This window comes from Neltuma alba, unplaced genomic scaffold (assembly GCF_004799145.2).
Source record: "Neltuma alba isolate B1F8T4 unplaced genomic scaffold, ASM479914v2 tig00004396_pilon, whole genome shotgun sequence".
Lineage (NCBI taxonomy): Eukaryota > Viridiplantae > Streptophyta > Magnoliopsida > Fabales > Fabaceae > Neltuma > Neltuma alba.
The window spans coordinates 1-69,804 of NW_021633689.1; the positions used below are offsets into that span (position 1 = coordinate 1).

Here is a 69,804-nt window from a genome sequence, read left to right on the forward strand (position 1 = left end):
GATTGGTCATGTATGTTTATGTGACATCAATAAAAATGAAGGATGATTAAGGAGGGGAAAATATAAAAAGAGGAAGTGGGGCCCAAGTGTAAGAGAGGGCATGTGGTAAGATTCATTGGTAGAGGGGAAGAGGAAGACCATGTGAGTTTGGTTGGGGGAATGCACCCCAAGTGTCAAACCCTATCCCATGTGCGCCGCTTAAGGGCACCCCACTCACCCCAACCAATTTCCCTTCTTTTGCATCCTCTCCCCGAAATTACCCCATATCTCTATCTCTTTCATCCCCAACCTTTCGCTATTTTGCTTCAGATTCCCTTCATATTATATCTAATAATACACTTGTCTGCCACGCCACAGTGAGTACGTACGTACGTTTTTTTGGAGCGAATGGTTTTTGACTCTCTCGGGGGCAAATTAAAGGAAGAAACTTAGATATATCAATCAAGGGAGAAGAGAGAGAGAGAGAGAGATGATCAGACATGGTCTGAACTGTGTGTGGTGTGTGTGTAATGGTGAGAGTGATTAGACCAATAATGATTCGTTTGGCCATTTATTCTGATTGAAATAATAATTGATCATGATATACTGATCGGAGATCTATCTATTTTATTGAGTGAGCGAATGGGCGGTGGTTAATTAACGAGGAAGGTCTATATTTAAATTAAAATGAATATGGTATATAGGTCAAAGGGTGAGAGGACCTACGTTTTGTAGCAGGAAAAACCCCCCACACAAATTTGATCTCAAGTCTGAGCACATAGAAGGATTATTGGGGCATATTGTATATAGCTAGGGACCTAGCTACACCTTTTTCTGATCATAAAGCGTTAAAACCTATTATTATTGCTTCTTCTTTTTTTCTTTCCTGGATCTTGGTGCATGTATATATAGATCACACACCACATACATGCGATCAGATTCTCTTGTGAGGTCAATGACAAAATGCAAATTCGATTCTGTAGTTACCACAAGTGTACACACAGAAATAAAGGTTCCCTGGCTTCACCATATCCTCGAAATTCCATTGGCACCAACGCGGATCCATGGGTTTTATTAATTTGTCAATGTTTCGCATTCACTTCTTGTCAGCTCTGCACATGCACGCCACTGGTTCAGGCACTAGACAGGGGCCAATTTTGCCATGAAAATATTTAGTGTCCCTCATAATTTCACATGCATTAATTTGTACATTTGGTAACACACAGAATATATATATCCGCCATGTCAACTATCGTCTCCAATGACCATCTGGACTGAGGCTTTTACACCAAAGTAAAAGTAAAATTCTTTTGCTGACATGACTTCTCTCTGACATGTTCTTTTTCTGAAGTAAACGGAATGGGAACAAAATTTGCTGATAGCTTGATCTTAAGAGCGAAGTGAAATAAAAGGTGGGATAGTGAGGAAAAGAGGCTCAGCTGAAGCATGGGCATAATTGCGCAGATCCATCATAAATCTCTCAGAACCGCCATAAACGGAAGTATTGCTCGTCAGAATAAGAAAATGGGGGACCGCTTATGTGTTGTGTGGTGTGTGTGTCTTGCTGCAACAAACTTTCAAGAAACATGGGCTTAGGTCTCTGCTTCGTTCTTCCTTCTTTAATTTGTCAATGTAATGGTACGGATAAAATGGTCAACTTCGACGTCCAACTATGTGGAGGATTATGCCACCTCTTGGTATTGTCGTTGTTTTGACACCCTCACTACCCATGTAACCAGGCGTATGGTCAAAGTTAACATTGAGCAAAGAAAGTTCTACGTTGACTTAACCATATATGTTACCCTCGTGCACCTAAGTGACCTAATACTTGTCTTGAGCATTGCTACGTCAAGATCACATCCTTCTAATAAATTAATTTTATGATCTTTTCCCGTTAAAAGATATAGATGAATCCACAAGAAGAAAAAAACAAAATAACACGATAATTTTCACAAAGCAAAGAGGGCACTTGAACTTAATTTGCAGCAGGTCATCCTATTGACCGTTCTGGTTCAGCAATTTTCTTTCTCTCTCTCCTTTTTTTGGGGGGGGGGTGGGGGGGTGGGGAAGGTGAGCTCATCAATTTAATCAGGACGTACGTTTGATATTGTAAATGAGTGGAGCCTGACCAAAACCAGTCTTACTGGCTTAAATAGTTGAGCTCCGATCAAACCCAATGGGATTAGACGTCCTTGTTTAACTGTGTTGGGGCTGTACTATTCATGATATATACACGTTCATAAAAGGCATTTGATGGGAATTCATAAATGGTAAGCATACGGAGAGATGGCAAAAAACAGTCATTAATCAGAATTCAGAATTGAGGGAACAAGCAAGCAAGGAGGACGTGGGAGTGGGGACTCCCTCTTTTGTCCTACGTATAACTTCTGGGCCTTCATTCCCCCTCCTTTATCGTCTTTAAACCCCCGAATTCTATCACCCACGTGTGGCTTAAGGCCCACATCTGACCCTTCAACATTAATCACATCCCACGTGTGTACCTCTCGTGGATCAGTTCTCCCACCATATATGCCTCTCGTCGACTAATAATCACCTTTTTCTCCATATTTATTACGCATAATCCCAAGTTGTGTTCCTTATGGTTTCATCCACAGTTTTGCCAACCCGCTCCACCAAGTGAAAGGGCAAAAGATAAATAAACAGTGATATAAACAAACATGATGAGTGATTTTGATGGGAGAAAAGGTTGATGGGCCTTGGTGAGTGTGTGTGTGGTGCATCGATCCAAGAGAAGTGAGTTGGGTCCAGAAGAGAAATATATGTGCTAATCTGGTTTTTGTGAATGATTTCAGATAGTGCTTCACTACTTGTCGTGCTTTTAATTTTCTTGCTTGCCCCGTTGGCTATTCTTTTCCTTTCTTCTTTAGCACGCTTGCACCAACAAATGCACCTACAACCCTTTCTTTTAGTTGTTTTTGGAGTCTTGTGCTGCATGTTCGTTATTAAGTGGTGGCCCGATCAATGACTTAATCACCAACTAATATCTGTGTCTGCCATTTGAAGTAGCTAGTTGGTGTTTTTTTTAATTATCTGGTTCTCTACTGTAAAGCAACCACCTTTAACTTTCTGGTAAAGCTTCATTTCATCAAGTTTCTTTTATTTACAGTGTAACACTGCTCATTTGATATCGTTGTCGCTGACGAAAACTTTCTCAAGCATGCACTTATCAAATGAATCCCTTATTCGCACTTCCACCGGTACAACCGTCTTATATTTTAGCAAATACGTCTAAGATAACTTCAAACTTAATATAAAACAAAAGCCTATCGTATTATCTATTATATATCCATTACTATTTGAAATTTGAAATATAGTACGAAAGAAATTGTTCATCAAGTGATGATCCTAATTATCACGCGCACGTACACTTAATTGGTTTTAACCCTAAATCAACTTTTAGCTCTACGCAAGGCTTCAAAACGGGGACCCGAAAACTGTTGAGAATGACATACTTCACATGCTGCAATTTCCAATGTATATACAAAGCAGAAACTGAATCGTACATACGCTAATAATGTACATGTACATATAGAAGTATTCATTTGTTTTATAACCTGATCCCCATTCACCTCGTACCAGTTCCATGTATCTGTTAAGTTTTCCTCATCTGAGGTCGGATCTATGGTTAGTATTCAATTTTTTTTTTAAAAAAAGGTTTGTATAATTATGTTGAATAAAAAATGGAGCTGACCATCTCACATGTCATGTAGCTACAGGCAACTACCTATTCACATCAAGTTCTCTCATTGATTGCATCCTCCCACATGATCATGCCCGACCAATCAATAGCATCCACGTGGGACACGCTCCCTGTTCACATGGCCGTGTTCCTACCCGAAGGGCCCGTGATCCAACGCTCCAAGATTCACTCGGCAAACTCCACCAACAGAATATTAGCCGTCCGTTCCTGGTCCACGTTCTTCAGTGCCATTGCCCGACCTTGTTCCTCCCTTGTCTCCCTTGTCCTGGACACCGTCTATTCGTCTCTTCCGCGTCCTTTCCCCCGCCACGCGCTACCTGCCCAAACCGTGTGCGGGTGTGGGTCCCACGTGTAAAAGTCTGCCTTGTCACCACCCAATTGGCGGGTGAGGAAGCGCGTGCAATAATGGAAAGTAGGTCTATTTTGCTGAGTCAGTGCCCCATGAGAGCAAGGGAATCCAGATACTATTGTCCCTTATCTCGCTGTTGTGGCGAGCCACTATAAAATTGGGTGGATTGGCTAAGCTGCCTCATATCTTCTTCATTCTTCGTCTTGGTGCTTATAAACTCAAAAACTCTCTTCTCTCCGTCGCTCAGAGATCAGAACTGGAGTGTTAAATTTGATCATCATTGAAGATCAAAGAAATGGAGAATTCAGTATCAATGGGTGAGCTGAACCTGAAGGACACAGAGCTAAGGTTGGGATTGCCAGGCAGCGACGAGCCAGAGAAACGATGCAGTGTTGGAAGCAAAAGGAAATGTTCACCTGAGGAAACAAGTCGTGAGGAGGAATTAACAGGCAAGAGTAGTAGTGATGCTAAAAGTGATCAAAACGAGTCAGACCATGGCCCACCAGCAAAGTAAGTGACGATATATTTCTTTATCTTTCTCAGAGAACTTGAATTGTTTTGATATGTATTTGGAGGGGTTTGATGTCTTGTTACAGTACGTGTTGTTTTGGAAATGGCAGGGCGCAAGTAGTGGGATGGCCACCAGTGCGAAGTTTCAGAAAAATAGTATGCAGCAAAAGAAGGAGGAAGAGAGTGGAAGGTACGTGAAAGTGAGCATGGCTGGTGCTCCTTACTTAAGGAAGATAGATATCAAGGTTTTTAAGAGCTACCCACAAGTCCTCAAGGCCTTAGAAAAGATGTTCGAGTGCACTTTTGGTGAATATTCAAAAGAGAGGGATACAATGGCTGAATATGTTCCCACCATATGAAGACAAAGACGGCGATTGGATGCTTGTTGGAGATGTTCCCTGGGAGATGTTCACATGCTCCTGCAAAAGGCTCAGAATCATCAAAGGATCTGAAGCTAAGGGTTTGGGTTGTCTATGACCTTAGCATGCATATCCATATCATCCACGCATTTACGTAGTAGCTACGTGCTCAAACAGTCCACGGCGACATCAGAAATCCTCTTCTTCCCCCCCCCCCCTGGGTTGTCCAAATGGAAGCATCAATTACAAAAGGGCGACCTGAGATATATATATTATATACGTAGGTGAGAAACAGAGACACACAGTTTTTTCTACCTCCCCATTATCTATGTATCGGCGGATTTCAGGTCTTCTTCCTTGGCCATATGTGGTCTTCTGTTTCTTTTTTTTTTTTTTTTTTTAATTTTTTGCCCCCCTTTCCTTCTTTTTTTTCGAAAGAAGAAGCCAATTAATGCTAATTATATTGTACAGAAGATATATATAAAATCTTTTTGTTCTTGATCTGTTCTTGTGCCAGTTATACTATATTCTTTGTTAATATCAGATTTAGTTTGTAGTTTAAATTGAACTATCAGAATCAGAGATAGTATTATAGGGAAAATAGGCAGAGCTATTTAAATTTCTTTTGTTGTCGGTTGGTCTTGTGTGCTGTAAATGAAGACATGAATTTTGGATGCATGTCCCAGTTTTGATGCTAATCGTTTGATTTTGCGTATATGGCATTGATGATACGAAGAATGAGACCAAAGAAGGAATAATTCCATATATTTGTGTGTGTGATGAAATGAGTTTGAGATATCTCACGAGAATTACAATAAATGGCACCGCTATAGACCTCCTGGTAACATGGGGATGTCAAATCAAACAGGATGGCAATTGTCCCTGGCTTCATGATTTTATTAATTTCGGGATTTAACTTGCATGTCGGACACGAAATTATATTGCATTGCATATTCTCCCAGTGGGATGGTCCTCTCATGGTTTAGCAGGTAATTAATTAATTTAGGGTTTAAGATTTAGAGTTTAGCCAGTTTTTATGATAAGATGCTGTGTTGCGTACGTAAACTAGTAAACTTTTCATACCATAATGACGTAAACGAGAAAAATTTTCCCGGTATATTTATTATAATGTCCCTAGCTAATTTCTTGAGTTTAAGCTTGCCAATGACAGCACAATCATGAAGATGAGAAAATTTCATGGCCTTGGTTCACCATATATATTGGTCCAGTTATTACTTAAAGTTAAGAAGATGGAGGCATCAGGAGTCTTCAATTTGTGTGAGTAAAATACCTTATTCAAGATGTTCAATAAATAGGGATCATGCAGGTTCGTCGACGAATATGAAAAAGCTTTATGTCATTTTCTATGATCAAGAATCATTCTTTAAAGATATTAGCAATTTCGGGAAAAATCGACTTCTTGGTCAAAGTGATGATTTAGAAACTCACTGTTTGCAGTGGGACAGTGTGTCATGAACTCGAAAGCTTGGGAAAAAACAAGCAGAAAATCAATTCCCAGGAACTGTGGCTTTGTATTTTAGTTATTTCCTACTTCAGAAAGATGCCTCTACAGGTCGCTACAGGGTTCGGGTAGTTTGGCGGATCCGATGTGGGCGCGTTATATTTGAATTTTGTGAAGCATCTTCGTCCACATCGTTTGCGATATCTGCATGAAGCTAGCCAGTCGACAGCTTAACATGGCACGCAGGTGCAAAAGGATTTTGTGTTGTAGCATTGCAGAAACAGAGCGCGGGATTAGAGTTTGATATCAGTCATGTCAAGAACAGATCTTAACTCCAATCAGTGAATAGAACCAGTCAACTCTTTTTCTCATAAGAGAAGACAGATCACCATTTGGCCCTCACGTACAGGCCAGAAGTAGGGTACCAGGGAGGAACGTTCCAATTTAGACTTTCTGGTTCACAGACCAAATTAATGAGTAAAGTGGGAATGCCAGACACAGGATTCGGTTTCTGCAAAATGGTGATACTGTCCTCTATCTAACTCAGCCTACACACACTTCATCCCATGTTATGGAGGACCCAGTATCTGTCATTGCACGCTGTGTTCTGTCTCTGTGCTGACATTACAGTTGTCCACTTGCCTAGTAGCCTTGCACACCCATAAAGGGGGACAAAATCTCTTGAATCAATGCATAGGACTCCAGCAAGAAAGAAGACGCCATCCTTGAACTAATCATAACGCATCAGAATAACCACCCAACGAATCCCAGCGTTCCAGGCATGAAGAAGAGACCTTCAAATCTCATCTTCCCCACACATGAATATCTGCCCTGAACACTATAGAAGCCTATTCCCCCGCGTACCTCTATTATCAAGAATTAGGCCTCCGCAACCTCCGCCTGCCTTATGCATATGACTTGCCTATATTTTATTTCTCGATAATTGTCTAAAATTATTGAATTTAAGAGGAACTCGATTTGAAAAGATTTTTCCTACAAGGGACTATCATCGTATGACTCATCATAACATGACCTTGTCTCTGTAGTAACGCAACGTTTAAGGGACGAAAACGTTGTATTGACGAGGGCATCCTTATGGGCATTATTTAATAACTTTATTAACAAGTATACTACTCCCCTCGAATCTGAGTAAATATAATCACTTGTCCAAAATGATATATCGAGGATGGTTTTATTTATAAAGACAAAAATAGTTTTTGATGTCGTTCACGATAATAATTCAGCAAATAAGATACACGTGCGGAATCAGCGCAGAAAATTAGGCACAACAAACGAATAATGTAAGTTGCTGAAGTAGAGCTATAATTTGCATTCAAAGTGTAACACAAACTGTACAAAGTATCCTCGTCAAAATCAAATGCTACGTTGGGCACCGCTGACACAAGCTTTTAGAAAGACAAGAATTCATCAGCAGCCGCCATGCTTACAGCATCCTAGCATTTTGATCAGGGAAAAGCTCCATCCTCGTATCCATTATTTCCAGCTGGGACTTGACCCATGGTGGATTGGACCTGCCCTCCACCCACAATGCTTCCCCTGTATCTTTGTGCTTGAAATCGGGATACTTTGGGTTCCTCTGCAAATTTTACAAAAAACTTCAGGCACCCATATTCAAATAGGCTTTCCTATAACTATGGAAGCATAATAATCATAAACAAACCAGGAAACCACCCGTGCCATGCAGAGGTTGGTGATCAGTTGCTGTTGATATAGCGCTTAAGAGATGAGTGATTGTATAGTATGAGGTCATCATCATAATTTTTGTTTGGATTATTATACCGGAAATTAATTATTGAGCTAAATCCATATAACAAATGGTAGAATGAATATAAAGCAAACTGCAAAACTATTTACTATTTTACTGCTTGTTTCTGAGCGTACATGCTTAAAATGGAGAACAGACACCCCACCCCATGCTCAATGGCAAGTTAAGTAACAAGGGTCAAAGTTATAAGACGGGAAAATAAGGCAACAAGAGAAAATATAGCCATATAGGTGTCAGGGAGAAGGGATTCATAAAACAATTGCAACATTCAGTAGGCAATGGATTACTTGAAAATTAAACAGGCATCAGATTCCACGAGGAATATAATTACAGCTGAGAAGCAAAACCTTTTCTTCATTTAAAAGATACTACCTCTAGTCCTTAATATAAGAACTAGTTAACTAATTTCAGTAAATTACATTGATAATACCTTTAACAACTACAACTACTATAAAGATACCTTGAAAAAAAATAGATAAATATGAGAACAAAATAGATTGGGGTCTTATATTTAGGACCAAATTACTAACTCTTATATTAAGGATAGGATAATAATTAACAATTTACCTTGTTTTTCCTGTTGTCCCACCACTCCTCTGGCCTAGCAAAGAACGCTTGCCATAATTCTTCTGCAGAGCCATTATTATTTACACCGAGTTCCCTCTTCTATCTGAAATCAAAGCAGAAAAAAGGCCTGCCATTAAGCGGAAAAACAATAGTGAGACATAGTGGACACTATATTTGATTGAATACATGACTTGCCAGTCATCGTGGAATGAGACTCGCGATTGTTTTGTCGATACTGGTAATTGACCCCTTTCAATGAAATTCAGCTGCTGAACAAACACCTGCTTGAGACCTAAAATATAGTGATTCACTTGCAGAAGGGCAACAAATACGTACATAAAATAAAAAATAGGAAATTACAAAACCTTGTAGTAGGTCTGCGGTTTCCCGAAGTTGCTTTGGACAGTATCTGTAACCAGGCGACCAGAAACATAAATTTGGTGGCCTCTCTCTACATGCTGAAAAGCAACATGTGCAAGCTCATCCCAGAATGTCAAGTTTATCCTTCATTTGAAAAAGTAACTTCTCTGAGAACATAATTCTTAAAAATCCCAGAAAGTGTTTTAGGCCGGAAACGCAAAGCTACTTTTCCCTTCATTCTAGAGTATATTGTTACTCTATAGCCAAAATAAAAAATCATCAAAAGAAACTACACAGTGGCACCCAATTGAATGGGAATGCAATGCAATAGAGCTCTAGTTAACATTTTGCTTATTCAGATAATAAACAGTGCTTTTTGTTCCTTTTATGGGCACCAACCACCATAGGAATTCCTTTTCCACTTCCTGCCCATTCTATATTACTCATTTGAAAAAGTACTCAACATGAATTCAAATAGCAACATCTTGCAGCAACAGCTATGGGAAAAGCTATGAGTTCCCATCCCCCTTTTTCTAGAAGTTGAAGTGAAGCTAAAGACTTAAGTGTAGCAAATAAATTTCAGAGAGCAAGTCAATGAAAAAGCCATCGCCGAAGTGCCCCACGAATTGCCACCCGGTAAGCAAATCATTAACCACGAGGGTAACAAGAAAGCAAACAATGTTTAAATGCCACGAATAATAGCAAACGGGTGAAGTACCAGATGACTGGGTGGCATTTTTTTTTAACGGCGAGGCGGGTCCAGGCGACCACTTTGCCGAGGGAAAGTTCTTAATTTCTACAGGAATGGCGACGATGCCGATTAGATTGACGGAATTGCAAAGCTCCTTCTTCCAAGGAATCACTGGGGGCTTAGGGTACGAGACCTGAGGCTGGGAGTGATCGTTATTAGCGTAGAACGGGTCTTTGTAATCATTCATGGAGCACTTGAGGCAACCATTCCACTTATAAGAGTGGGTTTTGTAGGGAGAGTATACGGAAGGGAAAGGTTTGGGCATTGAATTACAGACGGAGATTTGGGGATACGGGGGATGATGTGCAGGTTTCTCAAACTAGCTGCTTGTTCCAACCCCATTGCTTCTCGTCTTCTCAGGGACTTATCTTCAAGTATTTCACACTACGGAGGCTCATTCAGGGTCGAGGGGAGGTAATGGTGTCCATTGCTCTGGGCTTCGGAATGGAACAATTGTCGAGGAAGCCCGTGTTCAAATTATGGACTAATGAAGAATGGAATCCCTTAAGCCCAAAACTTATATAATTGGGCTTCAGGCAATTTGCTCCGTTAATCATGGGTAGGCCCATAGCTCCGTTCAAACTGTGGGATTCTTTTGCCGACAAATTATGGGCCACTTGAAGCCTGGAATCCCTTTCAGCTCAAAACTCATGTAACGGGCCATTTGCCCCTTTAATCATGGGCAGGCCCATAGCTCGTCAATTTATGGGCCAGTTGAACCGAATCCAGTTAAACCCAAAATTTATATAACTGGGCTTCAGACCATTTGCTTGGCTAATATGGGTAGGCCCATATATCGCCCGTTGAAGAATGATATCCTTTTAAGCCCAAAAATAACTGGGCTTCAGACCTTTGCTCCGTTATATGGGTAGGCCATAGGAACTATCTCTTTTTTCTTCTTCTCTTTTCTTCTACTCTCATCTGACATGTGCATCTTAACATTATTTTAACTTTAAATTTCAATATAAATTGTTTTATAATTGCAGCTATTATCGTATGATCAATAGTAAATTTTATTCGAGATAAACTATTTTCCAAGATATAATATTTTATCGTACGAAATTCTATTTAGATAATATATTTCTCAAGTAACAAAAACGCTAGATAACATTAAATAGTAGAAGGATAAGGGTGTCTTGTTTTTCTGAGTCGATATTATCAACTTGGGTACTTTTTCTCGTTTTCGAGTGTATACATAAGCTAGGAACCTTATTTTTTTTTTTTTTTTTTCCAAAATACAAGTCAGGAACTTATTTTCCAATAAAACAGGAAAATAAGCTTCCCGTATTAGAGTCAAACAAAAATCTTTTGCTTTTTACTAATAGGCATTATCTCTAGCAGTAGGAAGAAATTTCTGTTAAAAAAAAATGCTCATATTTAGTACTTAATGGTGTCTTAAATGAGATCACTTCAAATAAGAGGATATATACGCTTAGGACAAAAATCTATTTTTTTAGAGATGAGAGATCAATTGAAGAGTTTTTTTTCCCTCTTCTTATCTTATTTTCTTTTCTTTTGACCCAAACAGAGTTGAGACACGGCGCACATAGGCTAGTTGAGTTGATATTTGATAAATGGGCAGAAGCTCTGTAGAACGGGAGATGTTTGTCCTATCTGTCTATTTTATTAATGGCTTATGGGCATGAACCGTTGAAGACAGCACCCTTATCCGTCCTTCTTCGAATTCTACAATGGTTTGTCGTCCAATAATTATTCAGGAGAACAAAGCTGAGCCTGGTGACTTTTGAGTTAAAGCTGACGCCCACCCAATAACAAACAAAAAGTATAATCATTTTCCGCGCGACTCCGCAAAAAACAGCATTCTTCAAAGCAAACATTATTCATCTCAAATTCTTGAGAAATTACATCCCCTCTATCCGATGACAAGGTCCCACAAACCATTACCTTATAAAAAGCGCTCCCGTAATGTTCCACTACCCCCACTCCACCCATTGATCCAAAAAAGCAAGAGCTTATCAAGTGAACTTTGACAATTCCTTTCCTTTTACTTGAAACTTAGCAAGACAAGGTGGGATCTGTCATATTTTCAAGGCATTGACATCCACCCCTGCACTGACAAAAAAAAGCAGAAAAAGAAAGGCAAAAAAGATACAACTATGGCATCTGACTTTGATTGCATCCAGTGACTGGAATTATGGGGGTTTTGAAACACACATAAATGGGGGGTCCCAACAGTGTTAGGTGAGGCCTTGGAGGAGGGTGAGGTCTTCTATGGAGGAGGATTAGTCTCAGACTTAACTATGCTTGAGGTGTCTGGTGGCTGCGAGTGGTATATTGCAGACGCGAGTGAGATCGGCATTATGCAGAGAGCCTTCGATTGAAGGAATTGCATGGCAGCTCCAACATTTTCCTCCATAAGCTTAGCTACTTGTCTTTCCGTGCCATCATTTGACCACTTCTCCCACACTGCTTCATTTCTTCCACCTTCACTTCCATCTTCCTAATAAACACTAGATTTGATTAATTGTTTGAAGAGATATATAGTAATTTTTTAATACTAGATTTAGATACAGTTCTGTATACTTGCTATCGGATTTTTCAATTAAAAGTTGACTGCTCTATAGTTTTCAGTGATAATAGGGAATTCTATAGTCATCTGTAGAAACCATGAGGTTACTACTAAAGACCTATATACTCATCATGTACTAATCAGAGAAGCTGACCGTAAAGAAGAAAGAGTTGTATATAATTTTTTATTCGTTTTATTCTATAATAGTCATACCTCAACTGATGATAATGGGATGTCAGTCACCAGTGGTGCAACTGCACCGGCTCCACCTAATCTACTCATACTCAAAACCTGAAAGACAAATGGAATCAAATTGAATAGTCACTACAAGAATTCCAAACTCTTGGTTTCTCACACTTTGTGGAGAACTCAAGAAGTGGACCCCGTGAAGAGTCTCGCTTTGATATTCATATCATAGGTCAATCAATTTGTTTTCCAATTGATGTCTAGGGGATTTAATGAACAAAATTTTTAACATATTCAGAGAAATTGGTATTAGAAAAAGAATAAAAAATAATAGCTTCCATCATGGAGAAACATTTAAGTCAACAACCAAAGACGCCTTCAATTACCTTCACTTGAAGTCTTAAGAACTTGACATAATCCACAATTTCATCTAACATGGCAGCTCTATCTGTCTGAAGAGGCACAAAAAACATAAGAACAAATGAAATAATTTGAACCTAATTTTCAAATGAAATATTACAGGGCAGCAATATTGAGAAACACTATGAGAAAACAAAGCATAATAACATTTTCTGCATTTTCCTGTGATAATAGTGATCACTATCTCTGGTATCAGTTGCCAAGAAGACATATAAAAGATAAATTAGTTAAGTTACAGGCATCAAATTACTGCCTAATAACAAGAAACGTCAATTTTGTTTTACAAGACATACAGCTTCTAACTAAATGGTGATTAACATGAAAGAAAAGTCATTTACCTTATTAACACTAGGAACCAGTTCCTGCAAGGCCCTAATTCTTTCCGCTATTCTTTCTCTGCGCAACTGTCATCAAAAGATAACATAAAGAATAATTAAAAATAAGCCTCATCTATGGACAAATGATGTTAATGTCTCAACAAATCATCCTCATGCTTAAGATCTAAACATGATGAAGCAGACGATTAGCATTCATGCAAATATTCTGAGAATATCCTGAGACTCACCCGTTCAGCTATGCTGTGTGGATCTGTGGCCTGTCCTCTTCTAGCCCGCACCCTTGGTCGCATTGTTGGTGGCTGTGGAGCAGCAGGAATGCTAGATGGCATAGACTGCCCATGAAAAACCTGCAAAGAGTTCATTGGATCAGGAAGAGAAAATGCTTCCTGATCAACAGATTCACCGTCCCAGCCCAATGATAAAAAAATTGAAGTAAAATGGAATAGAATCTAATTTTTATAATATGAAATCATTTATTTAACCATTAGTAAAAATCAATCTTAGATGCTCCAAATTAAATGACATTTCCTAGGGTTCAAAGATCCCAGAAATTGACCAGAAATACTTACGCAAGGGCCTGAGTAACTCAACTTTTAGCACATCACGATTCTATGAGCTTAAAACAATTTGCAATTCAAAGATTATTCCGTCTCACGAATATTAATTTCATTCAATTCTAGTATGACTTTGTCACACCATAAGGCTATTTGATGGCTGTACTTTGAACCAAACACGACCATCTGAGATAATTATAATAACATGACATGTTAATAATATAACTTGCTACACATTTTATATTTTTTTGATACATTACTGTGAAGACCACGTCAAAACCTTTACCTGTACAAAAGACAGACCATGACTGCCTATCCGTTTTCTAGAATAACATCTCCTTCCCACTTTCATTAGTATCAAATTGTACGTGAAGCATTAAACCCGTCCTAACAACTGATTCCCCTTTGTTGTACATCCATCACAAGCTTTTTTATTTTCATTTACTGTTCCCTACAGACAAATGAATCAAGCACAGCCTAAAACCTTACGTCTTAAAGGTTTCGAAACAGTCTTGTTCTTTCAGGAATTGGGAAAGAGAAGTTAATATATTTGATTAATTTTTACCGAAATGATCAATTTTCCGCCGTGAAGTCATGGGAAATGGGAAATGAGAAAAAGGAAGTACTATCACCAACTTTCCTTTTTTTTTTTTTTGGGGGGGGGGGGGGGAATCTACCTTCTTAAACTAAAACCATTAAACCGCTAAGCTCACTTACAACTGAAAGTCATAACCAAGAGACGAAAAATAAATATTTAATTTTTATATTCGCAAGAATCATTATGGATGAATTGCAGTCAATTTCCGCCAACACTAACAGAAAACTGAGGAAACAATAAACAAGCTTATCTTACATTCTTAGTTCTACCATCAACGATGTCATCGCGAAAGCGCTTCCCACTGCCCGAAGCCTCCTCGGGTTTAAAATAACTTCCTCCTTTTCCTTGCTCCAAACTGAGGCCTAACTGGTATACTGGTCCATGAAAACCAGTACCGCCAGCAGCACCGACGGCGGAGGGGTGGCCGGTGGCATCGCTGGAGTTGAGCTGCAGCATCTTAGGAGCCGGAGAAGCCGTACCGGCCAAGCCGCCATCAGCTCCAGCCAGGCCGGAGTCAATGGAAGCGAAGGTTGGGAGCCCAAGGATTTGTTCGAAGAAGTCGTCGGTGGAAGCCTCGGATGGGTTATTGGCCATGAGTCAAGACTCGGGACGAGTCGTGCTGAGAAACAATTGAAGGACTCGATTCCTATCTACATGAAGCGCAGAGAATTTTTCCAACTCCCGCAGAGTAGCTTTTTTCCTCCTCTGCCTTATTTTCACGAAGCAGTACCGGTGAGTTCTCAGAGAGCGTGGAGAACAGACCAATGGGAAGTGGTGGCTTTATGCTGAGTTTAGGAGAAATCTGCCCTTTATCTAAAAGGGGCTCCATTTTAGATAATTTACAGGTCCACCCTGCCTTTCCTCTTCTGACGTTGTTGTTTATGATAACGCATGGCGTAGTTTAAAATGAGATGAAAGTTTTCAATAAAAAAATATTTTACTTATAACTTTAATATTGTTATTATCTGTCATTCTAATTAAAAAAAGGGGAAAACATTTACAGTCACTGTGGCAAATGGGGCCGCGAGAAGTATTGATTTTGCCAGAATTGATGGAAAATGAATTAAACTTGATAAACTTAAAAACAAAATTTATATGTTTGTCATCCCAAAGGACAATTACTGTTGAAAAGTCAATGCGCTACAATAAAAAAATAGAAATACTGTTTATTTAAATTGAGATAAAATTCTCCTCACATATTTATTTTGTACATCGTAAAATCACTTTTTAAAATATAGTTTAATTTTCTTTTTAATATTCTTTTAACATAAAATTTAATTTGTAGTCAAGAGCCCAGTGCTACATAAATAACCATCCACACCAAAAAGACTCGTCATCATAATACAAAAAACGTAAGCACGGCAGCGTGAAGATGTAGAATCCTTGTCAGCAGAGCCCAATTCTCCAGCACTGCCCAGCTCATGAACCCCTCCAATTTTAAATTACATTATAAAATAAATTTTATATTATATTATAAAATAACTCTTACATTTAGAATTGAAGTAACACTTTTTAAAAAATATAATTAATTAATTGCAACCCATTTTCTTTTCAGGCGGTACGATTTTTGAATAAGAAAGAAGAAAGAAAAAGGCACGACTGCAATTCTCTAATACTACCTCTGGTCCTAATTATAAGACCTAATTGACTAATTTGAAGAGATTAAGAAAGTAAATTAAGTTAGTTATTTGTAATAAATAAGTGTTGTTATTCCTAAAATATCCTTGCTAATTAAGTGTATTAGTTAGAACTATCATTATTAGAAGGATTATCTTGAAAAAAAAATACATAAATATGAGAGATAAAATAGATTGAGGTCTTATAATTAAGACCAAACTAAAAATCAAACATGGTCTTATATTAAAGACCGGAGGTAGTATTATACAACGCAATTCTGTTACCCTTACATTGTTAATACTCCTCCGGTCCTAATTATAAAACTCAATTAACTTATTTGAGGAAATTAAGGAAGTTAAGTTGGTTATTTATAATAAATAAGTGTTGTCATTCCTAAAATATCTTTGCTAATTAAGTATATTGGCTAAAACTATCATTATTAGAAGGATTATCTTGGAAAAAATGCATAAATATAAGAGATAAAATAGATTGGGGTCTTATAATTAGGACCAAATAAAAAGTCCAATGGGGTCTTATAATAAGGACCGGAGGAGTAATAATTACGTTTTCAAAAATCAATTTCACTTCGGACAAAAACAAGTCAAACTTTCATGTTTATTCACTTGGTGAAAATAAGAGACACAAGTAGACAAAAACAAGTCAAACTTTCATGTTGATTCACCTCGAGAAAATAAGAAACACAAGTAGAAAGAAGTGGGGTAAAAGGGAGAAACGGGGCGTCATTCTATATCACTTAAAAATGTTTTCAGTGTTCCCCCCGACCGAAAAGTCCTTGTCCTCTTCCGTTTTTTTTTTTTGGGGAAAAACATCAAAATGATATAAATTAAAAAGCACACAAAAGAGTGATCCGCAAAAAAGACTCAAGACTCCGAATGGAAAGAAGACACTGAGGCTGAGCCCGAATAACAAAGAAGCTTCTTTCGTCTATACAGCAGCCTAGTTAATGGGGCTAGGCTTGTAACCAATAAATTAAAAAAATACAATGGGCCAGGCTTTACCCCAATGACAATCACAGTAGCAACTATCCATGTTGCCCAACGGTTTATCATCTGCTACTAGTTACTATAGCCCGGAAAGGCAAATCCCTTGCATGTACTGCAACTCTGCAAGGGCTCTTTGGGATGCAGTCTTCTTCCATATCTCGCTTTCCCCTGCCAGCAAAAGACCTATCGTTCGTAGCTGGAGAGCGTGGAAATGTTGCAACTTACAAGCAATATAGCAAGACATAATATGCACAATATCTCTCCAAGTACATGCGAACAATCTCCAAGACTTCAGACAAAACACTGAATAAGTTGGTTATACACCAAATTAGGAAGCATAAGATCCTCTCGGCCTTTGTAAGGGATTCTAGGTCAATAAAAAGTTCTCAACAACTCTGACATAAAGAATTGCTTTCTATCGGGGGGAAAAATGAATAGCTTCTGGCTTCCTTCGGCCCCCTGACGTCACATTGCTTAAACGATTTGCTAGTTATAAGGTCATGTGTTCATCATGCACCAGTTTCTCGCCACATTCTAATATGCAGAAGCAGAAAACCTTCATTGCCATAGTGTCACCAGGAATAGTAGCCCCCAATGACTACTTTGTCAATTGCCACAGGGTCACTAGGAATATCCGAATATCAGCCACATCCTTTCTTTCAAAGGTAACAGTCAACAATTTTTAACCCATAGATTCCTAGACGTTTCCTATCCTGAACATAGAAGTTAATATTTGTTGATATCACATCTCCTCATTGATGTTTGCAAATTATTACTGACATCTTTCCAGTTCAACACCAAAAACTATTAATTCTCTGTGCCCGCGCGCATGCACAAAGTACTAACCTAATGCCTTCATTAAAACTGCCCGCTAAATTGGTATAATTTTATATTTGCAGATGCTAAAATCTAAGCACATATATCTTGGAGAATGACGTATCACGTGGTATTACCATACCTTTCATATTTGGTTTCGGGGCTGTGAAAAGAATTCCTTTGCATTATGAGCTACCTCAGCCTCTAGAATTGCTTCCAAAACTATGTCAGATCCTGTCACATCAGCTGCCAAAACAATGATGTCATGGGCTGCTCAGTTTAAATATTAATCAATAACAAGGGCACTTCTTCAACATTTCTCCTCATACCAAATAAATCAAATTAAAAAAAGAAAACTGGTCACACAATCATACAAATCCAGAGAGCTGCCACACATTTTTCAAGAACTTATACTTTTTTTATATGCATTAACTACCGATATTCATCATTTGTAATTTTAAGCCAGATAAACCAGAGGTAGCCGAATAAGAATGATGTCAAAAGCCAACCATGTAGATGACAAGCAACAAGAAAACATAAATGGTAAATGATCATCACCCCCGCGATTCGGTGACAGTCCAGCATCTTCGGCAGATATTGGAATGACAGCAAGGGGCTGTTCGTTGTCAATCCTCACTTCAGTATTACTAGTTGACAGGTTATTCTTTATGGCAGGAGACTCAGCCAATCTGGCATAGGTAGTTGCTTGACAATGCATATTGCATGAATCTGAGGATGGTAGTGCAGAATCCTGGAAACAAAAATAGGCACGTGATATGCTAAGATCCTAAAACAGAATATAATTATTCGAAGCTCCAAAGTAAACCTTGATAACAGAGAGCACTGAGTCATTCTTTCCGCTAATGTTTTCTGGTTTCCTATTGGCAAGACCAATAGTAGTTTGACGATGCATATTGCATGGATCTGAAGGCAGTGAAGCAGAATCCTAGAACCAAAGGTAGGCATGTGAGTATAATCAGATCCTAAAGCATTATATATAATTATTTGAAGCTGCAAGATAAACCTTGGAAACAGTGGATGCTGAGTTATTCTCCCAACTAGTGCTTTCTGGTTTACTATTGCCTATATAAAATAAGAAGAGCATTGCAGAATTGTACAGAGTTTCAGCAACCATGTCTGTAAAACTCTAGTGCATACAACAATATGCCTAAAATTATTTGTTCAGATAATACCATCTGAGGTAGATTTGAGGTCAATATTATCCACAAGCCTCCGGGTCAAAGGACCAGGATTTATGATTGATATGCTTCGAATTTCATGCCGTATGGCATCTAGCTGGGCCATTGTATCCTGCAATTCCTTATGAACCTGAAAAAATAACAAATGAACGTAATATAATTTAAATTCTGCAAAGGAATGCCATGGCCAAAAGTTAGTTTGGATAAAGGTGATCCTCTGATGAGATATACAGATATGCTCCTAACAAAAATATTTTTTATCAGAAATATTGATTGAAGATATCCAAAGTGCATCACATTCATTCAAGAAATTAGGCTTTTTAATTGTTCTCATATCCTTTTTTTCCTTTTCTAAAGAAAGAAAGAAAGATTATGTTGAACCCCCCACTTCCTCACTGATGGGAGGAGTAGAGAGAATGAAAGGAGAGGAAGGGATGAAGTTGGAGACTGCACTGACAAGATAAACTGACTTCAACTGGTCTAAAGAATTGGCATACAGCTATTGACAGGACTATTTATAGGAACCCACAACAAGAGAACAAAATGAATGAAAAGACAGAAAAGTAAACAAACCAGAAAATAGATAGCTAGAATTTCGAGCGCATAGAATAAGTCAGCCACAATTTCTATTCCTATTCTCCATCTATTTTTTATTTATTTTCTCGCCTGCACCTCAAGCAACAAAGGGGATACATTTATCATCTACTATATGATCAGGTAGTTATATATATATATATATATATATATATATATATATTCAATCCACATCATACTGCCTTGGATAAAAAGGGAGCACCTGGCGAGCTTGAGTTTGCTCCATAACAGAGTCGAACTGGCCACGAGCCAACTGCACGTATCCAACAGCTCGGCCAGCTAGCCTCCCTGCCGTTCTAGCAATCCTTGGCAAATCCTTTGGGCCTATTGTACAGTTTGGTGGATAAGGAATTTGAAATTGCGCTAAGAAATAAATTTGATAAATGCGGGTAAGTACCGATCAAAGCAGCAGTAGCTCCAATCAACAGAAACAGCTCTCCATACGAAATTCCCAGCATTGTTCACTGCTTGTGGCACCTCAGCCTCTGAGAAGAGAGGAGTTTGAAAATCAAAATAGAATTGCCACGAAACATTTCGCACAAAAGCGTAACAATTTCATTTTACGGCACTCACTGCAAAAACAATCCAAGAGGTAGCATTCGAAAATCAATTTCATAAATTCAATACACCGAAAGAAGGAGGTTCATAACGAAGCTCAGAAACCGACAAACAACCGATTTTAACAACTCAGGAGTTTCTTTCGAATTGCACTTCTTATCCTTTATCGTGGGCCAAGTTCCAGTATTAGGTCCATGACGGATGGGGGTAATCCTAATGCTCTGGTCCTCAATAGGCGCTAGGGCAGCAGAGAAGATTCAGGGGACGGGAAAGGAAGTATCGAACGAGATTCGAAAGAAATTTTCTTCGTGACGATACAACGCTCTCGAAAGAATGAAATTATGATTTTGGATTCTCAATTTAAAAAATAACAAATAAAGACCCGATTTTATATTGTAAATATGAAATCTTGATAAAATGTCTGAAATACTCCTCAGCTAAATGTCAAGTTAACTATGAGAAATGATGAGTTTACTTTAACGAATGATAATTTCAATAAAACAAATCACAACTTAATTGAGGGTATGCCAAATGACAAGTTAACTATGAGAAATGACAAATTCAGTAGATCAAATCATAATTTAGCTTAGGAACATTTCAGACGTTTCATTAATTAAAATTTCATATTTACAATATAGGATCAAGTTTTTATTTGCTATTTTTCAAATTAAAGATCCCAAATCATAATTTCACATATTAGAGAGTTTTTATTTGCTATTTTTCCTTTTGTTTATGACCTTCATAATCTGTCAAAATTATCCAAAATGAATGAATGAAAATATCCTCGATGCATAACTCAATACATAATTTGGTTGAAAATCGAAAGTTAATTGCAAATAGATTATAAATTGCGAAAGTTATATAAATTTTAAAAGATTAATTATACATCGTTAAATTTTAGCGGTAAATAATAGAAGACTAGCTGCGGATAAGTTGTAAATTATGAATACAATTCAAACATTTCAAAGAATTTAGCGAATTGATCTTTTGACTTTTATAATTAACTCTTTCTATTATTATAATTAAGTATTTAAAGTTTATAAACCTTTCACAATTTATGAGGGACTTTATAAATAATTTTCCATCATTTATCATTAAGCTTCCAACATTTATTAGTGAACATTTAAGATTCATAAACCTTCTACGATTTATAATTCATGAGAGCGTCCACTCATTTCTTTTTAAAAACTTTATCCCTACTCCATAATTTCCTGCAAAAGAGCCTAAACCTGATGGCTACTGATGCTCGGGCTGAACTTACCTTTAAATCATATTTACCTAAAAAACATTGTGTCATTATTTTTTATATTTTAGAGCATTGTAATTACTTTTTTCTGCCTTCATTTTTTAAGCTATCACTATTTTTCACTAAACTAAACGCGCATTTGCTTATCAAATTATCCTTATATTCGATGGCAAAAATATATATTTATATATATATATATATATATATATAGATATATCCTTATCTTCATTGTGTACCAAACCTCAAGTGAAAAATTGAGAATTTGAGGCGGAGAAAAAGCAACATCTATTTTGTTTAAAATAATCTCTATGTAATATAAAAAATTTTAACAAATCACTAGTTATGAACCATAAACCATGCATCTTATTTCTTCAGACTCCATGCAATACAAAGGCACCATGCTAATTTATTCAAAGAGGAAAGAAAACAACCCCACAAAAGCTAAATTATCCAAGTTACAATTCAACAGGAGAGAATTTTTTTAAGGTTTTTTCCGGAGGCGTTGGGAGGGGGAGGGGGAATGTGAGATGAAACAAGCTTCGAGTTCAACGTCTGCCAGATGCCACAGATTCAGCAGAAAAGAGATATTTCACTCGTGAAAGGACAGAATCATGCGCAGGATCATAAGGATGGTCTTTGGAAGGAATCTCCAGTATAGCAGGAACAGGCTTGTTGTAGCTATCAACTAAAAATCTTATCATATTTGCAACCTGGATAATGAAGGATATAGGATTAGGTCTTCAATTAAACATGCACAGTTTAGAGTTTATGAAGGAAAGCCAGAGGATCATAAATCAGTTCCAAGTTTTTTTTTTTTGGGGGAAGGGGGGTGTTCCCACTGGCTAATTAATCATTATTCATCTTTGAAGGCAGTGGACAGCGGTTTGAGATAGGAATAGATCCTCTAGGAAAACAAGCGAAAACAACAGATGATCCCACAAATGATGTGCCTGTGTGTAAAAATACCAAACAAGTGCATAAAAGGAGCTGCTTATATAGGGAATTTGTATTAAAAAGAGACACCCAGTAAAAACCCCAAAAGTTGATGAGCAAGAATGCATCTAGACCTGGCACAGGAGAAATATTAAAAGTCTAGGTGACCCAATTAAATAAGACTTCGCAGTATCTAATATCATGTAAGGTTTTGGTAGGGTTTCCATATAAGCAAATCCAATCATTGTGCAGGATAAGCTATCATACAGCGAGGATCTTCTGAAACATGCGGGTCATGTTCACTTCCACAAGTGGCTATTGCTGGTTTTGACTAGATTTGCATGTCTACGGACAACAGCCTTACCCACTTGCGAATTATGAATTAGTCTGAAGATGCAAATATAACTTACATATTGGCTTATCAGCACAATTGCAATGTCTTCCCTTGTTGTGAACTCTTTGAAAGCATCTTCAATTTGCTTGACAGTCGTTTCTGAAAACAAGCAGAGATAGATCATAAGAATACTATAGTGCCAACACTACATTAATGGGACACTTCTTGAATAACAGTTGTTCCTCTTCCCACACCCACCCACCCATGCACCCACATCTGCCCGCCCTCCCCCGTGCACACACACTAAGTTGCCACGTGCTTTACATATCAAAATATTGATGTTATCAAATAGACTTTAAATATTGAATTGGAAGCAAAGGGTAAAATGGCTTTGTACTGGGAACTTCTCCAGGGTTTAATCGTAGGAATTTCACAGTTGATGCCCTCAACATATCTTAAAAGCAGTTACAAAATACATGTAGTAGACATATAACTATCTAAACAACATTTAAGATGAGTAGATAACATGTAGCCGCTATAAACTGTAAACGTTATTTAGAAATAACTAATCATGTTATAAGATATAATAATCGAAGTTTAATGGCATACTTGAGTCGACAATGAGGTAATTTGTCTTCCTACGCAAGTCAACATTGCCCACTCCAGCCAGCAGAAATCCAACTACTGTGTCCTGTGTGAAATCCAGTTAAATAATTACAAGCAGAACACTACAATGGCTCAGGAAAATTATAACGCGGTGAGGAGCTTAAGACACTAAGGTGCCCGCATTATTAATTTATTGACTAGTCTTGGGTGGTGCAATTTGATTTGCATACCAACAACAAATAAAATCTCAAAAATCCTAGGGCATGTTTAGTATAAAAGAACAGAGTTAGGAAAGGGAAAAGGAAAGAGAAAATCCATCTTGGTGTGCTTGGCAGACCATAACAATTCTATTGGAAAACTCTCTATTGGAAAACTCACTTCCATCTCCCATCAGATATGGGAAGAAAACGCCGCCATAGTTTTAAGGACGAAAATAACCATACTCTTTAAAGCTTAAGGCTGAAGCTTCATAAGTCGCAAATACGTGTAGAGGTACACTTGCTGGAAAAGTGTCTACGCTGTCCCACTAACACGCGTTTATAATCTACAAGACAATCTCGCCCCAAAAAAAAAAAAAAGGCATGCACGAAAAGCATTATAAAAGCATGGCATTCTTACCTCATCTGCAATCATGGCGATGAGTGCTGAATTTCTTGAGGGGATTTGAACTCTGTTGGCCATTTGATGTGACTTCAAATAAAAAGGCGCAAAAAAGATGAGAGAAGCATTGGCATATAAAGAACGAAGTCGTGTGCAACTAGCAAACAAGGAACACAGGGGAGGCAGCCCAAGGACAAAACCGGATATTAGATCCTATTAGTGTTTATTTAAGGTCTCGGTAGCCCTACGGTGATATGGACAAAACCAAGAGACATCGTTTTAAACCATATCTCCTAGAATTAGCACCAATAATTTAGACAAGCTCGAGGTGATTTTCACTATTCCAAAGAATGATCACTTAACCAAAATGTGATGAAGGAAACAAGGAGGCTGTCTGGAAGCAGATGCCAAAGAATAAACAGCTACTTGAAAGAAGCTGTACAGCCTACAGCAATCCTGCATGCATTCATATACCTAGGATCACCAGATAAATCCGGGAAAAATTGATAGGTGAAATCAATAATTAAAGGACATCTGATTCCAATTTAACGCCCAAACGACAGCCAAGTCTTACGAATTATGATGGGTGAAGTGCATAGACATCGTGAGAGAAACACTAGATAGGAAAGAAACAGACTCCGAGTCAATTGAAAACAATGCTGAAGCCTCAACTGACTAAACGCTTAACCGATTACGCTACACCAAGCAAAGAACATAAAAATATCTACGACATTAATTCTTCATTACCGATAAGTTCTGATCATTAAATCACAGATAACTAAAACTCACCAAATATTTGGGTTCAGAGTTGCAGGAACGAGTGGAACGCAATCAGAATGATCCGATTGGATTTGTCAGTATGATTGCATTCGAGTTTTGAGATGAGTAATAATGTTGAGGGTTAATTTTCGACGGATCTAAGGGGTGCAGGTGAATGATGATTGGAGGGACAAGGAACGGGGAGCTCAACAACGTTCCGTGCGTTTTCGGTAGTCTTCGGGAAGAAGCGGTAACCGGTAACGACTCGCGAATGCACCTAGCAGCGAGAACCGAAGGAAAAACTCCAAAAATTTCAAGCCCTGACCTCTAATTAAATTCCCGTCGAGGGCAAAAACGAACGACAGTTGCAGAAGATGCCGCTCTTTTTCTCCGTATTTCTATCATTTATTTAAGGCGATATTTTGGTGTTATATACATTGATAATATCATTATATTATTTTATTATTGATTCTTAAATAGCGTAATATTTGATAATATTTTGCCGCTGAAGTAAAGAACAAAAGTGATAGCAGCAATATAGATTATTTTTCACCCAAAAGCTGTAAAACTCCTCTCTTTTTTAATTTTAAAAAAGGCCTTCATATGCTGTCTAAAGAGCATCTTAAGACGGAAGCGCAAACCTTCACTTGTGAGGGGTGATTAGAGTTTCATTTCAACACTAATTCATCACTTTTTTTCTCCCTTAATATGACATTGGATTAGATTTTTTTTTAAATCTAGTTAAATTTAAGTGAATTGAGTTCAAGAACTCACCAACATACCTCCAAATTTAAAGAACATATTTAAAAATATTTATATTAAATATTTATGTAGTAAAATTTGAGCATTATGAGTGAAATCCTTATTAATTGAATCAACATTTGTTTAAAAGTGTCCGCAGTTAATTGTATTTCTCTTTCAACACAACCAGATTTGCACATACATTTGTTAGAACTTTATATCAACTTAATTGTTTTTACTATTATATTAAAATAAAATCAATCTCAACTGTACAAAAAAGGTAACCCATTTGACAAAAAATTAAATTAAAGAACAATTTTTTTTTTGGCCAACTAAAGAACAAGTTTTTACAACATACAAGGAAATATTGGAGGGGATTCAGCTTTCTTTAGCCGCTGAAGGCTAGAGGAACCCCTAATGAATTCAGAGGCTGCTACTGAGTTTTGGTGCCAGCCTGTAGACCTGATTGAACCTTGCTCTGAAAATGGGCTTCCAGCCTGAAATATATATACATGAAAAGTGAGAAACACCAAAGTTGACTTCAGTCAAACCCATTCCACAATAACCCACGACGCCTACAATATTTATGCCACCATTATTAATTATTTAACAATAATTATTTCTTCTTATTTATTCATTAATCTACATATCAAACTGGACAGGAAAGGGGAAGGAAAGGAAAAACAGTCGACTTGGAGCATCGTGCCTGGTAGCGCATTTGTAATAAATCGTGTCTGGGGAGTTATAGGTCCGTGCATTGGCGAACATTCTTCTGACATCTGCAACGAACATCTCAAATGTAACATAATATTGCTCAGACTCCACCCTCTTAGACATTGTCTTCAGATCTGCACCCACATTAAATGCATACAAAAGATGAGACCCTTTATGACGATTATTAACATTCTAGGTCATATCCAACACAAACAATCAGCAACAAAGATTAGGAAAGCCCCATATTACGAACCATATGAGAAACCATATAAAAAGTTTCAACTAAAAGCTTGAAATATCCCCAGAAAAAACCACAGGAGAGAATTCACAGATTGAAGTTGAAGCAGTTGCCATGCTTACAGAAAGTAGAAACGCAAGGTAAAAGTAAACAAAAATAATATGGATATGGTAGTTCTCACCCATTGGATCTTTGATGATGTCATAATAATCAGGAACATCCCGGGCATCAACGGGTTCCCTGAATGGCCAGGCATCAGCATGATCGTGCATTGACTGTATACAAGATAACAGCAATGACTGAAAAAGGAAAGAACCGAAAGGGAAAAGGAAAACTGATGTACTCAAGATGCGAATGAAGGTAAACAAGTTATCACCAAGAAAAAAAAAAAGAAGAAGAAGAAGGTAAACAATAGAAAATTTAAATTCAAGGTAATAAAGCATTCAAGAAACTTGCCTTCAGAAGTGATCGCATAAATGCAGTCAAATGTTTCTGATTCGCAGCGCTGTCTGTAGAAACACTTAAACTTCTAAATCGGGAATGACCCCACTGATCAGGAGTCCATCCAGCCTCTCCTGCAATTGCATGAACCACGGACGTCTGATCAGTTTTTAAACAATATCTGAATTCCTAAACATAACGCTTTTTTGCTCGCATCCACGGGAAAAGCCAACGTTTATACGTATCTATAAATCGGTAAAATGACCAGGATTTGATAAAAGCAAAATAAGATGAAATCCCCTTGACGCCAAGTATGTTAGTAAGAAACTAAGCACCATGCATGGGGTCGCCCGAATAAGAAATTGAGATTGCAGATCAGTTCTTGACATAGTTTATAAACAGATCCCAGTTTCGTATGTCACGAATCACAGGAAACACAGAACTTCATGTGTAAAATCTATTAACAACTGAACAATGACCAGTACTTACAAAAAATAAAATTTTAATTAAGCCCATACGTTTCAAAGCAGGGACTGGGAAAGCATAATTTAACCCAGAAGCACCCCAACTAAAGAACATTGGCAAGATAAACTGGGATTGGGAATTTGGTACTTACTCAAACCAGGAATGTCCTCAACTTTGATTGATTTTTTAGGAATACCAGCTTCTTTCTGCATGATGTATTCCACAAGTCATATGTTTCTCAATTAATGATAGTATGTGAACAATAGAAAAGGGGGGGGGGGCTTGCAACTTAGGCTGACATGCCAGGTAGTTTGCTCACATATGTCACAACCAAGGAAAGTGGCGGACTTTTAAGCAAGTCATGAATGAATGCAATTATTTAAAAAATAAATAAATAAAAAGGAAGAAAAGATTAGATAATGTTGGATACCTTCTGAAAATCAAATCCAGGATAAACAATGTGACAGTTTGACAGCTCTCTTATCTTTTCGTCTATAGCCTATATTGTAAAACCAATAATGATTATTCTCAAGGAAAAAAAAATCTGAAAAATCTACAGAATAACAGTTAGTAAAGAAGATAATTAATAATGTCACCAGATGCTCCAATGCTCCAATTTATATAGAAACAAGAATAATGCACACAGCCCTCCTAAATTAGATTCAACAACATCAACAACAACAAGCCTTATCCCACTAAGTGGGTCAGCTACATGGTTCACACGAGTATTCTATCAACAATCAAGTCCTTAGGAGGTCTTGTTCAATGACGTCATTGAACGTTCTTCTCGATCTTTCTCTATCCCTTTTTATGGGACTCCATCTAACTGCATCTTAATTCTGCACTACACCGTACATCAGAATATACTCAAATATGCATGTGATCACACTTCATTACTTAATTCTTTGGTCACAGTTACACTCACATGCTAATTGACCAATTAAATGACGTCAAAGTGTGGACTCTTAAATGTCTCCAGGGAGCAAAATCATTTTGGCCCAGTTAAAGGCATAACAATCCAACAGCCCATCATCAAACTTTATTTTATGATCATCACGGATGGATCAGGGATTTGCATCCAAATGCCTTCAGGTAGTGGATGCACATCTACCTTGATGAGGCCTCTTTTTGTCCAACTTTCTTAAGATTTAATATGCTTGGCAACTCCTTCCTCACCATGTTTCCATGTGTTTGCGTGCGTTTAAGAGGAGGCCATTGAAAATTAATAGAGGTATATTATATGGGAAAGAAAAGTTCAGACTAAGATGAAATGAGTTTAGAGTGTAAAAATTCCGTTTTATACTTACAGGTATATGTTAAAATTTTAATGAAAGAAACATGATGACCTCTCATGTAAACTAGTTCATCTAAATCATTATGAAAGTAAATCTAACAAATTGCCAAATGGATACTATGTTACCTGCCTCTGACGACGAATCATAGTTGATAAATCAGTGTATGGGAGCTTTGGATCGATCTTGCATTCCATGAGAATTCCTCCGTCATAATCCTTGATATACCTGAAATGACGATTAATTTTGATGATCCCCCAGATGGTATATAACAAACAAATAGTGAAAGATGAAATCACTTTTTTTTGGTTAACAAATAAAAAAAATTAAGCACTTGCAATTCGGGTAACTCTACACCCCAACCAATTATGATACTGAAGTGACAAATAAAATTAAAAAGAAAACATTCTTTCACTTCACGTTAGATACAGCCATGGGAAGAACCGCTGCCATGTTTCAGACAAGAATGAAGATAAAATTACCCTTGCCATCTATCTTTCTCCAAGTGAATCTCTTTTGTGAAGCCCTGAAGGAAAATAAACCAAAATCAATGCCAAATCTAAAATTGTATCCATTAGTTGAACAGAAGGGATATTTAAAACAAGCCCACCCCATGCGCCCCCTCACTTTTCCTCTAAAAAATTCCTCTCGGAAATACTAAAAATTAGGTCAATTGGATAGGAATGGATTCCAATATCACAATGATTTTTTCTCTGTATTTGGGTCTCCATTTGCAATGGCTTAGGGCCCTAATGGTACAAATTCTAATAAAGGATGGAAGGTTGGGGTTTAAACCAGGGGATTGTCCGTTATTAATAATTCTTATACCAACTAACGATGTCCAGATATTCCTCTTTCATCCTTAGTTGATCAAAAGAGAAAAGATCAGTAAATATGCTATCCAAAAGCAACTAATATATCTCATGATTAGCTTATTTAAAAAAAAAAAAAAAAAAAGATACCGCCAGACAAGGATGTCATATATTGATAACTAGACCTGTTTGATAAAATAGCCAACAGCATTATTATCAGCATATGTGAGAAAGTGTGTCAATCCATCCTCATCACGAGCATACTGTTTCAAGTGATTCATCAGTCTGGTGCCATAACCTTTTACTTGCTCATCAGCTGTTATTGCACAAAAGGCTATTTCACCGAACTTTTGGCTATGAATCATAAACCACAAGAGTATCAGTAAATACAATGATAGTTTTTTTGTTTCAAGTGAGGCTAAGTTATGGGTCCCCCTCCCAAAAAAAGACTATACTATAGTGGGAGGGGGGGTAGCAAATAAAGAGGGGGGAAAAAACAAATTAATGCTAACTCTATTGACATCTTAACAGTAATAAAGAAAAGTGTGACAACCTCTCATTTTCTCTTTACACGAACCGATAACTAAATGAGGTAATACAGCAGTAACATGAAGAATATGAAGATATGGACGTGAATCATTACCTTACATATGGGCGATATGTAATTCCTCCAACAACATGATTACGTCTTATAACCATCACAGACTTGTGGCTCCTGCAAATCCAACGAGCAAGTGCAAGCATTTACAATTACAAGCATCAAAACACAATCTCAAATCAATTTCAGAACTTGTCCATTTAAAAATGCCTATGGATATGTTTTAGTACTTAAAATTTAAAAGACTACTGGCATTACCTATCCATAACAAGTCGGACAATGTATTCCTTGGGCATGTTGGGAAGTTGTCTAGCAAAAATATTCTTTAATCCTATCAACCTAACCAATCAAAAGCAGTAGTAAGAATGAATATCATTAATATCAATGTTCACAGAGAATTAGAAAATATGCAAAATCTCCTCCAGCCAGCTGGTACTTGAATGTTCTTAGAAAAGATGAATAAATACCAAACCATGTGCTCATCAACACCATCATTTGAAAGGCATACGAATTTCAGCTTCCCTGCTTCTTCCTGAAAGACTCCAAGGTACCAAATCGTCATAACTAGGAATCTTGATTTCCATGAAAAGGAGCGTTGAATAGTTTAGACAACGAGAAAAAGGCAAAACAGAAAGGAAAGATGCGAAGCAAACATACATGGCAGAATCAAAAGACCTCTCGTCAAACATGCAAGTATGCAACAAAATACTTGCTACAGATTAATTGAGCGACAAGAAATTAAAAATTTAATCCAGAAACAGGGACAAATTGCTAGTGCTGATATGAGAATGCACATGATATTGACTTATGATGCGAACTTAAAGCCTTCCTCAAACGCACTGGAAATTTTGCTCCCATTCACGGGAGAAGGAGTGCTCTACCTCTCTCCTGAGATTCTCTTCCCTGGCACAGTATGCCCCACTCGTCTGCAAATTATCAGTAAAAATCTTTGTTGCGTCCTCCTTAACGATAATGCCCGGAACTGAGGTCGAGGTGGGAATGGTTCCCACCGAAGCAGTCCCGGCTGTGGCAGCGTCTTTAGCGCTATCCGAATTCTCTATCTTGACCGTCGTATTATCCTTTTGGAGCTTGGTGTTCCGCGGAGCTGAGGGGGGGTTTTCAAGCCTAGCGGCAGTGAAGGTGCGCATGGAGGATTCATTGTCGTAATCCTCCTCGTCGTCGTCAACAACGGCATCCTCCGACTCATCGTCGGAGTCGGAATCAGCGCCGCGAGCAGAAATGCTCTCGAGGTCATCATTGGACGTTAAAGCACCGTCGCGGGTGTCGGCGGAAAAGGAAGAGGGGGGAAAGGGAGGAGCGTGATCATCCGACGCCATTTTGCGCTTGTGGATGGTAGAGGTGGCAGAGGCAGAAGCAGAGTGAGAGGGAGAGGGGGATTGGGAGCTACGGGAGCGAATGTTCCCGGCCGCGTGAGACGAGTGGGTGTCCATATCTAGGTTAACTTGGATCAGCTGAGCAGTTGATCAGTAGGCCGCATTGGGCAGTGGCTATTAGCTGGCGGATTTTCTTTTTCTTAAATGACTGACTGATTCAGTATGATTTACTCTGCAATTGATTGATTCTTGCTTCTATTAGATTGGGAGTGACACAAAATTCATGCTTTGATTCACCTCCCGGCGACTCCATTTTATTGTTTCGTGTTTACAAAACCCCAGAATTTCAGAATTGCTGAGACACTTGCAAGGGCTCCCCGACGTCACCCGAAGATTTCCATTTTCCTCGCCAAAAAGTTTTTTTTTAATTTTCTTAACATAAAAATTAATTGACTAATTTAAATAAATTAAAAAAATTAGTTATATTAGTTAATTATTTGTAATAAATAAATGTTATCTTTTTTAAAATATTCTTGTTAATCAAGTGTATTTGTTAGAATTACTATTATTATAAAGATTACTTCAAAAAATAAATATATATAAAAATAAAATATATTAAATTTTTATATTTAATATTTATAATTAAAATAAAATTAAACAAATTTTTAGATTAAAAATAAGATATAATAGTTTTTAACAGGAAACAAAAATCGAGGGTTGGTTTTAAGATACCGCATTTGTATTATAGCCTTTTCCCTTTTTCCAAATAAGACGGTGGGATTGTCATGTGATAGTTCTCAATTTAACTTTTTTGCCAGTTGCAAGACTTTTTTTATCTCAGTATAAATTATTTCATTAAATTTATTATGTGAACGTATATTTTTATTTCTAATTTATTATTCTGTTGTTATAATGTTTTAAAAAAATAAAATTAAAAGTTATTAAATTTTAAGAGATAATATAAAATTGAAAACTTCTCTTAACCATGATAAAAATTAGGTTAGAAGTACCTTATCATCGTTATAACTATAGCCAGGGTAAGTGGCAACAATCCATGCTGTCTTCTCAAATGGCAATGACGTAGCGTGGCGTAGATCATACTCACTGACGACGCGCTGAAACCTCAGGCGCGTACGCATGCACGTCCATCCATCTTAGATGATCTGATGTGGTGCCATTTCATGTACAGGAGTAACAGAAATGACACCATCTGGCCGGATATCTTTAGTTTTAATTCCGTCATCGATCCCCAAACCCTTAGAAGTATAACCAGATGACAGTATAATTCTTTTGAAACAAGTTAAACTAGAACAGGGATATAAAAGCCAATAAAGGATATACATTAATCAAGACTGCCGACACGACCAAACGGAATAAACTCCGACACGCAAAACGATGATTTTGAATTTTTGATCAGTTGAGGGAGTCAAACAAAACATAAACAGCTTCTTTGAGACTGCATATATATCAATTTCACAATCCAAGTAAATTTTCTGCTGGTTCCTAAATCTCCCCAGCCTGGACCTGATCATAACCAGTGAAAATAACCGCCATTATTAGGCAAATCATGCACATATAAACACACATAAGCACACGTTCACAATGCAATACGAACCCAGAAGCACTATCATGGTCCAATCAGCTAATAGTAATAATAGGCATCTTTCTTGGTCTCCCTGAAGGCCAGTGGGATATAACCCTCCTCCTTCCCGCTCCTCTTCCTCGAACCACCCACATGCTTCATCCTCGTTGACGCCGAACTGAAAGTGTGTGTGTGTGTGTACACATTCAACAAATTACATGTGAAAATGTTTCGTAAGCTCTCCCGCATGATCCTCTTCTATATTCTTTAATATAATTAATGCAGCAGACCTTGATTCTAACAAGTAATCCATGTCGGAACATGTATAGTACTCTTCCGATCCTTAATATAAGACCTATTTAACTAATTTGATTAGATTAAGAAAGTTAGGTAAATTAGTTCATTATAAGAAAAGTGACATTTTTCCTAAAACACTATAATCATTTTTTTAATACCCCCCTCTCTCTCTTCTACTTGATTATGATTGAGGGAGTATCCATAGGGATAATTTAGAGAAAATTGATAAATATGAGAAATGGGTCTTATATTTAGAATCAAAACCAACTCAAGAATTGAGTTCTATATCAACGACCGGGAGAGTACTAAACTGCTAATTAATGAGACAGAAATGCATATAATTCCTTGTGAAGTTGTTGTCTCAGGGAGATTGTACAGTATTATCTACTTCTGTTACTAAGTTTAATTTGCTGCTCTGCTAATAATAGTGAGAGGACTTAGATCAAGCCGTACTTTATATACACACCCACATACCCTGAGGCCTGAGCCTGAGCCTGAGCAGCGAGGATGTCGCTTTGCTTTGCCCTGAGTCTTTGGACGGACTCCTCATCCATGTCTTCAGACTCTTCCTCCCCGTACTCAACCTTCATGCATCGAATTATGAACAGCCAACGACTTAATTAGCTGTGAGAGTGCAGGAAAATGAACAGCTTATTATTGTTGCGATAAAGCATTTCGCATGTGACAACTTTCTTACTCTGAACCATTTTCTCTGATAGTTGTACCCGACAACTTTTCCCATATACTTAGTTCCGTTGCATTCCTTGCAAATAATCAACCCTATATAACGCCGAGGGTCGGAAGGGATCACATTTTGTTCATTCTGTAAAATGAACAGACATACATACGCAAAAAAATATAAACAATGAAATCAAATCTTAGTGGTGTAAATTATTTGACAATCAATATCTAGTACTGTTCAAATTATATGTATATAGATATATATATATATATTCATGAAACACATGGAAATGCATACCACTGCAGCAGCTGGCTGATTTGGGCCCTGCTGGGGGTTTTCATTCTGAGCACCATTTCCTACTGGTTGGTTTACTTCTTGATCACCTTCAGCCGCATTATAAGCTCCCAAATTTGGGACGATGAGGTCTTCATCACTGGATGATGAAACAACTTCTTGCATACAGCCAAGGTAATCATCACGATAAACAAAAAAGCAGCAAAAATATTAACATCAATAATAATAGTTGTACTGTAAAACCTCGTGAAGCATCCCTCATCCAAGCTTAATTTCCAGCAACACATCAATATGACTTCTGAAATAATTTGCGCAAGACATATGCTTGTCTTAAATTAAGTGTGTTTGTGTGTGTTAAACTTAGGAAGGGCAAAGGCCAAGGTTTCCTCATGTTCTAGACGTCAATAAACAAGGAAAATTATGTGTTTTTCCGAATCATTAAATAGATAGATTCAACCTTCCATTCAAGAGTGGGCATATATGCCTCCTTAGGAAACAAGAATTTGATTAATTCATGCATGTAGAGGCATGTTCCCATCATAAAGTTGTAAAAAGAAGGTTTCATGCTGGAATTAATTAACCTGGCCTCCTCCAAGTAAGTATATCCGTACAATTGTCTTTCATTTAAATAGAAATCTATTTGAATACATCATCAAATTAGACGAAGCGAAGAATCTGATTTAAGGGGGCTAATATATTTACTGGCAGTAAATTTCAATTAAAGCATACGTATTTCATAACTCTATCAACAATAGTAAAATCACACTAAAATTTTACCCAAAAAAAACCATAATCAAAGTCATTGTGTATTCTTTTTTAAATACCTTGATGCCAAAAAGGAAAGTGCGAATTAGTACATAGTATTCTACTAATAACAAAGGTAGTGTGAGGATAGATCCTTTCATTCAAAATTTTGGTCCAAACTTCCCAGCGAAACACGCAGATAACTCATCAAGCAAAATCAAGAGAGAGATAAATATCACCAAAGCAAAACCTTATAATTTAATCTTTTTTTAATTTTGAACTCTTTTCCTCGATCTCTTGTGATGTAGTCAGCATATATCAGTGCAATAATACAGGCCTATATGTACACCCTAATACCAACCAAAAGCTCTTAAAACGTTAATTCATTAAGGAGTAGTTAACACAACATATAGCTTTACTTTTCACAAGCATTTGCATATACGTAACATGGGTTCTGCACTTCCAACTAGCCAGCATTTCACAGAACATAATGTAAAATCAACTTAATACATGTCTCAGACAGGACAGAATAGAGACGCTACAAGACAAGAAGGATATAGAGGCTTTTTCTAGTGACATTTATAACAAACACCGAGAACCGTGGCATTTGTCACGAAAGAACTGCCGATGGTGGTGTTTCTCGAGCTAGGCATTGTGCATACGACATTGTTCAATTTCTTTTCTTTTATGTGTTAGCTTCTTCGAGTGCTCATGGAACAAACTGGGTTATAAGATTCAGAACTATCATAATAATTTGGTTTTAACATATAGTAATAATAAGATATAGATTTCAAATAGTTTGGATGAAAGTTTTTATCGAAGTGTGTGCGCGTTTTACCCAAATCGAATGAGCAATGTAGCTAATGTTTCAATAAGGACTCCTTGAATATATATATATATATATATATATATTTATATATGTCTTGAGAAACTGGAGGAACCCATTATGCTATATCAAGATAATTTGAAGATGCAAATCATAGCACAGTACTTTTAAGTCGGCGATATAACTTCTGGGAGTTATCCTATTCAAGTACCTTAAGTACTTCAATCAACTTGCTTTTTCGATTTTAAATTCTCCTCTGATCATTAATATACAACCTAATTAACTAATTTAAATAAATTAAGAATGTTAAGATATGTTAAATCATAGCACAGTATTTTTAAGACGGCAATATAACTTCAAGGAATTATCATATTCAAGTGCCTTCAATACTTCAGTCAACTTACTTATTTGTTTTTAAAATTCTCTTCTAGTCCTTAATATAGAACCTAGTTAACTAATTTAAATGAATTAAAGATGATAGTTAAATTAGTTAATATGATATGTTTTTTCTAAAATACTCCTCCGGTCCTAATTATAAGACCCAATTGACTTATTTGAGGAGATTAAGGAAGTAAGTTAAGTTGGTTATTTATAATAAATAAGTGTTGTCATTCCTAAAATATCCTTGTTAATTAAGTATATTGGCTAAAACTATCATTATTAGAAGGATTATCTTGGAAAAAAATGCATAAATATAAGAGACAAAATGGATTGGGTCTTATAATTAGGACCAAATAAAAAGTCAAATTGGGTCTTATAATAAGGACTGGAGGAGTATCTTAAATATCTTCTTTAATTTCCTCCCTCCCTCTTTTATTTGATTATTTCTAGGAAAATACCAATAGGGTTAATTTAAGGAGAAAAAATTGATAAACATGTTAAACATATAAGAACAACATAAACTCCTTAATTATGTCCTTACATTAAGTGGCGGAGGAGTAATTAAGTTTTGCGGATATGAGGGCCAAAAAAGTTTAATTTGGGGCTTAGGAAAAATTTAGTTGTGATTTTAGCTGTGGATTAATATCCATGGCTATGAAAGTTTTCTCTCATTGTTTTTCTCTTTTAAATTATATTGGCAGTTGTTATTTCTGACTCAAAGATCTAATCTTTAATAATCTTAATCTGGGATCGGATATACAGGAACTCAAATCAATTATCGTATATCGCTGTGCCCATCTTGTATAGGTTTTGTCTCCGATATCTGTCTCAAAACACAAAATAGAAGAAAAACATTACTGAGTCGAGCTCAGTGAGCACAGAATTCTCAGATCAGAACTTTCATCATGAACGAAGATCAAATCGAAGGTAGACGTCAGAAAAGAAGACCCGGACACATGTATTCAAACAGATCAAATAAATGTCATTAAATCGAACAACGAAATTATTGAACAAGGGCTAAAGAGTTTCACCATATGTATTGTGGCTCAACAGCGTGCTGCTTGCTGCGTCTGAGTTGCTCATCCTGATATTCCTGAACATACACACACTGGCAAAATCGACACAGAGGAACAGATCTCGATTAGCTCATTAACTGAAAAGAATGGATCAAGGGAAAACACACTCAGAAAGCCCTGGCTAGCCACAAGCCTCCGTCTCTCTCCCTTCTCTCTCTCTCACTCACGCACACGCACAAACCCACCTGATCAGAGAAAGCAAATGTGAGGGAGGGAAGAAGGGGGCACAACGTTAAATGGAAGAAGAGAAATGAGAAGAGCCGGCGTCGCTCACAGTGACAGACAGCCGTTTTTGTTTGCGAGGATGATTCCTGAAACGACACCTGCACTTGGATTCGTCACAGGCGAAGTTCATGCAGCACTTGGGATTTGCATGCAGTCTTCTTTCTTTCTCTGAGCCAATCATATCTTTCCACGTGGCCCGCTGTTAAAACGGGTTTTAAGCAAATCTGCCCGGCGACGTGAGTCTAAGCGTGTCTGCTCTTCCATACTGAGTGACTTCTACGCGCTTCTTTCGCGAGTGAAACCTCCCTCTTTAACCGTCTTATCAACTTGCTAGGCCCAGCGAGGATTGACTTGTAACTCTTCTTAATTTCCACTCCCGATGAAACCGGAGACCTGAGTTGTGATGTATTTTCAATTCAATATTTAGTTGTCCGAAATCCGAATTTATTGATTTCTTCTATATAATTACAATTCAATATATTATAATTACAATATGTTCTTTTATGTATTTTCCTTTTTATTTTATATTTACCTTTTTTCAACTTCACTTTGTTAGATTTCATATGGTGTTCAATCAAGTTTCCAATTTAAAAAAAAATCTAAGGAATTATAAGGTAGATTATTTTAATTAAACGCTCAAAAATTCGCTGACAATTTTTCTTTTGATAACGATACTTTTTTGTGGCAATTAACAGTCACATAAACCATCAAAAAGTGCGAGCTCTCTTTTTTAAAAAATAAATAAATATGATAGTGAAAATAAATAATTGTCAATATATAAGACAGTTTATAATTGTACGATGTTTTTTTTGTTGGGCCAAACACAAAATATGTTTTTTTATCCCCTACCGAAGAACTCACGCCCGCACATCTCACTGTTGGGCTACAAAACTACCGACTTCTGCTTACACACTTTACGAGGCGTTTGCATTCCGTGCTCAGCACTTAAAAAAATTTATATCATCTCAAATTATTAATATAAAAATTATCTTGATATTTAATTTAGTCTTAAATATAATATTTTAATATACTTTATATCTTATATATATATTTTTTTCAATATAATCCTTATAATAATTGTACGTGTTAAAGATTTTATCAATTGTTGATTTTAGTTAATACACATAATTAGTGAGAGGCATTTTAGAGAAAACAACACTTATTTATTACAACTGACTAATTTAGCTAATTTTTGTAATATACTTGAATTAGTTAAACTAACTCTTATATTAAGAATCAGAATAAGTATGTATTAAAATTATTTTTGGTTAACATTTATCTAGTACTCAAAAATATTTTTTTTAGATGTTTTCAATATCTTAAAGTATTTTATAATTTATTTATTACCTTAAAATATTTTTTCACGGGCATTTAATGTTTTAAAAAATTTTCTATTTCTTGATATTGTATCATAAAATATTTTAGAATATTAAAAAATATTTCAGGATACTAAATAAATCATAAAAGACTTTAGAATACTAGATCCTAAAATATGTTTTTAGGTAAGCCTAGTCACAAAGTATTTTAAAATAATGAACATATATGAAAAAATATTTTAGGTACCAAATAGATCACAAAATACTTTAAAATATTAGATTCTTAAATATTTTTTCAAATGCATTGTCAGAAAATATTTTAGAACACTAAATATATATGAGAAAATATTTCAGGATATGATAAAATATTTTAAAATATTGAATATGTGTAAAAAAATATTTAAGAGTATTAGATAAACTTTAACTAAAAATAATTCTAATACATATATTTTTTGTAATTAAAAAAAAAAAGGTCCCTCCTGCTCAGCACTCAAAACGTCCATGTTTTGCGTGTTGAGCACTCCTTGCTCATCAAGATGATGAGCAGGGAATGTGGATCCCTTTACGAGTAAGTTAAAAAATAACCCAATTCATCTGTCAAGTTTGATGAATAAAAATAAACACCAACTACGTCTAATTTTTAATATAAGAATTAAATAATTAATTTAAAAAAAATTAATTAAGTTTACAACAAATGTGTATTTACTTTTTTAAACTGATTTTTTTATTGATGTTTAAACTGATTTTTTTAATCATATGTATTGAAACTAATTTTTAATAAAAACTCTTTACAATTACTAGAGGTGTTTCAGATAAAACATTATATATTTTAAAAACAAAATAAATTAAACTATCATATTTAAGATCAAATTCAATCCATATTTCTTATCAAGGATCCAAGGTAGTATTTAACAGACAAACCCCTCTCAAGGCCAAGAGAATTGGGGACAATTTTCACATACGAATATAGAGACATGAAAATTACTTTAGATCGAAACAAAGGTACAGACTACAGAGGCATGAATATAAAAATTGAAATATACGAAAAATAGCGTTTATATATATATATATATATATATATCAAGAGTATACTTACTGAATAAATCCTATAAAATGGTGGTAAGTACGCAGGTTCCTCTATTTCGATCAGTTAATTGCCAGAAACTATGAGGGAAATAAAAGAATAAAGAATGAACTCTATTTCGCGCTCTCCTTTTAACTTTGTTCACAAGTCGAGGTGAAGTCATGGGGGCGGCAGAACAGGGCAGGTAATGTCCAATTCACTCTATAATCCAACGTAAATAACTTAAGTAATACACATTTTTGTAAAATCAACAGATTTTATATGGCCACACAAAGCATTCAATTTCGAAAGAGCTTTGTTACAGAAACTGCCACTGTGGTCAATCGCCCCCTGATCATCTTTTTCGCGATCTGCGCCGCAGGCTACCACCTAATATTAGTCTGTTCTTAACCGGTTTGACCCATTTTTATGGCTATTGTATAAAGGCAGAAGCCATCTGGATCCATATTTCCTCTTCCCATAACACCGCCAATAAAGAATTAGTAATGACAGCATTACACAAACCGGTATAGCCCATCTGTTCCAAATTCACAATCAACAAAAACTTTCCATCACAAACGTCCATGAAAATGGATCAAAAATTATGCTCATCTAAGATGCAAAAATGTAGGGAGTATCAGATGCGTGAATATAGAAAAGAGTTCCAAGTACCTGTCAAGATCCAAGATTGGGCTGTAAACAAGAGTTTCCCAAGTCGCAACTATAAAATGCCAAACTGGGTTATAGTAAAGTGATTCTGCTGACCAAAACATCCTTGTATATGTCTCCAGAAATATGAAGAGTAGCCATGCTCCAATTTCAATCAAAATGAACTTGATAATAAAGCGGCCAATAACAACCATGACAAGAGAGAACGCCACCAACCAATTGAAAAGCCTGTGGTTGTATTCCTTAATAAATAGAGCCCGAGATTTCTTTAACATCTGTGTATTCATTTGTTAAATCAAGAGGTGTTAAGCATTTAAACGAGTAGAAAATCGGCAAAAAGAAAAAAAATTACGACCTGAAATATTTGTTCATTTTATAGTCATTTGAAAAAATATATATATTTCGGCATGAATTATTCCACCAGTTACCACATAAAAGGTCATTTCCCAGTGCATAGAGAACACTCACTTCCATTAGGATGAATAGAAACTGAAATATTATTTCTTTTCAACGTTCTAAAGCTCCAAGAATTTAAATGTAGCAGAGTAAAAAAGTAAAATAGAAGTTATAGTAACCGACCTTCATCATGCGTTCCTCATAGTTTGTTTTTGACGGCCCAATGCACTCATGCTCAAAACTTTGGTTGCACTGCAGGAAACCTGCATTAAATTTTGCCATGGTAGGAAGCCTGAGAACCTGAAGCTGATCCATTTTGTCCTCACATCTGGTGTACAATGCCTCGCAGAGCTTTGAAGATCGATATTCATTTTGCATAACAAAATTGTTCAACACCTGCATGATAACCAAAGTGGATATAAACCAAAAAATTGTCATACTCAAATTCCCAGTTAGTAGAGAGCAGAGAACCGAAGAGCACCATTTCAATGCTGCTGCTTGATACAATGATCCTGATTGCAGTTCAAAGATATTTGCTGCTATTTTTTTTTTTTTGGGTGAAAAATGAGATATTTACTGCTTAAATATTCACCCAAACGAAAATCATAAATTAATCACAAACACAATTGGATGCTGTGAAGCTCTAGAGGCCTCTAACACTCATGTTAGTTTTCTCTAGCTGAGTGTACTCGCTATATCAAGGCTGAATCAGCTACATGCAAAGTCGTAGACAAATCCAACATGGAATGAATGATAAATCAAACAACTAACCCCAAAAAAAATATATTTATCATAATTATAAAAAAAAAATGCAAATGTTATCTTTTAATTGTATCAATTGTAAATATCCTTTTTAATTTTGAAATTACAAAAACCCTCTTGAATTATTACTCTCCAGGATTTAAATCTTTCAAACTTTTTTAACTGTTGCATAGCACTTTTTTTTTCATCTGCAACTCAAGTTCCACAATTTAAACACATTCAATCTAAAGACCTGGTGGTTAGCCCTCCTGTTCCTAATTTCTCTTCCCAGAATCTTGATATAAATGTCGCTCCCAATTCAGAAGCGTGGTATGGGCTATAGGACCAAGGATTTGAGAAGGAAAGCTCACTGGGGCCATAACCCAAAACAAAAATTGATAAAAGATACTTTCTGCTAGCTTTTGCTTCTTAAGTTACTAATTCTCCTTCAGCAGATTATTTTTACGATATTTCAATCCACTACAAAACTGTGAACAGTACCTTCTGAATTTCTTCATCCAGTTGCTCAACTGATTTCTTAGCATGGTGACGTCCAAAATGTTGCTCATCAAAGGCCCGCATTGCTTCCCCTCTAGACTTTTCATGAGCCTCCTGCAATGATTCCTCTGGAAGTGGAAAATGCAATTTTGCCATCCTTTCACTGTATAGCTTTAGACACCTCTCAAGAATACCCTTGTTGAAAACCTCCACAAGGGAACCTGTTGAAGGAATCTCTCCTTTGTTCAAGGCTTCGAGAATCTAAAAAATTGAAATGTGAAAATAAAAATCAAGGTTTAATGAAGATGTACAGAATGAAGCTTCAAGTTCTTACTCTAAGGAGCTCATTATTGTCACAACTCATAGCTTTACTCTATATAAAAATAACTAAATATTTAAATCCCCATACCTGCTCCAGAAAGGAAACGAACTGCTTCCCATTCAGTGATTTTCCCTGTACAATCTTGGGGCGAATGATGCTAGCAACAAGCTCTTTCAGTTGCTCCCTTTTCTTAACATATGTTGGATCAAGTTCACCATCCTTCAAGTCACAAAGTTTTGTTCGCTGAAGATGTGGCTGTTTTGACATCCAACATATAAGTAAGTGCACAGGGAGGTGGAACTAGATGAAAAGAAAGCTTAGATAGGTGCTACTTGAAATAACACTTGAATTCATGCGTCAGGAAATTACTTTCAACGCTAAGATCACATTCTTCACAATAACCAAAAATTAAAAAAAAAAAAAATGAAAGGCCGTGGTCTTTCCCAACAAGTGTGAGACAAAGGAAAAGGAAAGCGTGTTGTTCATTATCCATAGACCAACAAGCGTGAGAAAACAGACAGATTGATCAATCGTAATTTTCCATTTTTCATGTTTTGGACGTCATGTCTTGTGTAGTGACAAAACTAGCCTAGACACCATAGCAAGTGCCATAAGAGTTAAATTTGCACAGAAATAGAAGAAAACAATTTAACAAGCCAAGGACAGATAACTTATGAGAACTTCAGTCCAATATGTTTGGCATATGTAGGAGTCTGGACTATGGGTTGGCTTGGAGGGAAAAATGCGCACTCTGATGGAGAAGCCAACAAGACCAACCCCTTTCATTTTGATAGGACCGACCTATTTAAAAATAACTATAAGAGGCGACAGAGGCAGAAGCAAGCAAAAGGCAACAGTCCCTTCTAAGCAACCAGGGAGTTGACTTCTATTTCCTACCTTTTTGGAGAAAGTAGCATACTCTAATGTCTTTTAGGTCTGTGTACTAGGTTATTGTATTTTGGGAGAATGTGCGGTTTACTTTGAATATATTAGCCGTTATAGCCTGGGGGGGGGGGGGGACATTTTTGCATGAGAGAATAGTGAGGAGAGAGCTGACCTCTCGAATGTCAGGTCCAATGTATGAGCTGTGAGTGTGTGAACTATTTTGTAACTTCCTATCTCACACTGAGTACGAAGATTGTTATCGATTAATCATATTTGAGCATTATTCCACGGTTAGGGACCATTTTACTGTTTTATTAGCTGTATATCACTGTTTCTGCTCTCGGTTCCTATCACATTTCAACTCAAATACAAAACAAATATGCTTACATCAAAAACTCCATATGTTACACTAAAAGAACTTGAAATGGGGTTGAACAGGGTAAATAATGAAAGAGGTTAGTAAAAGAAGGGCTGGCACATACCTGTGGTAAGCTAAAGGCAGTACTGTTGTCTCCCATGATAGCTAATGAATCCCGGATTTGGTTAACCTGATGAAGTGAACCTCTATTGTTAACATTCACTTTAAGACTTGTAAGACTGAATTATATCAGAAATTGGGTTTCCCAAGTGGCAATACCATATCAATATTTTTGTCCCCTGCAATTTAAGAATAGAAGGGACTACCATTAGACCATTTTTTAATATGGAAAATCAGATCATAAACATAATTCAGTTTGGTTCTAGCTGTGCACTAACCATCAGTATTGGGAACTCGTCTAAGAGCTTCATTCACTAATTCCTGCACCGATTTACCTTCTGCAGATAATTTGACAAATATCAGTATCAAATCAAGTGCCCGTGATGAGCAGTGGTAACTGACAGAGATGCAGTACCTCAATATACCAACCTCCCATATTTGTTGTCAGTGATCAATACGATTTTACAAGGATTTTCAGATAGAAGATTCAAAGAAAGAAAGAAAAAAGGGGACAAAAACAATGGCACAAAACTTGCTAGTATATGATCACAAGACAGAACTTGTCGACTTACGTAGAAAATCACGTTGAATAAGCCACAAGAGCTTGGCAGGTTCAAATGCAACATCTTGGCCCTATAAAATTTCCAGTCAATCAAAGATTACATCAACAAGCAAAAAAAATTCATTAAAAATTTTATTGGCGGAAGAATAAATCAAAATAAAAGTATTGAGGTCATGCTATACCTTCACTCTGTTCAACCCATAAACATTGCGCATTTGAACATGAAAAGGTTACAAATCAAACAAACAAGTTAGTAAATGCAATAATACAAAGGGATGAGGAAAACTATTTAAAAAAGTAATAATAATAATAAACTATGAAACCAACAAACACACAAGTTTCACGAGAAGCAAACCTCCCATAAAATTCTTCAGCAAGCTCAACCGCAAAAGACAATCGAGAGATGTCAGCTTCACGTATCTGAAAAATGATTTAAAATAAGATATCTGCTTATTATCAGCTAGAAGATCCTATAGCATCCACCAAGCAATTGAAAGTTAAGACCCCAAACCAGGAAATTCACCCATGCACTTAAGTTTCCTGTAAGAGAAAAGATTTGTGCTCGCTAGTTCAAAGACAAAAGGTATTCCCACAATTGTCTCAGTTTTTTAGCAATTTTCAGATACAACATAGGAGAGGTCTTTCCTCCACAACAGAGCATCATTATTTGTCGGACTGAGGTTCCTGTAAATCCTTGCAGATTCCGCTTAGACACCAACACCCCATCAATCAAGAATTTTTGCTCATTGAAAATAAGTTATCATATGAGGATTAGAGATAAAGTAACTCTATTCTCTTACTGCAAAGCATATTTCAATCGATTTTTACACCAGATCCCCAAATCCCTTCTCCACACTCCACACCTTCCAATACATACCTATGCTGTCAGTTCATGCAGCAAATATGTCTCGCTTCTTTTAAACCATAACTAAAACTAAATGATATACAGAACATGACCATTCCATTATACAATTTGTAATGCTGCAAGTTAGTCAAAAACACAACAACAAAAAGGCAGAATGACATAGTAAATTCCATGGAAAAGTCTAAAGAAGCAAAATAAACACAAAAATTAAGGGCCCTTCAAGTCTGGGAAAGAACGAGGCTAACTTTTTGTTGAAAGAGCAAGAAAGGATAATACAGCTGACAGAAATCGAAACATCATTAATTAAATTTTTCCAAACAAAATAAATCAAGTAACTAGTTCCCTAATAATTAAAAATAACATGAACTGCCTGACTCCTCATGAAACAATAATATGTGGGCTGAATTCCTGTTTGATTAAGACTTCTGATAGAAATATGGGCCACCAGTCCTACATCAGATAATACCTAAAAAAGGCACTTAGAGGCTTAGAGCCCAACAAGTTTATGCTCTACAAGCTTTTTCTAACTTGTTAATTCTCAGAGTACAAAAGAGTTGTTCATATGTCCATCAAACAAGATAAACAAGAGTACTGAACATAAATTTTCACTAAAAGAGAGGCTGGCAAGTGGAACTTACTGTCTCAGGCAGATTATAGATAAGCACAGAACTTAAGACAGTTGCTAGAGCAAATATCCTGCAAGAGAAAAGATCAACTTAAAAATAGTAATGACTATTAACGCATACAAAGAACTACATGGCCTGTCTGCAAATACCTATCATCATATACGTTTGACTTCCCAATGCTTTCGAATCCTTCTGTATCAAGGTAAAAGACAGAAGTCCTTACCCCGTCAATATCCAATTCTATAGGGGTTCCCCAAACCCAAATTCCTGTATGATAGAAGCCAAAAGAGGAAAAAAGATATATTACAATTAATATCTAAATCTATTAAGGCATTATTATGAGGAATAGGTCAATTTCCACCCACCTTTTGTCTTGGTGTCACGCATGTGTCCAACACCAAATCCTACCAACATACCACTTAAATCAAAATACAGAAAGCCATCAAATCTTCCAAAGAAAAAAAAATCCACAAAATGCTAAAATTGAAGGTAAACTACAAGCAGCTATAAAAGATGGACCTTCATAACAAGAAAGAGAGAGAAGTTGATTGAGAAGAAAAGATTTTCCAGAGCGATATGGCCCAATCACCTGATACACAAAGATTCCCCGAGCATGAAAATAGAATAAGGGGCAAAAATACACACGCACTCACTCTGATGCTTAACTTCAAATAGTAAAAACTACGATGAACCAATACAGAAACACTTATCTCCAAACTCTTATAATATACAGATGTTCTAGTAAAAGAGAAAAAAATGAAACCCAATGTTAAAGTAGCATTCAAACTTACACCCACAGCTGCGATTGGGTTTGTTATTCTCTCAATAACTTCCAACCCTTCTCTTGAAAGACGAAGTTTTGTATGACCAGGATCAGGTTCCACTATAGGAAAGCTGGGCACAGGAAAGGGGAAATCAGAAATAAGGGACGCTTAAAGCAGAGCATGAAAAGGGAAAAGAAGCCAGTTACACTGAATCTAACAGGAATATAGTGGCAAGAAACTCAGGAGTAAGATGTAAGCCAGCAATGTGACATTCACGGGAAGTTAAAAAAGTTTGATCGGTGAAGTTGATTAAAACAATTCAATTATTATAAACCAATCCACCATAATGGGACTTGAAAATGGGGTATCCAAGTTCATGTATCACTCAACCATTATAATAATGTCCTCGGGAAGCAAAGGTTACACTCATCTGCAGTTGTATAAATTACAAACTACCTCCAGACTTTGGCAACCATCACTGACACCATCAGGTCAAAATTAGGCCCAAGTGGATTGTGTTTATAGTGTTACTTTTGAAGAATACAATCACTAAAGCAAAACAACAGAAATATTCAAACTATTGACCAACTTCCCCCTCTGGTTGGCATCAAGGAAACCGCAATAATGCTTCTGGAGTAGGCATGACTTCCCTTTTTCCGAAGGTAAAGATTGACTTTGCCAAAGGTATTGTCATAACACGGCTTAGAACATTTTTATCATCGTTTCTTCTATGTTATTCACATAAATTCAACCTTTCACCTCCTAGGAAGTAAAGCCAAAACGTTTAAGACCATTTTGTTTTTTGTATCTCATAGAATAACAGTTCACTTCCCATCACCCCAATAAGGAAAACGAAAACGACAAACCAGAATCTAGCATTTTAAAATTTTTAACTTTTTTCAAGTACGAGAACCAATATCAAATCTTGTGAACTTTAATAGTCACTGGCAACCAGATCTCGGAATTAAGCAAACTTTATAAAAGAAAACAGAGGTCAATCACTTACGCTTGATGAAAATTCTCAATCGAGAAAGACCAGGAAGCGAAGAGGCAGAGAAGCAACAAAACAACCAGGAACCTAGCAGGAGTGTCCATGGCAGAAATGCTAAGACCCGCTATCTGCCAAACGCCGAAGAACTAAGAAGGCAAAAGGAATGGAAGTGCAGAGGCGAAGCAATCATAGGGAGATTAATGTAGCGAGTGCTGAAAGCAACCGTAAGATAAATGCGATCTGAAGGAAATCCTCGAGAGGGGTGTACGTTAAGAATCATGCACCCACATGGAATGAAAGAGAGGGAGAAACTGAAATACGTGGAATTGAGTCTGGCTATGAGGCGGGGAGGATTTTCTGACTGCTTCAGGTGTTGAACATTTGTTCGGAAAGCCAAATGGTCCGAGAGGCCTTGACACGGCTAGTTTTCCTTGGGTAGCTTCTCTTGCGAAACTGAACAGAGTAGAATAGCCAACAGGGGAATGGATCTCAATTCTGGTTCAAGGGAAACGAGATTGAAAACGGGCCTGTCCGGTTTTCAGCAAATTATGGATGATCATTCCAAATAATAAAATATTAGATTCATAATAATTGCAAACGAATTAAATTATTATTTGAAGATTTTGAATTAACTTGTTATTCGACACAACTTTAATTACCATATGTGTTGTGCTTGATTATTAATTTTACATTTTTAATTCGTTTTATTAAATAAAAATATTTAATTAATGATGATGCTCTCGGAGTTTCTAAAAAGGAAAAGTCCAGTATTTAATTAAACAACTCAAAATATAAGCTGCATCACGAAAAATGGCCCGTTTTTCCATCAGAATTTAATGCCCCGGGATGGCACCATCACCACGCCAATGTTCTGCAATCTTGACTTGTTGACTTGGACGCAAACTTGTGGGATTGGACATCGATATACCAATTCGATCGGTCGAGGCGACCAAAAAAGCAAAAACAAAATACGTATAACCAGGTCCACTGGGAAAGGATTCCCCGTATCCTGGATTTCATGGTGTTTTAGCTATTCGATAAGCTTTTCTGTTAGAATTTATTATTATTTGATTAACTGATAACATATGATTGACATTACTATGAGTTTGCAGTTTCTAGAATTAATATTATTTCAATCTCAATTTTGATAATTTAGTTCCTCTAATTTAACATTTAACAAATTCTGAGACAGTACTAATTGTGGGCATATAGACCCAATGATTAATTATTATTCATTTCGGCTATTTTAGGCCAGAATACGGTTATTTTTTAGGGAAAAATATTGAAGCCCATAAACACAGGACTCCACTTTGTCAAAAAGCAAAAATCAAAGCGCAACAACCCCTCAACTTAAGGCCCACGAGCACGTGCTTGTTACTGGGCCTCATCTTTCCACTAACCCCGTTACTTGAAGAACAAAATAAATAAAAACACACACTCCATGTCCTTCTCTAGACTTGGATACGAACAGACGGCCCACAAAGAGCCACAAACGAACAGCCCATTCTCCGTTTAAATAGACCGCTTCTTCAAACGGAAGGCCCGTCTTTACGTCAAACCGAACCCGGAGTCCTTTAACGCCCCGTTTCCGAGGGAGAAGGTAAAACAAGACATGCACCCCAATAATGTCCCCGAAAAAATAAATTAATTAAATTTTCCACAACTAAGTTCATTTCTTTAAAAATCATGATGACACTTTCGTTAGGAAAATTAGTATAATGTTACCTCCGGTCCTTAATACTGTATTGTTGTGGGAACTTATGCAAAGCAGTGAAAAATAATATTGAAATTTTAAGCTCGTGCGGGTTCAAGGGGGAGGAAAGAGGAATAGAATGGTGCTGCGACATAGGGAAAGGCGAATGAGGGGAAGAAGGAAGAGGGACACAGACAGAAATTAAATAAAGGGAGGGAAAGGCACTCAAACGTGAATGGGTGGATGAATGGTGTCCAAGTGTGTATTTACAGCATTCGAATCTGAACCACTCGACCCATATCGTCTGCTTCTTTTGCACCGACACAGCATACAAAACTCGTAATTGCAAAATTTGAATCCCCACGCACACTCTTCGCATTTAGCATTTCAAAATGGTAAAAAAAAAACCCTCGACTCTCACACCAGATGGAATCCTTCCCTTTATTTCATTTCCTCTTTCTCTCTTCTTCCTTATTTTGCTTTTTGACCGCAACGATCGAGAATGGTCCCTCCCTATTTCTGTGGTCCACAATGCGAACGGTATAAAGAGTTGTATGCCTTGCCTCAGTACAGGACAGTTCAGATATAATCATGATGCAGTCATCTATTTGTTTAGCTACACTGTGCTTCCCTGCTCACCATATATATGTATGCATGACCTTATCTTAACGTTCTTTCCACACATGATTATCCGTGACATTGACAAGTAATTGGTTCTTTGTGGGTTCTAGAGATCCGGAGAGGAGTTTTTGAAATTTTGGGTATGCCCATGCATGTGGGCAATACAATTGTTTTTGGTCCTTTCTGGGAAGAGGACAAGAAAAGGAAGAACTCGCTAGCATTAATCAGAAGAGATGTGGTGAGTAAGCAGGTGACGAAGGGAGATGGATTGTACTAAAGTCCAGAGCTTAAAAGACAAGATTATTGACTCGGGCAGAAGCTGCTCATGGGTAGCGCCCTGGCCTTTCCGAAAAGGCGAAGATACGTGCCTGCCTCGCCTTGCTTTCAACAAGCTGCAACTTCGAATTAATTACGGACCTTGGACTTCTTCTGGCTGAGAGATAAAGAAAATCTGACAACCTTTCCGACACCATTTCGAAATACTATGTGACGCCAAATCTAGCCACAAATCCTTCCCCCGCAACTTTCTTTTTTCTGTATATAATAACTTTAGCCTTCAGTTTCGTGAAACATGTGACGATAATAAATTAAAGATTGTTTAGACAGCTATTTTCCTTTACCAAGATCCATGTTTAGCTATGTTCCGTGAAAGTTTTCGTACACAGCGGCAAGTATGAATCAGCGTAAAAGGAATAATAGTGCCATTTGGTTCCCGTTTGCCATTTTTCCAAACTAAATGAAGGAAACTCGATCATTTCAAATGGTTGAATTTGAATTTGCATGGGGCTGGAGAAAAACACTTTGAAGACGATAATGAATCGTTTAAATTTGCAAAAGAAGCGGCAGCATTGGCAAGGCAAGACGACGCGGAGGTTGAAAACTAACTAAAAAGAACGGTGAGTTGGGTTAGATATTATGGGGTGAGTAGGTGAGACGTTGATTCCGAGAGGTAAAATAACTGCATCTTTCCTACGCTATTGAAGCTGAAGTCACGCCCCAACAAACTTTCCTTTTCTACTTTCGATTCTCTTACAGTGACAACCGTCCTTTAACGTTGTTAACGGTCACACGGGTAGCTACTGATGGATAGCGCCAGGTGAGAACCAGATCAGCTAAGGCACCGCTCTGAATTCTTCTAATTAATTATAAATTATATTAATCTGGTATTTTGTATTCCGGAGTATATTGATGCCGATGGAAAAAAAGTCAAGTGGCATGAAGTAGTTACAACAATTTTTTTAAAAAAAAAGTACCCAAAATCATAAAATGTCTCGCGTGCCCGTGGTGCAAGGAGGATGATGCTTCCTCTCCTTTGTTGGAACCAGTTTCAGTGCTCATCTCTTTGATGAGCACCATATGCTCATCAGATCTGAACCGTCTATATCTCATTTGAACGGTCCAGATTTAAAATCTTTAATTAATCATTTTTAAATAGAAAAAACTATTTTTTTGAAAGAATGATAGTTAAAAGATCATTACTATTTTAGATTCTATACATATTAAAATAATTATTTTGAATAAAGAAATTAAAAAGAAATCAAATCTAAACTATCCAAATAAGATATGGACCGTTCAGATCTGATTAGCTTATGGTGCTCATCAAATGGATGAGCACCGAAACTGGTTCCCTCCTTTGTTTGGGTCTGCGGGGTGGGATGCTTCGATGCAATAATATACTGATGTTAGGTTTTAAAAAAAAAATACTGGTATACTGATGCACTGTGGTTAACTGTGGTGAACATTTAATCCAAAAATACTTGTAAACTTGTTTTATATAAATTGAGATAAAAGTTCTCTCGTATATCTATCTCAGTTAGTATGAGGTCTCCCAAACTGTAGTTAACTGTAGTTAATATTTAATCTAAAATAATATTTTAAAATATTTAGAAACACATTTCATATACATCAGATAAAATTCTTCTTACGTCATGTAACCGATCCCTGCCAAACTGGAGGAAACGGAAAAGCAATGCACAGTTTCCGAGGCTCTATGTGGCGACCGGGGCTGGTACGAGGCCAGCAGCCTAGCACACGACAAAAGCACCGTTGCATGATCCGCAAACACCAAACGGCTCTCTGCCCTTCTCATTTTGTTGACCCGCCTTGTTTTCCTTGGGTTGCAAGTGCAATGAAAAGATGACCAAGGTGAATTAAAAAAAAAAGACGACTAAGGATTTTAAAAATACGGTTCAAATAAAGTATATAAATTAAATTATATGGAGTTTGAGAGGCCAATGTGATTACAATATTCATTTTATGTTTTATATTAACTGTCTTTAAAATTTTTGAAAATTAATATGGTACATTCATTCAGTTTTGAAAAATAAATGAGGAAAAATGGAAAATAAAGAGAATACTACAAAGAAAAAAAATTTAAAAAGAAAGAAAGAAAAATTACTATTTGTTATTAAAAAATTTATTAATATTCTCTCTCTCAAATTTTCTTCACTCTACTCTAGTCAGAGTAAAGTGAACGGAATGATTCTCGATTGTCTTGAGCGCAGCTCTGTCTTTGGAGTTAGTGGGTAGGTCGCTTTCAAGCATCTGTTGCTCGTCTTCCATGTTAGCAAACGGGTTCATTTCCACTCCATTTGCATTGCGCAGGCGCGTAGCAATATGTTGAAACTGGAGAAGGGGGACGCAAGTTTCCGCCAGCAGCACGACTTCTCATTCTCTTGCAGAAAAAAGTTTATTTGAAAAAGAATACTTTAAAAACTTTTCAAGTAAATTAATGTCGCTTCCATGGAGCTTTGTATTTTGTTACAATATGAGAAACAAGATAATTTTAAATTTAGAAAGACCAATTAGACATCGGGAAGGTTCACCAAAAGAGCAAGTGCAGCTCAGTATCAAACGCTAAATATCAAATTCTCATTTCGATAACCAACTTTATTCATTCATATCTATTATATCAGTGATAATTCCATCCCTTGCATTAAAAATAGAAGGGAGACTCAGGACTGTGGCTTCCCGGGGAAAAAAAAGGGAAAGTGAAAACACAGGCGAACATAGTTAATAGAAGCTGCTACAGCCTCCAGTTACAAGATTGTATAACTCCTGATTAGTAAGAAAGGACAAAATTTTATGGGCGTTCATCCAAGACAGCTGATAATCCAGTCACGACCTTGAACCCAGAAATCTTGGGCTTGAGGTGTATCACATCAGGTGGCTTCCATTCCATCACCTCCTTCCCCTTCTCATCCTGCCCGGAAGAACCCTTAGAAAAAACCAACGCCGATCCATCCGACTTCCCACCGGCAGAATTTCCCATCAAAGCCTCCTGTTTCTCCCGCGTCTCCCCGATTTCCTGCAAGCAAAGCACCGGCGGAGTAACTCGAGTGTGAGGGGAGAGCCACTTTGCTTTCACGTATTCGGCCTTCCTCCACGGCGGAATGTGCATGCCTGTCTTCTTCAAACTCTGCTTCGCTGCGTCCGATACAATAGCTATAATGCTCTGCAACCGATCCGACTTGCCGACGAATATGTACGGAAGGGTTTGGAGAATCGCCTTATAAGACTTGGTTGATCGAGCAATTTCGAATTCTGATCTGAAGTCGATGTCTATTATCACTCGTTCGTTTTCGATGATCACATCTATGTACTCATATTCCCCTGTAAAAGATTGTCCACATTAAAAATATCAATCAGACTGTAACCAACACACACATATATATCAATCAGACGCATGCATGAATCTTTATCTTAGTTTGAACGAAATCCCTGGCATGCATACATATACTGAAAAGTTGAAACAACGATGTTCTGAGAGAAAGATTCTGTTCCTAGCCAGGCCGAGTAATCTTTTTTTTGGATCCGTTTTTCCAGGTTGTTTAGCACCCTTTGTTTGCTCATGTATATATTAACAGAAACCAAACAGAGCTCAGCGACATTTTTCCGATGTAAAATAGAATAAAAAAGAGAGATTACCTGCGAGATGAAGGGGTGACTTTTCCCATCGAGATTTGCATATCGAGGCGTCGTATCCCAGGGCCAACAACTCGTCAGTAACAATCTTTCGGCAGAGGCCATCTCTCCGCTTGCAGATCTTATTCTTCTCAACGATCTTCGCAGTGTCTGCCAACAAATTCCTTTCGCAAACACTTGCACAGGCCACCAAACCCTGAGCAGTGTAAGATAAAGTGTTAGAAAAACGCTATTCAACTGCAAAAACCACCAAATAGCTCGTTTATTTCAAAGACAGGAAATAACTAAATCTGATTAAAACGCTCAAACCTTAAGGACACCAGACGCTTCGCCATTGGAAGAATACTTAGAGTCACCGAACGCGTCCCCGTCGTCGTCAGGGCAATCTTCACAGTTTCCGTTGAAGCAGTTGCAGCGGTTACGTACACACCTGACGGAAGTGGAGTGCTTCTCCTGATTATCCTCGATAAAATTCTGCACCATTTTCGCAAGGCACAAGGAATTCGGTTCGAAATCACTGGAGGCATTGAATCCGTCTTTGCCAAAATGCGGCTCATCTCCGGCAATTTTATCAGCCGCCGAATTCTTCAGAACGCCCGGGAACTGGCGCTCAAAAAGTCGTTTAAGGCGTGACTTCACAACCGGCTTGACTTGATCAAGCCCAGGTCCCTCCGCAGGGATGCTAGAATCGATTGGCTGAACTTTAGTATGGAAGGGCATGACTCCAGATCAGGGCTCCTCAATTCGCCTTTACCATATCCGAAGCCCGGGCTTACGTTTGAATCGGTAATTGAAAGAAAAAACCTTCTCGCGTCTCCGCCTCTAATTTCCCATTCGATGACAAAATATCAAGTAGTTAACCGAGAACCAAAAAATTATGGAAGAGAGAAAGGAAGAAATAATCAAAAGCAAGTGTCTCTGATTTTCTGCTACTGATATAGTTATACTGCCATAATGATCCTCAGGTTTACGACAAAAAGCATGGAATGACTTGAAAACTCTGCTAAGCAAGTACAGTCGCTTTTGCTTAAGCTTTCTCTCAGTTACGGCTAAAGTTCCGAAATAAGCGCCGGCACGATAAAATTAGGTGGATCCTCGGGAAATCCAAAGCATCAGCAATCGCCGGGGCCTCCATTCCAGCCGTCGCATCAGTCGAAATTTCCGGCGAGAAGGGAAGCCAGAATAAGAGCCTAGATTTTGCGCTGTTTATGGCGATGGCTTCTTCCAGAGGGAGGATAAGGAGCAGATTAGAAGGCAGAGGCGACATTTTAAAGGCGAGCAAGGGAAGGGGAAATGGGATGACAGGGACGAAACTGCCACCTGTGAACCTACGTGGCAAGCAGTAAGAAAAACTGGTGTGGGGATGCAGGGTTGCTAGGCCACGTTATGGGATCGTTAACGTTGGGGAAATTAAATACCGAAAATGCCATCGCATAATGCGAAGGATCAGAAGAGAGCACCCCTCGTGATGCGAGCGCATTGGAAAGAGAAGCCCATGGTGATGGCATGGCATGGGGAGGGCCCAGGGGGAAAAACCCACTCCTCGGGATGACAGTGTTACAGTGTAGCGCGTGACTCTTCGTTCACGAAAATGCCCCCAGTTTTCTGAATGAGTATCTTCAACGGGGGCCAGCATATGGGTCAAGGAGAAAGTAAGCATGAGGGCAGTACAGTAATATACAAGTTATGCGAACTCCCAGGTATTCCGCATTTTGTAAATTGCTTGGGCGTGAGCAACCGAAACTGAAAACGGTGGTTGTACTTTGATCTAGTTTTTTATTATGCTTGTAACACTTATGTGAGTTTTGTTTATTGTTTTGCTTTTTTTTTTTAATAAAAAAAATCTCTTTCTTTTTGGAATTTACCGGGGTCGAAGCATTTAAATTCCTAACTTTATAGGTTATAAGTTTATTTTTTATCAACTGTATTATTGGTTAAAAAAATTTCTTTCTATTTATTACCTTATCAGCACTGATGGTGTTGGCACTGTATTAATTGAAACTGGTGCAATGTTTAATTTTAATTGTTAGCAGTTTTTTTAATCCCAAGAGATGTTAGCGCTTACTACTACTGGTTAATATAAAGGTTAATTAAAAATTTAATTTAGTCTTATATATAAAATCTTAACTTATTCTATTTTTAATATTTATTTATTTTACCCATTTGTAATTTCTATAACGATTGCACATATGATTGATAAGATATTTTAAAAAATATGAAATTTATTTATTAGAAATAATTAATTTAACTAATTTTTTTAATATTTTAAAAATTAATTATTTAAATCTTATATTAAATATCCTGACATAATTCCAATTTAGCAGATGGGTCGTGGTTCTCTATTATCCTTTTTTTATGTGATCTCTATTTTCTTTATACTTCACATGTTTTATATTTTTCATTAAAAACATAAAGATGATTCTAAATATAAAACTCTAATCCACTTTGTTTCATATTTATTTATTTATTTTAAGACATTCCTTATAATAATAGTAGTTCTAACAGATCTACTTGATTAGAAAGATATTTTAAGAAAGATAATATTTATTTATTATAAATAACTAACTTTTTTAATCTATTCAAATTAGTTAATTAGTTTTTACATTCAAGACTTGAGATAGCAATATAGCATGATATATTCTCACTACTTTCTAGGCGTTGGTTAAACCTTCTTACAAAACATTAGTTAAACATGTGTTTGAAAATTAAAAGTGATATATCAGTTACCTATTTTAACTTTATCAAAAAATATGATTGGAAGATTTTTTTTTAATATATCCTGTATTTAAAATTCTCTCTTATTCTTCATTCAAAAAACTATCATTAATTACTATGTGAATTTTTTTATATTTTGAATCAAAATTTTCATTTTGTATCTGTGTTATGGAAAGTAAGCATCTCTTGCGAATTGCCTATGGCCAAAGTAAACGAAACTGAAAACGATGGTTTGTGTAGGTGATATGCCTCCATTGCCCTCGGAAAGATGCTGTTTTCTTCCCGTGGAAGCGGCGTAAGGACTGAGGGTGAGCAGTTGTTGTAATTTAAAAAATAATAAAGATTAATTAAAAATAATAAACATGTGAAAAGTAATTTTTCAAACATGTCCCTATAAAGGACAAATAAGAGGAAAAATGTATAAAAAAGAATATAATTAATATTTTGAATAATTTCATATATTAAATTAATTAGAAATAAACTGATAAAAACACATTAAATATTTAGATAAATAAAATTTTATAAAATTAATCAAAGCCATTTAAAATTTTAATCTCTCCATGAAAAAGGACCGGAGGGAGTAATTCGGAGGGAGAAAGAGGGGCTAAGTTTGATTGACAAGTGTGGCCCGGGTTTGGTTCTCTGAACCATCTGTCTTTTTCTGCATATCTTCAAGCCTTCTTTCTGATATTAGCAGTTGATTTTTTTTTAAAAGCACAGATGATAAAATTGCAATTATTAAAAATAAAATTTTTAAAAATTTACGGTTAACATGTGTTTCATATATCTATATCGATAAGTGAAAGAAAGTCTTGCTGTTATTCATTTCGGGGGACGGCTGCATCTAATGTACAGGTTTTCTCAGTCCACTGATTGGGAGATTTTCTCGTCATCGGGCATAATAATCAAATGCAGCTGGTGTTTTCCCAGGTTATCCAGCTAACCTTGCAGGGGCTTTATTTTGCTCGAGGGTTTTGACAAATCAGAGTTGACCATGAAAAAGTAGGAATACTTCAGCAACACTTAGCAATAAATTATGACTCTAATTTTTAATATAAAAGTTTGACTTTTAATTTAGTCATGAATATAATATCTCAATCTATTTTATTTATTATATTTATCTATTTTTTTAAAATAGTTTTTGTAGTAGTAGTATATGTTAAATGTTTCATCAAATGATAATTCTAACTAATACACATTATTAACAATAATGTTCTGGAAAAGACGACAATATTTTATTATAAATAACTAACTCAACAAAATTTTTTAATTTATTTAAATTAGTTAATTTGCTTTTGTATCAGGCACCGAAGAAAGAACGTGATATTAAAGCATAAAACACAAATAAAACTCTCAAGATGACTCAATATAATATGGTGCGGGTATATTTCTGTGCTGTTCTTTGATCTTCTCGACTCTCGAGCTTCACAGATAATGGGCGAGACCACGCATGTCACGAAAGATCTGTACTAGGATTCGGCAATGTATTTTAATTTGTCTTTTTGGCAGCCAATCATGCAGGCTTCGATTCAATATCACGCTTCTCTGGAGTGCTCTCATATAAGGAAACCCGGCATATCGTGCATTAGAGTTCTCATCAACAGTCCTTAAATTGGACCTGGCGTGAGCGCCAGTACAATCAAAAAAATTTTTGATAAACAAATTTTTGAAAAGGAGTTGGAATCACTCACGGTTCAAGGGCAGTACAATCAAAATACTACCTCCAGTGTTTTGTATAAAATTTTATTTACTTTTTATTTCTATTCTAAATATAAAACTTTAATTAATTTTGTCTCTTATATTTATATATTTTTTTCAAAAAAATCATTCTAATAATAATAGTTATAGCCAATACACTTGATTACCAAGGATATTTTAGGAAAAAAAACACATATTCATTACAAATAACTAACTTAACTTACTTTCTTAATCTTTTCAAATTAGTCAGATAGCTCTTATAATTAGGATCAGAGGTAGTATTAAAGAAATATTATCTCCAGTCATTGATATAAGACCTCATTTGACTTTTATTTTGATTCTAATTATAAAACTTCAATCCACTCTATCTCTCATATTTATGTATTTTTTCTCAAGGTAGTTCCTCTAATAATGATAGGTCTAGCCAATAAACTTGATTAGTAAGGATATTTTAGAAAAAACAACATATATTCATTATAAATAACTAACCTAACTAAGTTCTTTAATCTCCCAAAATTAGTCAACTGGGTCTTATAATTATGATCGAAAATGGTACCTAAAACCACTGTTTTGCTGATCCAATTTATGTTGTAAGGAAGTCACAAGGCCAATAGTTATCTTACGCAGCGTACTAAATTATAAAGAAAATTATAATGAAATCTCAATATAAAAAAATAATTTCAAACAAGTCCCAATAACATGTTAGAAGTTGTTATTTTTTTACTTTAAGATTTGTCATTACATGCTGTTTAGAATGTTATTGAGACTTTTAATAATTATGTTTCTTTTTTCAGACTTGATTGCAATGCTCATTAAATTAAATTAATCACAACGTCAACCAACAATAGATAACTATGCGGTAAGAATATTATCCTCTCATTTTTTCTTTCAAGACTCCAAATCAGTCCTTGCCAGACTGTTAATTGAGTAGCAAGCAATAAATACTTTTTGACATTTATAATCAGTCAAGAGAAATTTAGTTAAACACAAGAAATTACCAGAATGCTTGAAATGCCCAGAAACATTTTTAAAAAGTGTTTTTACATAAATTAAAATAGACTTAATTATTTCATTTATTGTAAAATTATTTTTAAAATTATGACTTGATTTTTATCCAAATATTCTCTAACATCTTGCTAATATGACACTATTCTCATAGCGTAAATAGGGGTGGCTATTTCAAATGTTCCTCATGCCTGAGTGATACGCAGTTATCGCCGCCTCGTGACTGATCATAGCCCCATCAGAGCCTCCCCCCCTTTTTGTTTTCCCCCTTTGAATGGCATCAAAAGCTTTTCTGCTGGTTGAAATTTAGGGACGAAGAGCATTCGAATCTTCTTGCCGTGACGATGCAAGCCCCCGTGCTAAAAAACTTTCCTAATTCAATGACATCTCTCGTAAAAATGCTTATTCTTATCTGTCAAAGGTGCTGAAGTTATTTCTTTTATGAATCTTTTTATGATTTTGTTTAATTAAAAAGACAGGCATCATCCCCCTACGTACAGGAGAAAAGCAGTTCTAACCCGTGACAAGCAGGAATGAAGCTTATGATCATCACATTATAAGGTTATTAATTAGCATGAAATTTTTAATTATTGGCCCCTTTACTGGCTGGCTTCTAGATCCGTCCCTCCTTGAGTACTTGTGTATCTGTCCGATCATCATCACTTGCGGGTTTTGCAGGCTGTCTGGTTTTAAAAAAAGAAAAAAAAGAAGTATTTTTTTTTATTTTTTTACATATACCATAAAATTGTGCATAAAACCATGATTTGGTTTAAAATACCCTAATAAACAGTACTTTTGTTTTGACAGTGCGGTGTTATTGTGCCATTCCTCGTTCCTCTTCCCCTCGCATCCCTCTCTATTTTTATTTTGTTCTGCCGCTTTTGCTAGACGCTTCTAAAGTTAGATTTGCTTATCAGCTCATGTTGCGGCAAAGGGATACAAAAATCTTTGATTCAGACAAATGGAAGGCGGACGAAGAGGAAGGAGGAAGCGTGGGCCATAGGCGTGGATTCGCAGTGCCATCAGTGGAAAACTGAAAATACGAACAACGTCGAGATCAAACAGTGCCATCATCGACAGGTTCTTCCTCTCTTCTCTCAGAGCTTCTATCCAATTCACACCGTCGAAGAGAGATGGAAGCCAGAGTCCTACCGCTTTCGGTCGCATGAAGAAAAACGCACACGAGTACAAAGTCTCGAGTCTATTCTGAATAGGCGTGGGATATATGGTAGTAAAATTCAGCGTCAGGGACACCATTTAATAAGGCTTTAGCTCCACCGACTCAACATGGAAAAGAATTATCCTCACTTTATGCATTTGTCCGTTTCTTTCTTCTCCGTCATCAAAACAGCTTTTTCTGTTCGTATTTTTTCAGCAATACAATTTCACCCGAGAGAAAAAGTTTGACATCTCCATAAGCAAATTGCACTGGCCTCTCGATTGCACTTTACACTGTGTTTGGCTTGATAGAAAGACAGAAAAGAGAGGCATTTCAATGGAGGGAAGAGGAAGGCAGGGGAAGGAAGGAGAGAGGAAGGAAAGAGAGAAGAGGCAAAGAATATTAATAATCTTTTATTTAAATTGATTGGAGGGGAATGAAGGGGAGGCATTTTAATGATACCTTATTTGACATAAGAAGGGAAGGGACGGGAGCTATTCGAAAATTAACTATTTTATTCTTATAAAATTTAAATAATTTTTTTTATTTTATCAACACGTATGAAGCAGTTTATCAACTTTAAAAAAATATTAGGTTGTGCTTTTGCCACAACCACAACCTACTGAGAAAAACAAAACAGAAAAATTGAAATCAAATTTTTTGTCATAATGTTATTCGTTGATTCTGCTGGTTTCAAAAGAAAAATTATATTTTTAACATTTTTTATCTTTTATTTCTTTTTTTTTAATTTTTAACTAATTAAAATATTTTTATTATCTAACTTAAGTTAATATTACTATATATTGACTTTTTAAAAAATATTTTAATTCTTCATTGTTTCTTTTTTTTTGTCCCAATGATTTGTATAATTTTATTTTTTTAAGCAAAATTTTAAGCAGTTTGATTTTTCTAGTTGAATTGTTGAATATAAGAGGAGGATGGAGTTGAATTGATTAGAGCTATTGAAATTATAAGATTGAAAGAGAAGCGTAGAATGAAAGGGTCAAAGAGAGGATAAAAGAGAAATTATATTATTTTACTAATACTAGTTATAAAATTAAATATTTTCTCTCTTATCTCCCATCCAAAAAACCTTATTTTTAAAGGGGAGGCTAAGAAGAAGAAAGGAGGGAATGGAAGCCCTTCCCATCCTTAAAATTTCTTCAGCCAAATGAGGGGAGGAGAGCGGCTCTCTTCCCTCTATTAAAAAATACTCCAACCAAATAAGGGGAGGGGACTGTACCACATAATGTTACTTTGCCACTCTGTATAAAAACCCATTTATCTAATCGTTTATATTAATTTTTTTTAATTCAAAATACTCTTCACTGATATTATCTTGGTCTTGGATGTATGAACTAAGTGAGAAGTTGGTTTTAATGTTAAAAATATAACATCTTAATCTATTTTATTTCACAAATAAATCACTGCTTGCGTCCAGCTTAGGCGAGAGACATGTAATGGATTGAGATGTTTGGGTTGGTATAACAATCATGATTGTGTTGTCCGGTAATGTGGGTTAAAATGGCCAGGCCCATAGACCATCCCGAGCCATCTTGCCAGTGAAACATCAATCAATCACTGTTATTTTGGACCCTGGGGAGAAATCACTTTTGTTCTTTTACCTTCACTAGTCTTGAGTCTTCCTCCTCAATCCATCCTCCATTCCAGGGTTCGCGTCGCTTTCAGGTCTATTATTTTTCCAGATTAACATCGTATTCTCACCGGACTAATTCACCATTACGCAGGAATCTTGCCTCATCAAAACTCCAGAAAAGCCACTTAAATTTTATATGTTAGTCTAAAAAGAAAAGGACAGAAACATTAGTTTAATTTTCTACATGCTTTAGCACCGGCGGGGCCACGGATGAGCAGTTACGCTTAGACGCGCTTGTGTCCCATCAATGGCAACAAAAGCAAAGGCTTAGATATCAGAGAGCATATGTTGGGCTTTATCGAGGATAAAGCGAGATGACGCGTTCAAAATTTTCTTGTTCTCTGCCCTGTTTATCAGGATTTGATACTGAAAGGACTGAAGAAGCATATAGAGGATGAGAAGCTACGAGGGTAATAAGGGCACGACACAAGCGAGAAAGAGAAAGAAACAGGGGAAGAAAAAGGTGAAAGCAACATGTTAAGGGGTCAAAAAATGCGGGTTGGCCTGGCCCCATGTACTGGTACTATTTATTTGGAAACAGAGTTGGCGGTTGAGCCTAGGGCATTCATTTCTGCAAGTCTTGTAGGTAGAGCGTGTGAGTGAAAGTTAAGTCGCGGAAAAGAAAAGTGAAAAAGCAAAAAAATGAAAGAAAAAAAAAGGAGAATGGGTGGAAAAAGCATCTAAATTCACGAATGGAAGTGGAAATTGGAACAGTTGGCGGGTTTCCCGAGGAGAAGAACTGTTCAATGAAATTGAGTGCTTACTGTGGTCCCGTGAGTTTTCCGTCTCTATGCCATTTAGTGGCATATTCCCCAACCCATCTTAACGTTGTTGTCCGTTTTCCCAGCCTAACAGGATTCACTCAAAAAGACTTTGCAAACCATCTCAAATCACCATGCCGCAACATTTTTTCTATTTTAAGGATTTTTTTTCACTTTTTTTCTATTATTTGCATTACACAGTTAAATTGATACTACCTTCGATTTTTAATATAAAAGTTAATTAATTAATTTTGATATATTAGGAAAATTTGTTAAGTTAATTATTTATTATAAATAGGTGTTATTCTTCTTTAATTTTTTTTGGGCTAATCATGTACTACCTCCGATTCTAATTATAAGATCTCGTTTATAAACTATAATTAAGATCTTGTAATTGGCACAGGAAGTAATATATTAGCTATAACTACTTTAACATGCTAATCACAACACGTCAAATTAAACGATTAGGCATGCTTTATTTCAACGTCAACTTCCCGTGCGCTTGCAGGCGCTTTACTTTAGCTTCAGTTTCCGCGTTCCTTTCACCTCTGAGGAGAGCATCTTTCTTTCTTTCTTCTTGTTTTTTTTTTGTTTTGTTTTTTAAGCCAATTGTTTCCTAGTTTTCTTCCTGTATCAGACAAATGATGCATCCCGCAACAAACAACAAACCGCAATAGTACTACAGTGTAAGAGTTTGAAACAAACAAGGGAACAAATCTCCAACAAACACTGGGTTTCGTAGGGGGCTTTATAGTCAGCTCTGTATCTGGGTTTAGCCCACCAACGGGTGGAATTGCTTTTGGGCTACCCATATTCAGCCTGGATTATTTGGGCTTCTAAATATGGGCAGTATAGGCAAAAGGAAAAGCCCAGTCTTACCAAAAAGTCAAAAGCGTCAAATTAAAATATTTTGCAATTCATGATGAATTGTTCAATTCCCACGCGAGTGACCGCCATTTCTTGTGACCGGATTCCGCATTAAATGTTCGCACATCCCAACCCAAAGTCAAGTCATAACGCACCAATTATCTTAAATTTCTTCCCCAGTCTTCCTCTCCACACTTCATTTTTCCTCTTTCGTCTCCCACCACTAACAGGTATTTCTCTGATTCTCTCTGTTTGTTGCTTCGAAGAAACATGTCTATGGGCGTTGGATGTTAGCCAACCCCTTTTTTTTCCCTTAAAAAAAAAAAAATCGTCCACTCACTGTTCCCGGCTGTCACATCACACGCGTTTCCATCCGGCTGTCGTCACTTCACTAGCCCTAAAATATGACCAAGCTGGAATCTTCAAAACGTTTGTCTCCTGTTTTTTCTTGATTTTGTCCTTTGGTTTGTTTTCCAGTCTTCCTTTCGTGATTCCCCTCTGCGGAGAGTTATTATTCAGTAAACACCTTATCTATTGTATGTTTTGTATTTTTCTTGATTTTGTATACTCCGCGATAGTTTTGTGTTGTTGTAACTCGTTCACTTTGCCCCTTTATTCCCCCGAAATCTGCCTATGCTGCTCTGTTTTCTTAATTACTATTATTTCATCTCGGTTCTTCCCAAGTTCTGAAATGGCCTGTCTACTTAATCTGCAGGTAGGAAATGGCGGGAAAAGGCGGGAAGGGTCTTCTTGCTGCGAAAACCACGGCCGCTAACAAGGACAAAGATAAGGATAAGAAAAAGCCGGTTTCCCGTTCATCCCGTGCCGGAATCCAGGTGACTCACATCTCTCCCGCCGTTTCATTCTATTTGGACGTCTATGTTATAATAACTCGCTGACGTCGAGTAGCACCTTGCTTTAATTGTTGCTAATGGCTAACAGTGTTCAAATGATTGGTTGTGTTTTGTCCACGGACCCAGATCTAGTTATACTTATCCTCTGTCACTAAAAAAAACAAAAAAGTTATGCTTATCCTCTTTCCGACCTTTTCAACGTGTCCCACTCTCAGTTGTTGCTCTTCCTCTGTGGAGGAACGCGACCATGCCTAGAGTTTATCAATAATTAAGAAATCTTGGTTTGATGCTGCCCAACGCAAGCAAGATTTAGGGAAATAATCCTTGATGTGTTCGAGCGCAGTATAGTTTTCTAGCAAGATTACTTCCTTGAAGCATTGTTATCGTAGATATAGTTACATTTTTAATTTAAGTTTTAAATGCCAAAATTCAGACTCAGCACGCTTAGATGTCAAATCAGGGCAAGGCAATGGTTGTAGGCATGTAGATTACCATCTTAGATTGTAACATTCGACACCAAAAGAATATTGAGGCAGCGTTAAATCAGAGTATCAAATTGGGACTGTCATGATTGACTAGAATGCTTTCATGTCTGTTTGCTCGAGTTGACGAAATTGGCATGGGTGGGTTTCAGTTTCCAGTGGGTCGTATTCATAGGCAGCTGAAACAAAGGATCCAAGCGAATGGTCGTGTTGGTGCCACCGCTGCAGTTTATTTGGCGTCAATTCTGGAATATCTGACAGCAGAAGTTCTTGAGCTTGCTGGAAATGCGAGCAAAGATCTCAAGGTGAAGAGGATCACGCCCAGGCACTTGCAATTGGCTATAAGAGGAGACGAAGAGCTAGACACTCTGATTAAAGGGACCATTGCTGGCGGTGGAGTTATCCCTCATATCCACAAATCCTTGATCAACAAAACTTCCAAAGAATGAGCACCTTGCTTCTCGTTTCACTGTTAGGTAGTAGTGGTTGCTGTGTAGGGAAACTTGACTGGTTTGATTAGAACTGAATGTTAGAATGTATATGGTCGGTGTTTTTGGATTTGTTTAGTTTTACTGCATGGAGTCTGTAGGAGATTTGGAGCGCTCTTGAATCATGAATTCTTCCTTTTACTTGAACGTAAGATAGTGGTGGCCATTTATTAAGGACGTAGCCTGTCCGTAGTTCATTTAACCTTCGCAAATCTCAATGCGTTAGCTTTTTTCTTAGAATTCAAGCAACGCAAGGAGGAGGGCGTCCTTCAAGAAATTGCTGAAATGTTTCCCGAGGTTCTGCAACGGCCTTGTCTAAATTAACAGTTTCTTCAGCTCCTGAATGATTCATTATTGTTTGGTTTGATATTACTCGCATTCTAGGAGTTGAGTCCTCGTCATCGACGATGGCCCGAGAATGTCTGCTACTCTGCGCCTTTATATAGTACTATCTCTGTTTTTAAATATAAGATTTTGTTTGATTTTTATTTTAGTTTTAATTATAAGATTTCAATTCACTTGTTTTTTATATTTATATATTTTTTTAAAGTAGTTTTTTAAATAATAATAGTTATAGTCAATATATTTGATTAATAAGGATATTTTAAGAAAGACTGTTTATTTATAACAAATAACCAATTTAATTTATTTTTTTAATCTACTCAAATGAATGAACTAGTTCTTATATTTAGGATTGGAGATAGTATATAAAGTAAATATGTTAAGAAATTTGTCTGGATTTATAAAAAAAAGTGTTTTTAAAAAATATTTCTGGAGACATCCGAAGACCCAAAATCAGAGAGAAAAGAACAGTGAGATTTGTGTTGATAATGAAGCTTTGCACTGTTTATTTACCCGAACAGTTTGACTAAATGAACAACCAATCTTGATGACTCAATAATTAAATTCAACTATCATACACGTACGCTAAACTAACCTAAATGAGATAATTGCACACTTTCTCTAAGTAATAACATTGAATTCCTCGAAAACCGAGCGAGTGAACCAAAAAAATTGTAGCAAAAAGAAAAGTTAAAAAAAAAAAAAAAGGCAAGGGAATGATTTTCTTATGTTAGGCCTCTCCGGAAAGGATCGCTTTTGTCTTATAATGGTAAGGCCCAAAGTAGAGATTTTTTCCCCACTACATTTTTTGGGGTTTCCAGATAGGTCCAAATTACAAAGTCCTTTTCGAAGCGCTTCGATTATTGATTCGGCCCAGTACTGTCTTTGATACCCAGCCGAAAAGCTGTTTTTGTATCACACCCGTCTCTGACTTCTTCCATTTCAATTCCAGCACGGCGTCTTTTCAAATTCCTTATTTAGTTGAATCGAAGTTAAATTGTTTTTTCATTTTTATGAAAGCTCGTGGCAAAATTGTAACAAAAAGGGTCGGACAGGGCATTCAACATATACTGAATCAAGCATGAACGGGGGTAAGGAATAGGTCTTGGCGAAGAAGCTTTCGCCATTAATGAGCAAAAGAAGGAGACAAGAGTGAAGATGAAAGCCAGCGAGGACAAGGATTGGACAGATTTAAATGAGTATTTAGATGAAAAGAAGCCAACTCATAGGGATTGAGAGAGTAAGAGAGAGAGAGAAAGCAGAGAGCAGAGGCATGTGCTTCTGCAACTCCACCCATCCACGTCTGGAAACACACATGCTTTGCTAGGTTTGTGCCCTTTCCGGATGACAGACGACCCCTCTCCCTCTTGTTTAGGAGCTTAGCTTCTTGTGCTTTTTTAATGCAGATTGTTTGGCTGGGGATTAATAATGTGCAATCACAACCCCACGGACCCACTCGAGAGGAAAAATCACTTGGTTGTTTTCTGGGAATGTGGGGGTCCTGTCCCTGAACAGACCCTACCACCAACGTAGCCCCTGGCTGGGCACATGAATGATATTAGAATGATTCCAGAACAGTACGTAATCCCATAATTGAGGAAAGAAAGAAAAGAAGTGAACAGAGAGGAAGAATTATATTATCGGGTATCCGTCAAGTGTTAGCTTCTCATACCACATTGAGATCCCGTTTGAGGTTTCATGAAGCCCATCCACCTGCTGGTGTCGTTATCCAGTCGCTGGTACCAATCATGCAAATTTTTGGACCCCTTCGCATTTTGCACCCCGTTCAACTGCTTGCTTCAATTTGTTTGTTCTAATAAAAGGGGATATTATTAGTTGGGAGGTGAAAGAGATATGTACATATGTTATTTGCGCAGAGAGAGAGAGAGAGAGGATAGGAAGATAACGAACTGATCTGCGCATGAAAAGCAAAGGAGCATGTGGAGAGGGCAGTGAAGGTCAATTCAAAGCGTGCTTGGAGGATGATACATTACACGCTATTTGTGGAGCAGAAGGAGTACCTGTTATAAGCATGACATGTTGACAGGGAGAGTAGGGTCTGGGGAGACACAAAGGACCCAGATTCATTATAAATCCTTATCCATGCCTCTCTTGCTATTAGTATTACTGTTTCCCAATCCATACCCTTAACTAACTACTCATTTCTTGTTCTGTGCCCACTGCCCGCCTCGCTTCAAACCGATCTTCTTATGATTAATCCCATGGCACTTCCATTTTATTTAGTGTAGAATGCTTTTTTGTTATATTCATTTCATGGGTTTGGATGGGTGAGGCGAGAAGAGCTATTTATTGAATGACAAAGGAAGAAGAATGACGCATCCTTTAAACGAAACGAAATCCATCTGTCGCTTCAAGTGAAGTGAGCCTCTCACGCATCAAAAACGGCTGCATCCCGTTCCCTTTATAATTGCTCAAGTGCCTTTGCTGTTCCCTTTTTCTCATACTTTTGTGGGACCCTCCTATCTCTCTCAAACCAAACATTTCACAAATCACGCAACATTAATAATTTACATTGTTCTCAGCTGTACTTTTCAGAGGTAATCTTTCAGATAAAAAGTCTGCTCTTTAAATATTACCCCCCAACTGAATTACTAAATGATGGTTAACGCTGGTAGAGCGTCAATTGGGCACCGAAAATCGTCCAACTAATTTGCCTTTTTAGATGATGCTGTTTAAATGTTTTGGGAGAAAATGCAATCTGCCACGTGTGATCATGAACTATTTCACTGCGGACTCCTGTCGATGATTGAGATAAAACAACATATAAAACAGTGAAATTGAACTTTCTTGCCAGTCATCCAATGAATTAATTGGCCAATAAGAAAGGGCATTATACTGGATTCCAGTTTCGGGACCATTTTAAAACGGTGAAAATATAATTACGTAAACAGACATTGATAGATCTAATCTCAACATATTCCGACTAACAAGTTTCGGGATTTTTTTGCAACCTTTTCATGCAAGGTTGAATGAAAAACACAATAAAAAAAAAAAGGCGATGGAAGCGTTTCCGCATTATTCGTTTGGAAAGGAACATTCGGCGAGATACCGGGGGGCGGGGGTCACAACTCACAGCTTTGGCCAATTACCAGCCACTCCCCATAGAATTATAGTAAATGCCATCTTTATTTATACCCAAATAAAATAGTCATCCTTCGGTCTGCCTAGATTTCAGCTTCCAAATTCCTAATTCCTTCACTAAAAAAGGGAATAAAAAATGATTAGGCGGAGGAAAAGCGAGCAACGCAACCAAAATCGACCCCTTTTCTTGTTCTTCATCTTTTTCTTTTTTTGGTGTCTTTTCTTTCTTTTCTTTTTTTAAATATTTTTCCGGGGGATTTTAGCTTTTCTTCATTCCCTCGCATTCCTAATCCGATTTCAAAACACCAATTTCCTACGAAGGGCGGAGAGCCTGTTAGATGATTGGGCGAGATCTCGTATGGTTTCGCCGATGAGATCCTTGAACACGAGACGTTCGATGTCTAGAACCACCTCGCCCATCTCCACTGGGCATTCTCCCCATCCATTCATGCCGTCCTCCGCCAGTCCTTCCTTAGCACGCCGCATATTACGTCGAACAAGTCCTCTGATTCCTCCTTCTCTCTTCGGATCCGCCGGAACTCTGACCATATTCTCTGCAACAACGGTGTCTGCCCAATCCACGAAATTGCCTTCCACGGCGGAAGTTGTTTATTCCGCTTCAGGATTTCGTGTATGGTGTCGAAGATGAGTCTTCTTTGGAGGGTGGAAGCTTTGGAGGTGTCATTCCCCTTGAGATACTGCTGCTTTTCCAGTAATAGGAAAATGTCGCTGTCTTCGGGCAAGTAATTGGAAGCTCGCAGGATTTCCGACACATAAACGAA

At 36.9% G+C, this 69,804-nt stretch overlaps 8 protein-coding genes, 2 long non-coding RNA genes and 1 pseudogene across 12 annotated transcripts in view; 3 read left to right on the forward strand and 8 right to left on the reverse strand.

Annotated features, from left to right (window-relative positions):
* Window positions 1–4,286: 4,286 nt before the first annotated feature.
* Window positions 4,287–5,343, forward strand: LOC114744597 (auxin-induced protein 22D-like; annotated as a pseudogene).
* Window positions 5,344–7,616: 2,273 nt separating this feature from the next.
* On the reverse strand, window positions 7,617–9,244 carry LOC114744593 (uncharacterized). Its single transcript, XR_003740115.1, has 3 exons — window positions 9,099–9,244; window positions 8,734–9,014; window positions 7,617–7,977 (listed from the first exon to the last, which is right to left on the reverse strand). It is a non-coding gene; the product is annotated as an uncharacterized LOC114744593 (long non-coding RNA).
* Window positions 9,245–9,876: 632 nt separating this feature from the next.
* LOC114744594 (uncharacterized) lies at window positions 9,877–12,389 on the forward strand. Its single transcript, XR_003740116.1, has 3 exons — window positions 9,877–10,073; window positions 10,310–10,312; window positions 12,379–12,389. It is a non-coding gene; the product is annotated as an uncharacterized LOC114744594 (long non-coding RNA).
* On the reverse strand, window positions 11,672–15,247 carry LOC114744590 (transcription factor UNE12-like). Its single transcript, XM_028932760.1, has 6 exons — window positions 14,726–15,247; window positions 13,546–13,665; window positions 13,319–13,384; window positions 12,947–13,012; window positions 12,588–12,665; window positions 11,672–12,305 (listed from the first exon to the last, which is right to left on the reverse strand). The coding sequence occupies exons 1-6, from the start codon at window positions 15,062–15,064 to the stop codon at window positions 12,075–12,077; spliced, it is 900 nt and encodes a 299-aa protein (XP_028788593.1). The 5' UTR covers window positions 15,065–15,247; the 3' UTR covers window positions 11,672–12,074.
* A 3,210-nt stretch (window positions 15,248–18,457) lies between these two features.
* LOC114744595 (sec-independent protein translocase protein TatB) lies at window positions 18,458–20,351 on the reverse strand (the record flags this gene model as incomplete). The annotated part of the gene is made up of 7 exons (XM_028932763.1): window positions 20,274–20,351; window positions 20,098–20,185; window positions 19,903–20,024; window positions 19,101–19,236; window positions 18,932–18,990; window positions 18,734–18,853; window positions 18,458–18,658 (listed from the first exon to the last, which is right to left on the reverse strand). Coding segments are annotated over exons 2-7 (699 nt in total), but the record flags the coding sequence as incomplete, so codon positions are not given.
* A 1,493-nt stretch (window positions 20,352–21,844) lies between these two features.
* On the reverse strand, window positions 21,845–25,074 carry LOC114744591 (V-type proton ATPase subunit F-like). Its single transcript, XM_028932761.1, has 5 exons — window positions 24,767–25,074; window positions 23,996–24,067; window positions 23,381–23,462; window positions 22,848–22,930; window positions 21,845–22,214 (listed from the first exon to the last, which is right to left on the reverse strand). Exons 2-5 carry the CDS (start codon window positions 24,056–24,058, stop codon window positions 22,050–22,052), a joined length of 393 nt encoding a protein of 130 aa, XP_028788594.1. The 5' UTR covers window positions 24,059–24,067; window positions 24,767–25,074; the 3' UTR covers window positions 21,845–22,049.
* A 606-nt stretch (window positions 25,075–25,680) lies between these two features.
* On the reverse strand, window positions 25,681–31,685 carry LOC114744592 (histone acetyltransferase GCN5-like). The gene is made up of 13 exons (XM_028932762.1): window positions 30,919–31,685; window positions 30,505–30,569; window positions 30,296–30,376; window positions 30,083–30,154; window positions 29,625–29,793; window positions 29,110–29,153; window positions 28,756–28,855; window positions 27,766–27,834; window positions 27,487–27,541; window positions 26,886–27,004; window positions 26,611–26,704; window positions 26,184–26,325; window positions 25,681–25,974 (listed from the first exon to the last, which is right to left on the reverse strand). The coding sequence occupies exons 1-13, from the start codon at window positions 31,486–31,488 to the stop codon at window positions 25,911–25,913; spliced, it is 1,644 nt and encodes a 547-aa protein (XP_028788595.1). The 5' UTR covers window positions 31,489–31,685; the 3' UTR covers window positions 25,681–25,910.
* An 8,281-nt stretch (window positions 31,686–39,966) lies between these two features.
* Window positions 39,967–48,078, reverse strand: LOC114744599 (guanylate-binding protein 4-like). Its single transcript, XM_028932765.1, has 17 exons — window positions 47,670–48,078; window positions 46,691–46,793; window positions 46,419–46,488; window positions 46,265–46,303; window positions 46,049–46,166; window positions 45,912–45,969; window positions 44,764–44,828; window positions 44,591–44,597; window positions 44,419–44,479; window positions 44,125–44,184; window positions 44,006–44,025; window positions 43,851–43,916; window positions 42,571–42,738; window positions 42,165–42,422; window positions 41,106–41,318; window positions 40,530–40,801; window positions 39,967–40,395 (listed from the first exon to the last, which is right to left on the reverse strand). Exons 1-17 carry the CDS (start codon window positions 47,756–47,758, stop codon window positions 40,254–40,256), a joined length of 1,809 nt encoding a protein of 602 aa, XP_028788598.1. The 5' UTR covers window positions 47,759–48,078; the 3' UTR covers window positions 39,967–40,253.
* A 4,741-nt stretch (window positions 48,079–52,819) lies between these two features.
* LOC114744589 (uncharacterized) lies at window positions 52,820–55,134 on the reverse strand. The gene is made up of 3 exons (XM_028932759.1): window positions 54,202–55,134; window positions 53,896–54,088; window positions 52,820–53,580 (listed from the first exon to the last, which is right to left on the reverse strand). Exons 1-3 carry the CDS (start codon window positions 54,610–54,612, stop codon window positions 53,051–53,053), a joined length of 1,134 nt encoding a protein of 377 aa, XP_028788592.1. The 5' UTR covers window positions 54,613–55,134; the 3' UTR covers window positions 52,820–53,050.
* Window positions 55,135–63,922: 8,788 nt separating this feature from the next.
* Window positions 63,923–65,911, forward strand: LOC114744588 (histone H2A variant 1). 3 transcript variants are annotated; one of them, XM_028932757.1, is made up of 3 exons: window positions 63,923–63,984; window positions 64,470–64,590; window positions 65,243–65,911. In XM_028932757.1, exons 2-3 carry the CDS (start codon window positions 64,477–64,479, stop codon window positions 65,537–65,539), a joined length of 411 nt encoding a protein of 136 aa, XP_028788590.1. In that variant the 5' UTR covers window positions 63,923–63,984; window positions 64,470–64,476; the 3' UTR covers window positions 65,540–65,911. The 3 variants fall into 3 exon arrangements, with proteins under 3 accessions (XP_028788590.1, XP_028788589.1, XP_028788591.1); XM_028932756.1 differs by lacking the exon at window positions 63,923–63,984 and adding an exon at window positions 64,213–64,290; XM_028932758.1 differs by lacking the exon at window positions 63,923–63,984 and adding an exon at window positions 64,254–64,272.
* Window positions 65,912–69,468: 3,557 nt separating this feature from the next.
* Window positions 69,469–69,804, reverse strand: part of LOC114744596 (protein LONGIFOLIA 2-like) — a 1,542-nt gene continuing 1,206 nt past the window's right edge. Inside the window, exon 3 of the mRNA XM_028932764.1 lies at window positions 69,469–69,804. This exon is cut by the window's right edge and continues 92 nt beyond it. Within this exon, the coding sequence (XP_028788597.1) occupies window positions 69,469–69,804 (336 nt within the window).

Coding starts and splice junctions, on each gene's coding strand:
- LOC114744590 (XM_028932760.1), bottom strand. CDS start 15,064: ATGGCCAATAACCCATCCGAGGCTTCCACCGACGACTTCTTCGAACAA. Junction 13,013..13,318: donor TGGTTCCTAGTGTTAATAAG/GTAAATGACTTT, acceptor GTGCCTCTTCAG/ACAGATAGAGCTGCCATGTT. Junction 12,306..12,587: donor TCCCATTATCATCAGTTGAG/GTATGACTATTA, acceptor AGTGTTTATTAG/GAAGATGGAAGTGAAGGTGG.
- LOC114744591 (XM_028932761.1), bottom strand. CDS start 24,058: ATGGCCAACAGAGTTCAAATCCCCTCAAGAAATTCAGCACTCATCGCC. Junction 22,931..23,380: donor TTACCTCATTGTCGACTCAA/GTATGCCATTAA, acceptor GCTTGTTTTCAG/AAACGACTGTCAAGCAAATT. Junction 22,215..22,847: donor TTGTGCTGATAAGCCAATAT/GTAAGTTATATT, acceptor TTCATTATCCAG/GTTGCAAATATGATAAGATT.
- LOC114744592 (XM_028932762.1), bottom strand. CDS start 31,488: ATGGACACCCACTCGTCTCACGCGGCCGGGAACATTCGCTCCCGTAGC. Junction 27,835..28,755: donor TGATTCGTCGTCAGAGGCAG/GTAACATAGTAT, acceptor TTTACAATATAG/GCTATAGACGAAAAGATAAG. Junction 27,542..27,765: donor CTGGATTTGATTTTCAGAAG/GTATCCAACATT, acceptor TACATCATGCAG/AAAGAAGCTGGTATTCCTAA.
- LOC114744599 (XM_028932765.1), bottom strand. CDS start 47,758: ATGGACACTCCTGCTAGGTTCCTGGTTGTTTTGTTGCTTCTCTGCCTC. Junction 46,167..46,264: donor GCGTGACACCAAGACAAAAG/GTGGGTGGAAAT, acceptor TCTATCATACAG/GAATTTGGGTTTGGGGAACC. Junction 42,423..42,570: donor TCGTTTCCTTTCTGGAGCAG/GTATGGGGATTT, acceptor TCAATTTTTTAG/ATTCTCGAAGCCTTGAACAA.
- LOC114744589 (XM_028932759.1), bottom strand. CDS start 54,612: ATGCCCTTCCATACTAAAGTTCAGCCAATCGATTCTAGCATCCCTGCG. Junction 54,089..54,201: donor AAGCGTCTGGTGTCCTTAAG/GTTTGAGCGTTT, acceptor TACACTGCTCAG/GGTTTGGTGGCCTGTGCAAG. Junction 53,581..53,895: donor GTCACCCCTTCATCTCGCAG/GTAATCTCTCTT, acceptor AATCTTTTACAG/GGGAATATGAGTACATAGAT.
- LOC114744588 (XM_028932757.1), top strand. CDS start 64,477: ATGGCGGGAAAAGGCGGGAAGGGTCTTCTTGCTGCGAAAACCACGGCC. Junction 64,591..65,242: donor CATCCCGTGCCGGAATCCAG/GTGACTCACATC, acceptor GGTGGGTTTCAG/TTTCCAGTGGGTCGTATTCA.